General features: G+C 33.3%; 4 protein-coding genes and 2 pseudogenes across 4 annotated transcripts; all 6 read right to left on the minus strand.

The window, feature by feature from the left end:
- Nucleotides 1–1559, minus strand: part of LOC131034150 (chitinase 2-like) — a 6546-nt pseudogene extending 4987 nt beyond the window's left edge.
- A 4586-nt stretch (nt 1560–6145) lies between these two features.
- Nucleotides 6146–12691, minus strand: LOC131034149 (chitinase 2-like; annotated as a pseudogene).
- A 7137-nt stretch (nt 12692–19828) lies between these two features.
- Nucleotides 19829–23822, minus strand: LOC131057738 (chitinase 2-like). Its single transcript, XM_059209412.1, is given in 4 exon segments — nt 19829–19839; nt 21915–21957; nt 22784–23634; nt 23762–23822. Coding segments are annotated over 4 exon segments (966 nt in total).
- A 7138-nt stretch (nt 23823–30960) lies between these two features.
- LOC131057737 (chitinase 2-like) lies at nt 30961–34954 on the minus strand. The gene is given in 4 exon segments (XM_059209415.1): nt 30961–30971; nt 33047–33089; nt 33916–34766; nt 34894–34954. Coding segments are annotated over 4 exon segments (966 nt in total).
- Nucleotides 34955–45029: 10075 nt separating this feature from the next.
- Nucleotides 45030–48992, minus strand: LOC131857199 (chitinase 2-like). Its single transcript, XM_059209416.1, has 3 exons — nt 48989–48992; nt 47634–47696; nt 45030–45874 (listed from the first exon to the last, which is right to left on the minus strand). Exons 1-3 carry the CDS (start codon nt 48990–48992, stop codon nt 45030–45032), a joined length of 912 nt encoding a protein of 303 aa, XP_059065399.1.
- An 18712-nt stretch (nt 48993–67704) lies between these two features.
- LOC131034148 (uncharacterized) lies at nt 67705–69369 on the minus strand. The gene is made up of 2 exons (XM_057965541.2): nt 69172–69369; nt 67705–69093 (listed from the first exon to the last, which is right to left on the minus strand). Exons 1-2 carry the CDS (start codon nt 69367–69369, stop codon nt 67705–67707), a joined length of 1587 nt encoding a protein of 528 aa, XP_057821524.2.
- Nucleotides 69370–72089: the final 2720 nt, after the last annotated feature.

Genomic DNA, 72089 nt, shown 5'->3' on the forward strand with positions numbered 1-72089 from the left:
GTAATTTAATCTTTTCGTGAAATTCCTAAGGGGGATTTATTTGTGCATAATAAATAAATATTTTCGTGAAATTCCTAAGGGAGATTTATTTATGCATAATAAATAGATACTTTCTTCTAAATTAGATATTGGACAGTGATAATGACGATGACCATGATTTCTTAATAGGTAAATGGAATTCTCATTTGAGATTTTTTTGGAAAGAACGTTACTTAGATTATAAAAAAAAAAAAACTCTTGATATAAATTTTTTTGACAGTAACGGTCAATGTCGCAAGAAACTGGGTTGCCGAAGGATTTAAAAAGGAACAAAGAAACAGAGCCAGGCTATAATTTAAGTCATGGTTCTCAAAATCCTACTAGTCTTAAGCTTGAACCGAATCTTTGATGGGACGCCCTTTGAAATCTAGGAAATATATTAAAAGTATGGAAACAAGTACATAAAAAGGAAACAATGTAATTATTATTCACCAGCCACTATCATCAAATCCTATTGTGCGAATCAGGAGCCCAAGATGACAGACTGGGATTGCTTTTCATATTGGAAGTCATTAGACTGCGAGCTGTCTGCACACCACACAAAGATGCCGTGGAGCTTGCCAGAGTCTCTAAGCTTTCTGCACGCGTCAAAGAAGCCATTCGCAGGTGACAAACCTCCACTTCCCTCCGTCATGAAACTAGCCAGCACTTTTCCACCGCTATAGCGAGACTCCTGAGCGTTGAAATAGTTCATGAACTGTGAGACGCTGGTGCTCGAGTCATAGGCATAGAATTGGAAATTCACATAGTCAATTGAATTGCCGTAGTTTTTCCAGAGTGCAGTGTAATGGGATTGTATTGGGCCGTCGTCATAGGGAGCGATGGAGGCGAAGGAGATGACATTGTTCTGCTTTAATTGCGTGATGAGCTGCCCAATGCACTCAGAAAATGTGTTGGGATCGGAATAGTCGAAATGCTCATAATCGATGTCGATGCCGTCAAGATGGTATTGCTGGATTATGTCAGTGAGCGAAGAAACTGCATTGCTCACCCACGACGACACAGACGATGGTCTGAACTGGACGTTGCCACTGCTCACGCTGTCTCCACCTAAGCTGAGAGCAACTTTGACGTTCTTGTGTTGAGCTTTGATGGCTTGCACGGCGCTCGGGCTCAGATTGTCACTATCCCAGAAAATGTTGAACTTTCCATTTGTAGGAGAGCTTCCTGACGGGGTGTAGTCGATAGCGAAGGCCAAAATGAAATGAAATTGCGTGCCGGGATCGATTGGTAAGTCAGAAAATTTGACATTATCGAACTCGGCGCCAATGTATTCCCTAAAAAGTTTCGTGTTCGCACCTGAAATTTAATCCGGTTAATAAAACAATAAGGCTGCTAAATTAATGTGGCAACAATGTGAAAACAATATATAGCGATGGAGAGGACCGAATACAAACGAGAAGAACAATCTCTTATTCCCCTGTACTTCAATAAAAATAGAGTACAGTTAGACACGTACCTATTGTAGTAGGCACGAGCAACGCAAGAACAAGTAGAGAAATCTTGAAGAATTCAGCCATGGCGTTAGGCGAAGAAAGAAAGCGCAGCCTGAGAGGATTGTCGTGAGAAATATGGATGAACGATTAGAGCAAACAGTCCTATATATATACATACATGGAATAACTTTAAATTATGTAGACGGTATTTGTCGCTATCACGTGATGTGGGACACTAAACTACATATTAGGCGAGGTCATGTCACTTACTAATAGAATAAAACCTTGTGTATTTTTAACTATTCTTGTGCTTTCAGAAGGGTTCAAGAGTTTGTTATTTATCAGGCAAGAAACATCACGATGGCTGGCAATTTGGTCGATGCGTTTTCTTAGCCTATTTGTGAAGGTTCCATTGAAATTCTGTTTATGTTACTCTCCTCACTTCGACAGACGGCTACGTGAATACATACTAATGAAGCGTAGTTGTGCAAGTTACATTTTGGCTTTCGTAAGGAACTGAATATTACGTTCATTTTATTCGTCTTTTGTATTCTCATCTTCGGAAGATAATGTCTATGTAGATGCCATTGCAAACAAAAAGCAATACAAAGCAATAATATGGATGAACCAACAAAATACACACCCATATTAAATTGCCGTTCACTGATTAGTTTCAAATTTAAAAACCAAATTATAATTAAAGTCGTGGAATTGAACATTTGTATGAGTATAATAAATTAAATTAAAATCTTTATTGATTTTTAAAAATTAAGAAAATATTGTTTAAAATTTTAAATAATAATTCTTATGTGTGTAAGAAGTTTGCAATACATCTTATTTTATCAATGTATATATGTCATATCGTATTCTTGTCGTGTTTTAGCTTTTATGGTAATCTTCTTATATTTTAGTTTTTATTGTATTTTTCTTATGTTTTAGTTTATTATATTCAAAAATTTAAATAATCATTCTTAAAGTCAAATTAGGTTTGTAAGAAGTTTGTAATACAAGTTATTTTTATCAATGTATAGAGAGAGAGGGGGGAGGGAGAGGGAGAGATATAGTTAGAGGAGGGGGAGAGTGAAAATGGGGGATAGAGGAAGAGAGATAGGTAGAGAGGGAGATATAGTTTAGCATATATTGATGGAGACAGAGATATAGATGGAAAGGGAGATTTAGTAGTGAAAGATGTGAATGGAGAGAGATGAGTGAGTAAGACTGAGGGAAAGAAACAAAGAGACATAAATATGGGGAGATAGAGAGAGAGAATGCGAAATATAGAGGGAGACGAGAGAGAGATAGACATAGATCCAGGGAGCGGTAAGAAGATAGAGAAAGAGGATGGAGAGATAGAGAGTTTCTAAATCTTTTTCAACCTCTAGATAGTTAAGATCGACGTAACAATAAAGTCAAAGTAAATCCAATCTAATTTAATTAATTTTTATTTATAAATTCTTTTGCCAATTATTTGATTTCATTTTCAATTGACCAATCTAAGATCATATTTATTTTGATAAATTATCAAAGTAGACATGAAAGGTAGATTTTATTACCTAATTTAGTAGCCATACGAAATCCTATTTTATTCATGTGTATGATGAAGTTCCATTAGAATAGTAATCATGCAAGATGAGAGATGGAGAATGATTGGAGCATTTTGTATTGTCACATTGGATATTAGATGTCATACTATTTGTTTTAATAGATTTTCACATGGTCCATTATAATTACAATGAGAGGAATATTACACTAATTGAATGAATTAAAGAAGGTATATATAAATAAAAACTCGATGCGATTTGAATTCCAACTCTTCTTTCTATATATAAATAATTTGTGTCATAGTTTGCTTTAAATTATAAATATTTGATCAATATTTTAAAAACTATGTTATTTAAATAGGTATAAAAGGAATATGGATAAATATATATTTATAAAAAATAAACATTTCTTTAAAATATTAAATAGTAAATTGTTGGATTTGCAAGAAAAACAATTTTTTTAAATAAAATTAGATTTACATAAAAAATTTAAAGGTACTTAAAATACCTTCTCAAATTAATTAATTAAAAAAGATATTTGATTAGTGATCAAGATAAGTTTCAAAAAAATTCAATAAAATTATTCTTATTTTTAAATAAAAAATATATTAAATTCAAAACAATATTATTTACTTACGTAATTTCCTACTTCTGCAATTATTATTCTTCCATGCAATCTTAGAGAAGAGATTGGAGAAGAGCATGGAGATTGGATCAGAGTAGAGATGGTTTGAGATTTGTGAGGAGTTCCTAGGGTTCTAGGAAGGATTTCAGTTAGTTAAGATGAGAACATTAGTTCCTTTTTTCTCCAGATTTGAAAAAAGAACTCTAAAGTAGTATGGAAACAATTCCTCGTGGCAGGGAGAAAGAAATGGTAGAAGGAGATCATCTCAAGTATCCTTTCTAGGGAAAAAATCAGCTTCTTTTCCGAACAGTATACCAATCTTTCTTCTCTGTCCTTCTGGGATTCCAATAAATCTTCCTTTACAAAGAAGGCTTGGTTAGCTGATCATTAGGATATCCATAAGAGAAGAAATGAAGCTTTGAGGTCATCATATGGGTGGAAGAAAAATCCCTTTTCAGAGCCATAGTTGAATAACCATTTTCCTCCTGATTCTAGTAGGTTTGGGAATCCTAGAAACATTTCCTTTCGGCCATACTTCCCTAACAACATTCTAATTTCACATAAGTCTCTACGTTTTCATCAATATAGATCTCGGGTTGGGGATAACTCCATTGGTTCAATATTTAGAAAGGTGTTCCCAAACTAAAATCATTTATGGAAACCTTAGAATCGCAACATATAGGATCCCAAATTTTCTAGTTCTTCTATGGATCAAGCAACAGAGAAAGAAGTAGAAAAATAGTCTTTCCCATTGGTAAAAGAAATTATTCAAGAAGGAGAAGTAGAGAACGATCATTTGTACTCTGCAAAAGTTCATATGGATTCAGCTAGCTTTGAATAAGGTAAAGAATTTTAGGTTGGCAATGGGGAAAGGAGTAAATATTCGAGTATTACACTTTCAAAATCTTCCCTCTCTCCTTAGATTCACAAATTTTGCCAACAACCACTAATTTGTACTTTCAAAAACCTTTATTGATATATTTTTTTAATTTCATTGTGTATCAAAGAATTGAAAAGGAGTTTTAGAAGTATTTCTAATATATCAAGGAAATGGCTTTTTTGTGTCACTTTTGGAATCAAAAGAAGAAAGAGACGTTGTTTTTAGATTTTCCTTCTTTGAAAATAAATTCAAAAAATGGTTGCTGGCCCCAAAAGTTGTTTTCTGAAGAACCCTCCCTAGTTTGTAGTATATGCCACTTACCTGATTATATTTCTTCTTCATGCCTGGACATCAATAGTTCTAGCAGTTGAGTTAACTCTAATTCATAGCCAATTATTTTCTCCATCTCCAATCATTTTCAATTCATGGAGGATATATTTGAAGCTTCAGAGGTCTTCCTTGAAATTTCTTCTCCTTGTTCCCCTATAGCAGTTTCTCAAATGATTTTGAGGAACTTTGAGATTCCATAGGATAATTTTTTCTTAAAAGACTTAAGATATTTTTTTTCAATGTTGGTATGAGGAAGTCAAGACAAAATGTTGGAAGAGATAGATAATGAAGTGCTAGGGGAAGATAAAGGGATAAGAGATCAATATCTTCATCTTCAAAAAGTAGAAGTTGCTAACTTAGAAACTGTAAATAAAAATTTACCTATTCTAATTCAATTAGTTGGATGAAATAACAAGATACCACTTTGTACGATCAATAGAAAAGAAGATTGGTTGCCTTCTTATTTCCCAATTCCATCAAAATTATACTAGAGGGAATTAATTTGGCAGAAATTTGGATAGAGGGTTGGAGAGGATTTTTCAGGGAAAGCGGTAAGGTAATCTATCTAAAAATTAAAATTACCTTCTAAACTTGGAAGGACTTAGAAGATAACAAGAGATGATTAAGTATAAAGGAAAGAAACTAATGAATTATGTAAAGAAGGGTTTTGAGATGAAAAAGGAAATTTTTCTTTGGCAAACCAGAGAATTTTTCCTAAAAATTGGTATTTAAGGCCTGGAAATGAATCTCTTTAAGAAATGGAGATTGGCTCAAACTGAGAATGTAGAAAGAAAATTTCCAAGGACAAGCATAAGGTTAATAATTCATTAAAAGATTGAGGAAGGCTCAATAAACCATTTTTTATAATTGACAAAGAAAAACCTTCAATCTGTTAGTGGAATTGTTCCTCGACCTGAAGTAAATGGATTGAGAGAGTTAGGGGATGAGTTCTCCACCTCTCCGAAAGACAAAAGTGGGAGGTGTATGGGCAATTAAAACAACTAGAAAAGGAAGTCATGTGGTGGATAAAATTCAAAAAAATTTATAGCTTGGAGTCTTATTTAAGTCGAAAGAAGGTTCGTGAGATTACAAGGTCAGAAAAATGTGAAAGGTTTTGAACTAGTGTCTGTGAAGAAGTTTGGAATGTTATCCTCTTTAGACTCATTTAGGAGGAATGATTATAGTTTGTCTTCGATTCCAGACTTCAATCAAAAGAACACAATCTCTTTAGAGGATGGTGAAGCTCCACCTGTAACTCAAACCTTCTCCTCTAAGGCTCTAGAGGTAAATAACTCTATCGAGGAGGGCTCTCCAGTCCCTGTCAAGTTAGCAGTTGTTTATTATTTTTTGAGAATTTCTAATAATCAATCTATAGATAATGAAGAATGTTAGATTGAAAAATAAACTCTTATTCAAAAAATTCTAAATCTTGAAGAGCCAGAGGAGGATGACATTAGAATATTAAAAGAGGATATAGATCAATTAGAAGTTATGGAATGCCCTAAATATAGAAGTTCCTTGGTTCTGCAAGAAAATCTATTGATAAAGATAAAACCAGATTGTGGTAAGTCTCCTAGTAGTAGGAGATGATGGAGATCATTGATATAACACAAAAAATTAGATGGTGAAGCCAAAGATGAGAAAAACATTTCAACACTCTGAATCATAAGATTAGGGAAACCCTTCCTCTTGGACCAATGCATATTATTTCATGAAATTTAGGGGACTAAATGCCCCTAACAAACAATGTTCAGTAAAGAACTGTATTAAACTTTCAAAAGTATATACAATTTCTCTAAAAAAGAAGCCAAGCTGAATGGAGAACAAATGACACCATTTAAAAGGAAATTAGGAGTATGGGAAGTTGAATTTCTTGAAGCAGTGTGCTCCTCAGGTGGTCTGGCTCTGTTTTGGAATCTTGGAAGGGTTTCCTTTGTGAAAACAACAAGTAGTATAAATTGGATTAGTGATTCCCTAATATATAACAATGGGGATGTTAACATAATAATTATTAATGTTTATAGGCTAGTATAAAACAATGAGAAGTTAGGAATATTGAGGGGCCTAGAAAAGGTTGTTCATTTGGCCCCTTTGGAAAACATAGTCCTTGGAAGTAACTTCAATGCAATTCTTCACATCTCAAAGAAAATTGGAGGCATTCAAAGAGAATCTCAGTCTCAACCAAAATTCAAGAGTTGGCTAGCTCGAAATACTTAATCAAAATAAAATAAAAGAATGGCTCTTTCACATGGAATAATATCAGGTTAGGATTCAACAATATTGTTGAATTATTGGACACGATCCTCTTTAGAGGAGATCTTTCCACTTTTCTCTTTTTGTTTAAATCATATAATTTACTTTCTTTAGGCTCAAATCATTTCCCTATATAGTTGGATATTTTGGGAGAGTTAAAACCTTTAAACCATCCCTTTAATTTTGAGAAAATATGGACGAAGGATCCAAGATTCTTTGAGATGGTTGAAAGCTGGTGGAAGGAAGTTCAGTGTGAAGGATCTAAATTATATTTCTTTGTAGTCAAACAGAAATCTATCAAGTAGAAGCTCTTAAAATGGAACAGGGAAAATTTTCTAACCATTTTTTTAGTCAAATTAAAATTTGAAGAGGAACTGGATTCTCTGAACAAAGAAGTTATTCTACACGGCATGGATCAAAACAATTTTCTTAAACAGAAGGAGCTTCTTAACTAGTATGAAGAGGCTTTGGCTAAGGAAGAGGTCTTTTGGAGACAAAAGTCTAGAGAAGTTTGTCTTGCAGAGGGAGATGGGAATTCAAAAAAATTTCACAACAATACCAAGAAGAGAAGGACAATTAATTAAAATTTAATGATTAAGGATGAGAAGGATATAATGATAAAGGATCTAGAGGAAATATTAAGAAAAACAGTGTCCTACTTCTATGAAATCTTAAACAATTGGTAAGGTTCAAATCTATCCTCACAAAAAAGCACTTTTGATTAAAATTTCAAGATTGATTTCAGAGTTGCGAAAAAGAATTCTAACTAAAAAATTACCATTTTGGGAAGTGGAAATATCTCTTAATAAACTGCATCCTAATGAATCTCCAAGCCTAGATGGATTTCCTACCAACTTCTTTCAAAAGTGTTGGCATTTCTTAGAGTTGAAATGATAGAAGCATTAGAGGAACTAATGAATTTAGGATGAGTATTCAAGTAAATTAACACTTCTTTTATTGCTTTAGTCCCAAAGAAAGAAAAGGCTTTAAAATTAGATGAATTCAGACCTATTTCCATATGAAATATAATTTATAAGCTGTTGTCCAAAGTTTTAGCTAATAGATTGAATAAAATCCTTCCTCTTTTAATTTTTGAAGGACAAAAATTATTAGTTCTAGGAAGATCAATCATTGACGGAGTAATTGTTGCCCAAGAATCTATCCACTCAATTTAAGTTAACAAGAAACTCAGCATGCTGATCGAACTAGATATTAGGGAGGCATATGATAAAGTGGATTGGTTATTCATATGTAAATAATTAGAAGCTTTTGTTTTTTCAAAAGAAAGGATTAATCTAATCTTTTATTATATTTCTATTCATTTTTTGGTCCTACTTAATTGATCTCCAATAGGATTTTTGAAACCTCTAGAGGTATTCATCAAGGGGATCCTATTTGTCCTTTCATATTTATACTAATGGTAGAAGCATTAGGTAGGTCTCTAATCAAATCTCAACAAGATGTATTTATTAGAAGAATTAAGATTATAAATGAATTTGAAGCTATCACACATCAACAATTTGCGGATGACACAATTCTCTTTGGGCAGGCAGAGAAGAGGGAAGCAATGAAATTTAGAAAAATTCTTTGAATCTACTCCAAAGCTGCAAGTCAACAGGTAAACTAGATCAAGTATGAAGTTTTATTCTTTAATATTAAACCATTTCTTGAGCATGAGATCTTTTCTCTTTTCGGTTTTATGGAAGGAGAACATCCTTGGTCTTATTTAGGTCTAGCTTTACTAAAGGGTTTGAGATCATCCAATGTTTGGGACCCAATAGGAAAAAGAATAGACAAAAGGATGGAATCTTGGAAGACAAAATGATTGTCCTAGGAAGGAAGAGTAACTATGTTAAAATATTTTCTTTATACTCTACCTATCTATCTAATGTCCTACTTATCTCTCTATATTGGAGTAAACAATAAGCTAGTTGAGAAATTTAGAACCTTTCATTAGCAAGGTATGGTTGATAAAAAGAAAATAGCTATGGTCATTTGGGAAAATATTTGTAGGCCCAAAAACTTGGGGGGTGTTAGTTTGAGGAATCATCTTTGACAAAATAAAGCTTTAACATAAAAACTCATTTGGAAACTCTATAACGATTCGAATTTGAAATGGATGAAAATTTTAAAAGAGAAATATTTAGACGATTTGAGTTTAGAGGGGATCTTTATGTCTCAATATCCCCCAAAAGGATCAAGTGTGTAGAATTTTTTATTAAAATAAAGATAATTAATAACAAATTAGATCTCATGAAATATAAGAGATGGTCTCAAGGCTCTTTTTAGGTATAACTCTTTGGTAGGGTTTTCTGGCCTTAGACAAACTAACGAATGTCACAAGTTATTGAAAATAAAAATTTAGATTTTGAAAGTGAAAATGTTGAAAATGTTGAAAATGTTGAAAGTGATAATGAAAATGCTCAATATGTGGAAAATTTGACGTAGGAGGTGAAAATGTGGAAAATTTTGACATTGAAGGTGGAATTGTTCAACCAAGTGAACCATATGTAACACCTAATTACTTTAGAAATGAAGACGCTCTCATGGATGAAAGAAAAATTGCAAATCCAAGACCTTCAAGAACCCCAAAATGGTTATTTGAAATCGATGAGAACATTATTGCAAATCTTGAAGGTAAGAGGTCAATAAGAACCGTTCAGTTGTGGGCTACACAAATTTTTGACCAAAATTTTAGCAATAAGACATTGACCGAGCAATGCCAACTCTTTGTTCAATTGCTTAAGATGATAAAGATGAGACCATTGCTAAACAAATTGAAGATTCGTATGAACAAGAAGATGGAGAGAAATTCTATTATTGGAAAAAATCTATTTGATGCTCTCAATTCTATTGGAAAAAATACCAAAGAAAGAGATAAGAGAGTCGCTCGAAGAGTGATTACAACCTCCTTAGTAAGCCATCAATTAAGGAAGGATCGTCAAATGAGACAAACTTGTATTGATTTTAACATAAACTGTAAAACTTTGGATAGAGCACTTGCACGAAGACAAAGACTTGACGATCCACTTCAACAAGATACATGGGCTTTTGGTGAGAGGGTTCGACGTGTTGATAGAAAGTTGATTGACAATGTGAAGGAGGAGATTAAACAATTTTGGCACTCTAATTCTAGAGTGTCACCCAATGTAAAGGACGTTTTGAAATTAAGAATCGGCAACCGAGACCGCACACCACATCCCAAACATCAAGAGACTTGCAAGATCCATTTTTATGCCCTCGAGATGATGGCTGCTATTTCTATAGAAATGATTGTTTGAATGAGAAGTGCTCGGAATGTGGTGGGTTGTCAAAGTTTGTTTCATGTTTTCATGAGGGCAGCGAACACGAGTTTGGAAAGAATTATGTTGAGAAAAAAAGATATGAGACAGTGAAATATACTTTGAAGAGTGGAGGTGAAGGTTCTAGATGTGAATTAGTCTCAAGAGAAGTGAGTATTGCTGATTTTATTTTGGATTTTAAGGAGGATATTTTCTACAAGTATGCAAGGCACACCCATAGGTCTCAGTGGTTGGATCAATAGGTCAGGATGTGTAAGAACTTGCTTATCTATATTTTTACAAGTTAGGGCGCTCAAGGGACGACACCGGTAGGGTATGACCCCGAGCGTTCGACCGAGTGGGGGTGATAAATAGGAGCATGAATAGGGTAATAATGCCTAACTGGACATGTCGAAGTCGACGGTTCATCGTCGCAACAAGCTTTAATAATAATAAAGATATTTACTGTGTATGCAAGCTGCAATAATAGTAAAGCCTGTGGATATAGCCAAATTGATGAACCGTGTTAAAAACTTATATTTATTTATAATTTCCGAGATCCCAATCTGTCTAATTATTTTAGAGATGCTAGATTGTACAAACTGAAAAGTGTTCCAGAATAAATGATTTCAAAATATTTACTGCAAACTTATAATTATAACAACATATGATACATTAAACTGTAATTGTAAATACAATTTTCAAATTGCTTTTAGAATTAGACTGAATGTTCGCTTATCAGAACTAGTAATTTAATCTTTTCGTGAAATTCCTAAGGGGGATTTATTTGTGCATAATAAATAAATATTTTCGTGAAATTCCTAAGGGAGATTTATTTATGCATAATAAATAGATACTTTCTTCTAAATTAGATATTGGACAGTGATAATGACGATGACCATGATTTCTTAATAGGTAAATGGAATTCTCATTTGAGATTTTTTTGGAAAGAACGTTACTTAGATTATAAAAAAAAAAAAACTCTTGATATAAATTTTTTTGACAGTAACGGTCAATGTCGCAAGAAACTGGGTTGCCGAAGGATTTAAAAAGGAACAAAGAAACAGAGCCAGGCTATAATTTAAGTCATGGTTCTCAAAATCCTACTAGTCTTAAGCTTGAACCGAATCTTTGATGGGACGCCCTTTGAAATCTAGGAAATATATTAAAAGTATGGAAACAAGTACATAAAAAGGAAACAATGTAATTATTATTCACCAGCCACTATCATCAAATCCTATTGTGCGAATCAGGAGCCCAAGATGACAGACTGGGATTGCTTTTCATATTGGAAGTCATTAGACTGCGAGCTGTCTGCACACCACACAAAGATGCCGTGGAGCTTGCCAGAGTCTCTAAGCTTTCTGCACGCGTCAAAGAAGCCATTCGCAGGTGACAAACCTCCACTTCCCTCCGTCATGAAACTAGCCAGCACTTTTCCACCGCTATAGCGAGACTCCTGAGCGTTGAAATAGTTCATGAACTGTGAGACGCTGGTGCTCGAGTCATAGGCATAGAATTGGAAATTCACATAGTCAATTGAATTGCCGTAGTTTTTCCAGAGTGCAGTGTAATGGGATTGTATTGGGCCGTCGTCATAGGGAGCGATGGAGGCGAAGGAGATGACATTGTTCTGCTTTAATTGCGTGATGAGCTGCCCAATGCACTCAGAAAATGTGTTGGGATCGGAATAGTCGAAATGCTCATAATCGATGTCGATGCCGTCAAGATGGTATTGCTGGATTATGTCAGTGAGCGAAGAAACTGCATTGCTCACCCACGACGACACAGACGATGGTCTGAACTGGACGTTGCCACTGCTCACGCTGTCTCCACCTAAGCTGAGAGCAACTTTGACGTTCTTGTGTTGAGCTTTGATGGCTTGCACGGCGCTCGGGCTCAGATTGTCACTATCCCAGAAAATGTTGAACTTTCCATTTGTAGGAGAGCTTCCTGACGGGGTGTAGTCGATAGCGAAGGCCAAAATGAAATGAAATTGCGTGCCGGGATCGATTGGTAAGTCAGAAAATTTGACATTATCGAACTCGGCGCCAATGTATTCCCTAAAAAGTTTCGTGTTCGCACCTGAAATTTAATCCGGTTAATAAAACAATAAGGCTGCTAAATTAATGTGGCAACAATGTGAAAACAATATATAGCGATGGAGAGGACCGAATACAAACGAGAAGAACAATCTCTTATTCCCCTGTACTTCAATAAAAATAGAGTACAGTTAGACACGTACCTATTGTAGTAGGCACGAGCAACGCAAGAACAAGTAGAGAAATCTTGAAGAATTCAGCCATGGCGTTAGGCGAAGAAAGAAAGCGCAGCCTGAGAGGATTGTCGTGAGAAATATGGATGAACGATTAGAGCAAACAGTCCTATATATATACATACATGGAATAACTTTAAATTATGTAGACGGTATTTGTCGCTATCACGTGATGTGGGACACTAAACTACATATTAGGCGAGGTCATGTCACTTACTAATAGAATAAAACCTTGTGTATTTTTAACTATTCTTGTGCTTTCAGAAGGGTTCAAGAGTTTGTTATTTATCAGGCAAGAAACATCACGATGGCTGGCAATTTGGTCGATGCGTTTTCTTAGCCTATTTGTGAAGGTTCCATTGAAATTCTGTTTATGTTACTCTCCTCACTTCGACAGACGGCTACGTGAATACATACTAATGAAGCGTAGTTGTGCAAGTTACATTTTGGCTTTCGTAAGGAACTGAATATTACGTTCATTTTATTCGTCTTTTGTATTCTCATCTTCGGAAGATAATGTCTATGTAGATGCCATTGCAAACAAAAAGCAATACAAAGCAATAATATGGATGAACCAACAAAATACACACCCATATTAAATTGCCGTTCACTGATTAGTTTCAAATTTAAAAACCAAATTATAATTAAAGTCGTGGAATTGAACATTTGTATGAGTATAATAAATTAAATTAAAATCTTTATTGATTTTTAAAAATTAAGAAAATATTGTTTAAAATTTTAAATAATAATTCTTATGTGTGTAAGAAGTTTGCAATACATCTTATTTTATCAATGTATATATGTCATATCGTATTCTTGTCGTGTTTTAGCTTTTATGGTAATCTTCTTATATTTTAGTTTTTATTGTATTTTTCTTATGTTTTAGTTTATTATATTCAAAAATTTAAATAATCATTCTTAAAGTCAAATTAGGTTTGTAAGAAGTTTGTAATACAAGTTATTTTTATCAATGTATAGAGAGAGAGGGGGGAGGGAGAGGGAGAGATATAGTTAGAGGAGGGGGAGAGTGAAAATGGGGGATAGAGGAAGAGAGATAGGTAGAGAGGGAGATATAGTTTAGCATATATTGATGGAGACAGAGATATAGATGGAAAGGGAGATTTAGTAGTGAAAGATGTGAATGGAGAGAGATGAGTGAGTAAGACTGAGGGAAAGAAACAAAGAGACATAAATATGGGGAGATAGAGAGAGAGAATGCGAAATATAGAGGGAGACGAGAGAGAGATAGACATAGATCCAGGGAGCGGTAAGAAGATAGAGAAAGAGGATGGAGAGATAGAGAGTTTCTAAATCTTTTTCAACCTCTAGATAGTTAAGATCGACGTAACAATAAAGTCAAAGTAAATCCAATCTAATTTAATTAATTTTTATTTATAAATTCTTTTGCCAATTATTTGATTTCATTTTCAATTGACCAATCTAAGATCATATTTATTTTGATAAATTATCAAAGTAGACATGAAAGGTAGATTTTATTACCTAATTTAGTAGCCATACGAAATCCTATTTTATTCATGTGTATGATGAAGTTCCATTAGAATAGTAATCATGCAAGATGAGAGATGGAGAATGATTGGAGCATTTTGTATTGTCACATTGGATATTAGATGTCATACTATTTGTTTTAATAGATTTTCACATGGTCCATTATAATTACAATGAGAGGAATATTACACTAATTGAATGAATTAAAGAAGGTATATATAAATAAAAACTCGATGCGATTTGAATTCCAACTCTTCTTTCTATATATAAATAATTTGTGTCATAGTTTGCTTTAAATTATAAATATTTGATCAATATTTTAAAAACTATGTTATTTAAATAGGTATAAAAGGAATATGGATAAATATATATTTATAAAAAATAAACATTTCTTTAAAATATTAAATAGTAAATTGTTGGATTTGCAAGAAAAACAATTTTTTTAAATAAAATTAGATTTACATAAAAAATTTAAAGGTACTTAAAATACCTTCTCAAATTAATTAATTAAAAAAGATATTTGATTAGTGATCAAGATAAGTTTCAAAAAAATTCAATAAAATTATTCTTATTTTTAAATAAAAAATATATTAAATTCAAAACAATATTATTTACTTACGTAATTTCCTACTTCTGCAATTATTATTCTTCCATGCAATCTTAGAGAAGAGATTGGAGAAGAGCATGGAGATTGGATCAGAGTAGAGATGGTTTGAGATTTGTGAGGAGTTCCTAGGGTTCTAGGAAGGATTTCAGTTAGTTAAGATGAGAACATTAGTTCCTTTTTTCTCCAGATTTGAAAAAAGAACTCTAAAGTAGTATGGAAACAATTCCTCGTGGCAGGGAGAAAGAAATGTTAGAAGGAGATCATCTCAAGTATCCTTTCTAGGGAAAAAATCAGCTTCTTTTCCGAACAGTATACCAATCTTTCTTCTCTGTCCTTCTGGGATTCCAATAAATCTTCCTTTACAAAGAAGGCTTGGTTAGCTGATCATTAGGATATCCATAAGAGAAGAAATGAAGCTTTGAGGTCATCATATGGGTGGAAGAAAAATCCCTTTTCAGAGCCATAGTTGAATAACCATTTTCCTCCTGATTCTAGTAGGTTTGGGAATCCTAGAAACATTTCCTTTCGGCCATACTTCCCTAACAACATTCTAATTTCACATAAGTCTCTACGTTTTCATCAATATAGATCTCGGGTTGGGGATAACTCCATTGGTTCAATATTTAGAAAGGTGTTCCCAAACTAAAATCATTTATGGAAACCTTAGAATCGCAACATATAGGATCCCAAATTTTCTAGTTCTTCTATGGATCAAGCAACAGAGAAAGAAGTAGAAAAATAGTCTTTCCCATTGGTAAAAGAAATTATTCAAGAAGGAGAAGTAGAGAACGATCATTTGTACTCTGCAAAAGTTCATATGGATTCAGCTAGCTTTGAATAAGGTAAAGAATTTTAGGTTGGCAATGGGGAAAGGAGTAAATATTCGAGTATTACACTTTCAAAATCTTCCCTCTCTCCTTAGATTCACAAATTTTGCCAACAACCACTAATTTGTACTTTCAAAAACCTTTATTGATATATTTTTTTAATTTCATTGTGTATCAAAGAATTGAAAAGGAGTTTTAGAAGTATTTCTAATATATCAAGGAAATGGCTTTTTTGTGTCACTTTTGGAATCAAAAGAAGAAAGAGACGTTGTTTTTAGATTTTCCTTCTTTGAAAATAAATTCAAAAAATGGTTGCTGGCCCCAAAAGTTGTTTTCTGAAGAACCCTCCCTAGTTTGTAGTATATGCCACTTACCTGATTATATTTCTTCTTCATGCCTGGACATCAATAGTTCTAGCAGTTGAGTTAACTCTAATTCATAGCCAATTATTTTCTCCATCTCCAATCATTTTCAATTCATGGAGGATATATTTGAAGCTTCAGAGGTCTTCCTTGAAATTTCTTCTCCTTGTTCCCCTATAGCAGTTTCTCAAATGATTTTGAGGAACTTTGAGATTCCATAGGATAATTTTTTCTTAAAAGACTTAAGATATTTTTTTCAATGTTGGTATGAGGAAGTCAAGACAAAATGTTGGAAGAGATAGATAATGAAGTGCTAGGGGAAGATAAAGGGATAAGAGATCAATATCTTCATCTTCAAAAAGTAGAAGTTGCTAACTTAGAAACTGTAAATAAAAATTTACCTATTCTAATTCAATTAGTTGGATGAAATAACAAGATACCACTTTGTACGATCAATAGAAAAGAAGATTGGTTGCCTTCTTATTTCCCAATTCCATCAAAATTATACTAGAGGGAATTAATTTGGCAGAAATTTGGATAGAGGGTTGGAGAGGATTTTTCAGGGAAAGCGGTAAGGTAATCTATCTAAAAATTAAAATTACCTTCTAAACTTGGAAGGACTTAGAAGATAACAAGAGATGATTAAGTATAAAGGAAAGAAACTAATGAATTATGTAAAGAAGGGTTTTGAGATGAAAAAGGAAATTTTTCTTTGGCAAACCAGAGAATTTTTCCTAAAAATTGGTATTTAAGGCCTGGAAATGAATCTCTTTAAGAAATGGAGATTGGCTCAAACTGAGAATGTAGAAAGAAAATTTCCAAGGACAAGCATAAGGTTAATAATTCATTAAAAGATTGAGGAAGGCTCAATAAACCATTTTTTATAATTGACAAAGAAAAACCTTCAATCTGTTAGTGGAATTGTTCCTCGACCTGAAGTAAATGGATTGAGAGAGTTAGGGGATGAGTTCTCCACCTCTCCGAAAGACAAAAGTGGGAGGTGTATGGGCAATTAAAACAACTAGAAAAGGAAGTCATGTGGTGGATAAAATTCAAAAAAATTTATAGCTTGGAGTCTTATTTAAGTCGAAAGAAGGTTCGTGAGATTACAAGGTCAGAAAAATGTGAAAGGTTTTGAACTAGTGTCTGTGAAGAAGTTTGGAATGTTATCCTCTTTAGACTCATTTAGGAGGAATGATTATAGTTTGTCTTCGATTCCAGACTTCAATCAAAAGAACACAATCTCTTTAGAGGATGGTGAAGCTCCACCTGTAACTCAAACCTTCTCCTCTAAGGCTCTAGAGGTAAATAACTCTATCGAGGAGGGCTCTCCAGTCCCTGTCAAGTTAGCAGTTGTTTATTATTTTTTGAGAATTTCTAATAATCAATCTATAGATAATGAAGAATGTTAGATTGAAAAATAAACTCTTATTCAAAAAATTCTAAATCTTGAAGAGCCAGAGGAGGATGACATTAGAATATTAAAAGAGGATATAGATCAATTAGAAGTTATGGAATGCCCTAAATATAGAAGTTCCTTGGTTCTGCAAGAAAATCTATTGATAAAGATAAAACCAAATTGTGGTAAGTCTCCTAGTAGTAGGAGATGATGGAGATCATTGATATAACACAAAAAATTAGATGGTGAAGCCAAAGATGAGAAAAACATTTCAACACTCTGAATCATAAGATTAGGGAAACCCTTCCTCTTGGACCAATGCATATTATTTCATGAAATTTAGGGGACTAAATGCCCCTAACAAACAATGTTCAGTAAAGAACTGTATTAAACTTTCAAAAGTATATACAATTTCTCTAAAAAAGAAGCCAAGCTGAATGGAGAACAAATGACACCATTTAAAAGGAAATTAGGAGTATGGGAAGTTGAATTTCTTGAAGCAGTGTGCTCCTCAGGTGGTCTGGCTCTGTTTTGGAATCTTGGAAGGGTTTCCTTTGTGAAAACAACAAGTAGTATAAATTGGATTAGTGATTCCCTAATATATAACAATGGGGATGTTAACATAATAATTATTAATGTTTATAGGCTAGTATAAAACAATGAGAAGTTAGGAATATTGAGGGGCCTAGAAAAGGTTGTTCATTTGGCCCCTTTGGAAAACATAGTCCTTGGAAGTAACTTCAATGCAATTCTTCACATCTCAAAGAAAATTGGAGGCATTCAAAGAGAATCTCAGTCTCAACCAAAATTCAAGAGTTGGCTAGCTCGAAATACTTAATCAAAATAAAATAAAAGAATGGCTCTTTCACATGGAATAATATCAGGTTAGGATTCAACAATATTGTTGAATTATTGGACACGATCCTCTTTAGAGGAGATCTTTCCACTTTTCTCTTTTTGTTTAAATCATATAATTTACTTTCTTTAGGCTCAAATCATTTCCCTATATAGTTGGATATTTTGGGAGAGTTAAAACCTTTAAACCATCCCTTTAATTTTGAGAAAATATGGACGAAGGATCCAAGATTCTTTGAGATGGTTGAAAGCTGGTGGAAGGAAGTTCAGTGTGAAGGATCTAAATTATATTTCTTTGTAGTCAAACAGAAATCTATCAAGTAGAAGGTCTTAAAATGGAACAGGGAAAATTTTCTAACCATTTTTTTAGTCAAATTAAAATTTGAAGAGGAACTGGATTCTCTGAACAAAGAAGTTATTCTACACGGCATGGATCAAAACAATTTTCTTAAACAGAAGGAGCTTCTTAACTAGTATGAAGAGGCTTTGGCTAAGGAAGAGGTCTTTTGGAGACAAAAGTCTAGAGAAGTTTGTCTTGCAGAGGGAGATGGGAATTCAAAAAAATTTCACAACAATACCAAGAAGAGAAGGACAATTAATTAAAATTTAATGATTAAGGATGAGAAGGATATAATGATAAAGGATCTAGAGGAAATATTAAGAAAAACAGTGTCCTACTTCTATGAAATCTTAAACAATTGGTAAGGTTCAAATCTATCCTCACAAAAAAGCACTTTTGATTAAAATTTCAAGATTGATTTCACAGTTGCGAAAAAAAATTCTAACTAAAAAATTACCATTTTGGGAAGTGGAAATATCTCTTAATAAACTGCATCCTAATGAATCTCCAAGCCTAGATGGATTTCCTACCAACTTCTTTCAAAAGTGTTGGCATTTCTTAGAGTTGAAATGATAGAAGCATTAGAGGAACTAATGAATTTAGGATGAGTATTCAAGTAAATTAACACTTCTTTTATTGCTTTAGTCCCAAAGAAAGAAAAGGCTTTAAAATTAGATGAATTCAGACCTATTTCCATATGAAATATAATCTATAAGCTGTTGTCCAAAGTTTTAGCTAATAGATTGAATAAAATCCTTCCTCTTTTAATTTTTGAAGGACAAAAATTATTAGTTCTAGGAAGATCAATCATTGACGGAGTAATTGTTGCCCAAGAATCTATCCACTCAATTTAAGTTAACAAGAAACTCAGCATGCTAATCGAACTAGATATTAGGGAGGCATATGATAAAGTGGATTGGTTATTCATATGTAAATAATTAGAAGCTTTTGTTTTTTCAAAAGAATGGATTAATCTAATCTTTTATTATATTTCTATTCATTTTTTGGTCCTACTTAATTGATCTCCAATAGGATTTTTGAAACCTCTAGAGGTATTCATCAAGGGGATCCTATTTGTCCTTTCATATTTATACTAATGGTAGAAGCATTAGGTAGGTCTCTAATCAAATCTCAACAAGATGTATTTATTAGAAGAATTAAGATTATAAATGAATTTGAAGCTATCACACATCAACAATTTGCGGATGACACAATTCTCTTTGGGCAGGCAGAGAAGAGGGAAGCAATGAAATTTAGAAAAATTCTTTGAATCTACTCCAAAGCTGCAAGTCAACAGGTAAACCAGATCAAGTATGAAGTTTTATTCTTTAATATTAAACCATTTCTTGAGCATGAGATCTTTTCTCTTTTCGGTTTTATGGAAGGAGAACATCCTTGGTCTTATTTAGGTCTAGCTTTACTAAAGGGTTTGAGATCATCCAATGTTTGGGACCCAATAGGAAAAAGAATAGACAAAAGGATGGAATCTTGGAAGACAAAATGATTGTCCTAGGAAGGAAGAGTAACTATGTTAAAATATTTTCTTTATACTCTACCTATCTATCTAATGTCCTACTTATCTCTCTATATTGGAGTAAACAATAAGCTAGTTGAGAAATTTAGAACCTTTCATTAGCAAGGTATGGTTGATAAAAAGAAAATAGCTATGGTCATTTGGGAAAATATTTGTAGGCCCAAAAACTTGGGGGGTGTTAGTTTGAGGAATCATCTTTGACAAAATAAAGCTTTAACATAAAAACTCATTTGGAAACTCTATAACGATTCGAATTTGAAATGGATGAAAATTTTAAAAGAGAAATATTTAGACGATTTGAGTTTAGAGGGGATCTTTATGTCTCAATATCCCCCAAAAGGATCAAGTGTGTAGAATTTTTTATTAAAATAAAGATAATTAATAACAAATTAGATCTCATGAAATATAAGAGATGGTCTCAAGGCTCTTTTTAGGTATAACTCTTTGGTAGGGTTTTCTGGCCTTAGACAAACTAACGAATGTCACAAGTTATTGAAAATAAAAATTTAGATTTTGAAAGTGAAAATGTTGAAAATGTTGAAAATGTTGAAAGTGATAATGAAAATGCTCAATATGTGGAAAATTTGACGTAGGAGGTGAAAATGTGGAAAATTTTGACATTGAAGGTGGAATTGTTCAACCAAGTGAACCATATGTAACACCTAATTACTTTAGAAATGAAGACGCTCTCATGGATGAAAGAAAAATTGCAAATCCAAGACCTTCAAGAACCCCAAAATGGTTATTTGAAATCGATGAGAACATTATTGCAAATCTTGAAGGTAAGAGGTCAATAAGAACCGTTCAGTTGTGGGCTACACAAATTTTTGACCAAAATTTTAGCAATAAGACATTGACCGAGCAATGCCAACTCTTTGTTCAATTGCTTAAGATGATAAAGATGAGACCATTGCTAAACAAATTGAAGATTCGTATGAACAAGAAGATGGAGAGAAATTCTATTATTGGAAAAAATCTATTTGATGCTCTCAATTCTATTGGAAAAAATACCAAAGAAAGAGATAAGAGAGTCGCTCGAAGAGTGATTACAACCTCCTTAGTAAGCCATCAATTAAGGAAGGATCGTCAAATGAGACAAACTTGTATTGATTTTAACATAAACTGTAAAACTTTGGATAGAGCACTTGCACGAAGACAAAGACTTGACGATCCACTTCAACAAGATACATGGGCTTTTGGTGAGAGGGTTCGACGTGTTGATAGAAAGTTGATTGACAATGTGAAGGAGGAGATTAAACAATTTTGGCACTCTAATTCTAGAGTGTCACCCAATGTAAAGGACGTTTTGAAATTAAGAATCGGCAACCGAGACCGCACACCACATCCCAAACATCAAGAGACTTGCAAGATCCATTTTTATGCCCTCGAGATGATGGCTGCTATTTCTATAGAAATGATTGTTTGAATGAGAAGTGCTCGGAATGTGGTGGGTTGTCAAAGTTTGTTTCATGTTTTCATGAGGGCAGCGAACACGAGTTTGGAAAGAATTATGTTGAGAAAAAAAGATATGAGACAGTGAAATATACTTTGAAGAGTGGAGGTGAAGGTTCTAGATGTGAATTAGTCTCAAGAGAAGTGAGTATTGCTGATTTTATTTTGGATTTTAAGGAGGATATTTTCTACAAGTATGCAAGGCACACCCATAGGTCTCAGTGGTTGGATCAATAGGTCAGGATGTGTAAGAACTTGCTTATCTATATTTTTACAAGTTAGGGCGCTCAAGGGACGACACCGGTAGGGTATGACCCCGAGCGTTCGACCGAGTGGGGGTGATAAATAGGAGCATGAATAGGGTAATAATGCCTAACTGGACATGTCGAAGTCGACGGTTCATCGTCGCAACAAGCTTTAATAATAATAAAGATATTTACTGTGTATGCAAGCTGCAATAATAGTAAAGCCTGTGGATATAGCCAAATTGATGAACCGTGTTAAAAACTTATATTTATTTATAATTTCCGAGATCCCAATCTGTCTAATTATTTTAGAGATGCTAGATTGTACAAACTGAAAAGTGTTCCAGAATAAATGATTTCAAAATATTTACTGCAAACTTATAATTATAACAACATATGATACATTAAACTGTAATTGTAAATACAATTTTCAAATTGCTTTTAGAATTAGACTGAATGTTCGCTTATCAGAACTAGTAATTTAATCTTTTCGTGAAATTCCTAAGGGGGATTTATTTGTGCATAATAAATAAATATTTTCGTGAAATTCCTAAGGGAGATTTATTTATGCATAATAAATAGATACTTTCTTCTAAATTAGATATTGGACAGTGATAATGACGATGACCATGATTTCTTAATAGGTAAATGGAATTCTCATTTGAGATTTTTTTGGAAAGAACGTTACTTAGATTATAAAAAAAAAAAAACTCTTGATATAAATTTTTTTGACAGTAACGGTCAATGTCGCAAGAAACTGGGTTGCCGAAGGATTTAAAAAGGAACAAAGAAACAGAGCCAGGCTATAATTTAAGTCATGGTTCTCAAAATCCTACTAGTCTTAAGCTTGAACCGAATCTTTGATGGGACGCCCTTTGAAATCTAGGAAATATATTAAAAGTATGGAAACAAGTACATAAAAAGGAAACAATGTAATTATTATTCACCAGCCACTATCATCAAATCCTATTGTGCGAATCAGGAGCCCAAGATGACAGACTGGGATTGCTTTTCATATTGGAAGTCATTAGACTGCGAGCTGTCTGCACACCACACAAAGATGCCGTGGAGCTTGCCAGAGTCTCTAAGCTTTCTGCACGCGTCAAAGAAGCCATTCGCAGGTGACAAACCTCCACTTCCCTCCGTCATGAAACTAGCCAGCACTTTTCCACCGCTATAGCGAGACTCCTGAGCGTTGAAATAGTTCATGAACTGTGAGACGCTGGTGCTCGAGTCATAGGCATAGAATTGGAAATTCACATAGTCAATTGAATTGCCGTAGTTTTTCCAGAGTGCAGTGTAATGGGATTGTATTGGGCCGTCGTCATAGGGAGCGATGGAGGCGAAGGAGATGACATTGTTCTGCTTTAATTGCGTGATGAGCTGCCCAATGCACTCAGAAAATGTGTTGGGATCGGAATAGTCGAAATGCTCATAATCGATGTCGATGCCGTCAAGATGGTATTGCTGGATTATGTCAGTGAGCGAAGAAACTGCATTGCTCACCCACGACGACACAGACGATGGTCTGAACTGGACGTTGCCACTGCTCACGCTGTCTCCACCTAAGCTGAGAGCAACTTTGACGTTCTTGTGTTGAGCTTTGATGGCTTGCACGGCGCTCGGGCTCAGATTGTCACTATCCCAGAAAATGTTGAACTTTCCATTTGTAGGAGAGCTTCCTGACGGGGTGTAGTCGATAGCGAAGGCCAAAATGAAATGAAATTGCGTGCCGGGATCGATTGGTAAGTCAGAAAATTTGACATTATCGAACTCGGCGCCAATGTATTCCCTAAAAAGTTTCGTGTTCGCACCTGAAATTTAATCCGGTTAATAAAACAATAAGGCTGCTAAATTAATGTGGCAACAATGTGAAAACAATATATAGCGATGGAGAGGACCGAATACAAACGAGAAGAACAATCTCTTATTCCCCTGTACTTCAATAAAAATAGAGTACAGTTAGACACGTACCTATTGTAGTAGGCACGAGCAACGCAAGAACAAGTAGAGAAATCTTGAAGAATTCAGCCATGGCGTTAGGCGAAGAAAGAAAGCGCAGCCTGAGAGGATTGTCGTGAGAAATATGGATGAACGATTAGAGCAAACAGTCCTATATATATACATACATGGAATAACTTTAAATTATGTAGACGGTATTTGTCGCTATCACGTGATGTGGGACACTAAACTACATATTAGGCGAGGTCATGTCACTTACTAATAGAATAAAACCTTGTGTATTTTTAACTATTCTTGTGCTTTCAGAAGGGTTCAAGAGTTTGTTATTTATCAGGCAAGAAACATCACGATGGCTGGCAATTTGGTCGATGCGTTTTCTTAGCCTATTTGTGAAGGTTCCATTGAAATTCTGTTTATGTTACTCTCCTCACTTCGACAGACGGCTACGTGAATACATACTAATGAAGCGTAGTTGTGCAAGTTACATTTTGGCTTTCGTAAGGAACTGAATATTACGTTCATTTTATTCGTCTTTTGTATTCTCATCTTCGGAAGATAATGTCTATGTAGATGCCATTGCAAACAAAAAGCAATACAAAGCAATAATATGGATGAACCAACAAAATACACACCCATATTAAATTGCCGTTCACTGATTAGTTTCAAATTTAAAAACCAAATTATAATTAAAGTCGTGGAATTGAACATTTGTATGAGTATAATAAATTAAATTAAAATCTTTATTGATTTTTAAAAATTAAGAAAATATTGTTTAAAATTTTAAATAATAATTCTTATGTGTGTAAGAAGTTTGCAATACATCTTATTTTATCAATGTATATATGTCATATCGTATTCTTGTCGTGTTTTAGCTTTTATGGTAATCTTCTTATATTTTAGTTTTTATTGTATTTTTCTTATGTTTTAGTTTATTATATTCAAAAATTTAAATAATCATTCTTAAAGTCAAATTAGGTTTGTAAGAAGTTTGTAATACAAGTTATTTTTATCAATGTATAGAGAGAGAGGGGGGAGGGAGAGGGAGAGATATAGTTAGAGGAGGGGGAGAGTGAAAATGGGGGATAGAGGAAGAGAGATAGGTAGAGAGGGAGATATAGTTTAGCATATATTGATGGAGACAGAGATATAGATGGAAAGGGAGATTTAGTAGTGAAAGATGTGAATGGAGAGAGATGAGTGAGTAAGACTGAGGGAAAGAAACAAAGAGACATAAATATGGGGAGATAGAGAGAGAGAATGCGAAATATAGAGGGAGACGAGAGAGAGATAGACATAGATCCAGGGAGCGGTAAGAAGATAGAGAAAGAGGATGGAGAGATAGAGAGTTTCTAAATCTTTTTCAACCTCTAGATAGTTAAGATCGACGTAACAATAAAGTCAAAGTAAATCCAATCTAATTTAATTAATTTTTATTTATAAATTCTTTTGCCAATTATTTGATTTCATTTTCAATTGACCAATCTAAGATCATATTTATTTTGATAAATTATCAAAGTAGACATGAAAGGTAGATTTTATTACCTAATTTAGTAGCCATACGAAATCCTATTTTATTCATGTGTATGATGAAGTTCCATTAGAATAGTAATCATGCAAGATGAGAGATGGAGAATGATTGGAGCATTTTGTATTGTCACATTGGATATTAGATGTCATACTATTTGTTTTAATAGATTTTCACATGGTCCATTATAATTACAATGAGAGGAATATTACACTAATTGAATGAATTAAAGAAGGTATATATAAATAAAAACTCGATGCGATTTGAATTCCAACTCTTCTTTCTATATATAAATAATTTGTGTCATAGTTTGCTTTAAATTATAAATATTTGATCAATATTTTAAAAACTATGTTATTTAAATAGGTATAAAAGGAATATGGATAAATATATATTTATAAAAAATAAACATTTCTTTAAAATATTAAATAGTAAATTGTTGGATTTGCAAGAAAAACAATTTTTTTAAATAAAATTAGATTTACATAAAAAATTTAAAGGTACTTAAAATACCTTCTCAAATTAATTAATTAAAAAAGATATTTGATTAGTGATCAAGATAAGTTTCAAAAAAATTCAATAAAATTATTCTTATTTTTAAATAAAAAATATATTAAATTCAAAACAATATTATTTACTTACGTAATTTCCTACTTCTGCAATTATTATTCTTCCATGCAATCTTAGAGAAGAGATTGGAGAAGAGCATGGAGATTGGATCAGAGTAGAGATGGTTTGAGATTTGTGAGGAGTTCCTAGGGTTCTAGGAAGGATTTCAGTTAGTTAAGATGAGAACATTAGTTCCTTTTTTCTCCAGATTTGAAAAAAGAACTCTAAAGTAGTATGGAAACAATTCCTCGTGGCAGGGAGAAAGAAATGTTAGAAGGAGATCATCTCAAGTATCCTTTCTAGGGAAAAAATCAGCTTCTTTTCCGAACAGTATACCAATCTTTCTTCTCTGTCCTTCTGGGATTCCAATAAATCTTCCTTTACAAAGAAGGCTTGGTTAGCTGATCATTAGGATATCCATAAGAGAAGAAATGAAGCTTTGAGGTCATCATATGGGTGGAAGAAAAATCCCTTTTCAGAGCCATAGTTGAATAACCATTTTCCTCCTGATTCTAGTAGGTTTGGGAATCCTAGAAACATTTCCTTTCGGCCATACTTCCCTAACAACATTCTAATTTCACATAAGTCTCTACGTTTTCATCAATATAGATCTCGGGTTGGGGATAACTCCATTGGTTCAATATTTAGAAAGGTGTTCCCAAACTAAAATCATTTATGGAAACCTTAGAATCGCAACATATAGGATCCCAAATTTTCTAGTTCTTCTATGGATCAAGCAACAGAGAAAGAAGTAGAAAAATAGTCTTTCCCATTGGTAAAAGAAATTATTCAAGAAGGAGAAGTAGAGAACGATCATTTGTACTCTGCAAAAGTTCATATGGATTCAGCTAGCTTTGAATAAGGTAAAGAATTTTAGGTTGGCAATGGGGAAAGGAGTAAATATTCGAGTATTACACTTTCAAAATCTTCCCTCTCTCCTTAGATTCACAAATTTTGCCAACAACCACTAATTTGTACTTTCAAAAACCTTTATTGATATATTTTTTTAATTTCATTGTGTATCAAAGAATTGAAAAGGAGTTTTAGAAGTATTTCTAATATATCAAGGAAATGGCTTTTTTGTGTCACTTTTGGAATCAAAAGAAGAAAGAGACGTTGTTTTTAGATTTTCCTTCTTTGAAAATAAATTCAAAAAATGGTTGCTGGCCCCAAAAGTTGTTTTCTGAAGAACCCTCCCTAGTTTGTAGTATATGCCACTTACCTGATTATATTTCTTCTTCATGCCTGGACATCAATAGTTCTAGCAGTTGAGTTAACTCTAATTCATAGCCAATTATTTTCTCCATCTCCAATCATTTTCAATTCATGGAGGATATATTTGAAGCTTCAGAGGTCTTCCTTGAAATTTCTTCTCCTTGTTCCCCTATAGCAGTTTCTCAAATGATTTTGAGGAACTTTGAGATTCCATAGGATAATTTTTTCTTAAAAGACTTAAGATATTTTTTTTCAATGTTGGTATGAGGAAGTCAAGACAAAATGTTGGAAGAGATAGATAATGAAGTGCTAGGGGAAGATAAAGGGATAAGAGATCAATATCTTCATCTTCAAAAAGTAGAAGTTGCTAACTTAGAAACTGTAAATAAAAATTTACCTATTCTAATTCAATTAGTTGGATGAAATAACAAGATACCACTTTGTACGATCAATAGAAAAGAAGATTGGTTGCCTTCTTATTTCCCAATTCCATCAAAATTATACTAGAGGGAATTAATTTGGCAGAAATTTGGATAGAGGGTTGGAGAGGATTTTTCAGGGAAAGCGGTAAGGTAATCTATCTAAAAATTAAAATTACCTTCTAAACTTGGAAGGACTTAGAAGATAACAAGAGATGATTAAGTATAAAGGAAAGAAACTAATGAATTATGTAAAGAAGGGTTTTGAGATGAAAAAGGAAATTTTTCTTTGGCAAACCAGAGAATTTTTCCTAAAAATTGGTATTTAAGGCCTGGAAATGAATCTCTTTAAGAAATGGAGATTGGCTCAAACTGAGAATGTAGAAAGAAAATTTCCAAGGACAAGCATAAGGTTAATAATTCATTAAAAGATTGAGGAAGGCTCAATAAACCATTTTTTATAATTGACAAAGAAAAACCTTCAATCTGTTAGTGGAATTGTTCCTCGACCTGAAGTAAATGGATTGAGAGAGTTAGGGGATGAGTTCTCCACCTCTCCGAAAGACAAAAGTGGGAGGTGTATGGGCAATTAAAACAACTAGAAAAGGAAGTCATGTGGTGGATAAAATTCAAAAAAATTTATAGCTTGGAGTCTTATTTAAGTCGAAAGAAGGTTCGTGAGATTACAAGGTCAGAAAAATGTGAAAGGTTTTGAACTAGTGTCTGTGAAGAAGTTTGGAATGTTATCCTCTTTAGACTCATTTAGGAGGAATGATTATAGTTTGTCTTCGATTCCAGACTTCAATCAAAAGAACACAATCTCTTTAGAGGATGGTGAAGCTCCACCTGTAACTCAAACCTTCTCCTCTAAGGCTCTAGAGGTAAATAACTCTATCGAGGAGGGCTCTCCAGTCCCTGTCAAGTTAGCAGTTGTTTATTATTTTTTGAGAATTTCTAATAATCAATCTATAGATAATGAAGAATGTTAGATTGAAAAATAAACTCTTATTCAAAAAATTCTAAATCTTGAAGAGCCAGAGGAGGATGACATTAGAATATTAAAAGAGGATATAGATCAATTAGAAGTTATGGAATGCCCTAAATATAGAAGTTCCTTGGTTCTGCAAGAAAATCTATTGATAAAGATAAAACCAGATTGTGGTAAGTCTCCTAGTAGTAGGAGATGATGGAGATCATTGATATAACACAAAAAATTAGATGGTGAAGCCAAAGATGAGAAAAACATTTCAACACTCTGAATCATAAGATTAGGGAAACCCTTCCTCTTGGACCAATGCATATTATTTCATGAAATTTAGGGGACTAAATGCCCCTAACAAACAATGTTCAGTAAAGAACTGTATTAAACTTTCAAAAGTATATACAATTTCTCTAAAAAAGAAGCCAAGCTGAATGGAGAACAAATGACACCATTTAAAAGGAAATTAGGAGTATGGGAAGTTGAATTTCTTGAAGCAGTGTGCTCCTCAGGTGGTCTGGCTCTGTTTTGGAATCTTGGAAGGGTTTCCTTTGTGAAAACAACAAGTAGTATAAATTGGATTAGTGATTCCCTAATATATAACAATGGGGATGTTAACATAATAATTATTAATGTTTATAGGCTAGTATAAAACAATGAGAAGTTAGGAATATTGAGGGGCCTAGAAAAGGTTGTTCATTTGGCCCCTTTGGAAAACATAGTCCTTGGAAGTAACTTCAATGCAATTCTTCACATCTCAAAGAAAATTGGAGGCATTCAAAGAGAATCTCAGTCTCAACCAAAATTCAAGAGTTGGCTAGCTCGAAATACTTAATCAAAATAAAATAAAAGAATGGCTCTTTCACATGGAATAATATCAGGTTAGGATTCAACAATATTGTTGAATTATTGGACATGATCCTCTTTAGAGGAGATCTTTCCACTTTTCTCTTTTTGTTTAAATCATATAATTTACTTTCTTTAGGCTCAAATCATTTCCCTATATAGTTGGATATTTTGGGAGAGTTAAAACCTTTAAACCATCCCTTTAATTTTGAGAAAATATGGACGAAGGATCCAAGATTCTTTGAGATGGTTGAAAGCTGGTGGAAGGAAGTTCAGTGTGAAGGATCTAAATTATATTTCTTTGTAGTCAAACAGAAATCTATCAAGTAGAAGCTCTTAAAATGGAACAGGGAAAATTTTCTAACCATTTTTTTAGTCAAATTAAAATTTGAAGAGGAACTGGATTCTCTGAACAAAGAAGTTATTCTACACGGCATGGATCAAAACAATTTTCTTAAACAGAAGGAGCTTCTTAACTAGTATGAAGAGGCTTTGGCTAAGGAAGAGGTCTTTTGGAGACAAAAGTCTAGAGAAGTTTGTCTTGCAGAGGGAGATGGGAATTCAAAAAAATTTCACAACAATACCAAGAAGAGAAGGACAATTAATTAAAATTTAATGATTAAGGATGAGAAGGATATAATGATAAAGGATCTAGAGGAAATATTAAGAAAAACAGTGTCCTACTTCTATGAAATCTTAAACAATTGGTAAGGTTCAAATCTATCCTCACAAAAAAGCACTTTTGATTAAAATTTCAAGATTGATTTCACAGTTGCGAAAAAAAATTCTAACTAAAAAATTACCATTTTGGGAAGTGGAAATATCTCTTAATAAACTGCATCCTAATGAATCTCCAAGCCTAGATGGATTTCCTACCAACTTCTTTCAAAAGTGTTGGCATTTCTTAGAGTTGAAATGATAGAAGCATTAGAGGAACTAATGAATTTAGGATGAGTATTCAAGTAAATTAACACTTCTTTTATTGCTTTAGTCCCAAAGAAAGAAAAGGCTTTAAAATTAGATGAATTCAGACCTATTTCCATATGAAATATAATCTATAAGCTGTTGTCCAAAGTTTTAGCTAATAGATTGAATAAAATCCTTCCTCTTTTAATTTTTGAAGGACAAAAATTATTAGTTCTAGGAAGATCAATCATTGACGGAGTAATTGTTGCCCAAGAATCTATCCACTCAATTTAAGTTAACAAGAAACTCAGCATGCTAATCGAACTAGATATTAGGGAGGCATATGATAAAGTGGATTGGTTATTCATATGTAAATAATTAGAAGCTTTTGTTTTTTCAAAAGAATGGATTAATCTAATCTTTTATTATATTTCTATTCATTTTTTGGTCCTACTTAATTGATCTCCAATAGGATTTTTGAAACCTCTAGAGGTATTCATCAAGGGGATCCTATTTGTCCTTTCATATTTATACTAATGGTAGAAGCATTAGGTAGGTCTCTAATCAAATCTCAACAAGATGTATTTATTAGAAGAATTAAGATTATAAATGAATTTGAAGCTATCACACATCAACAATTTGCGGATGACACAATTCTCTTTGGGCAGGCAGAGAAGAGGGAAGCAATGAAATTTAGAAAAATTCTTTGAATCTACTCCAAAGCTGCAAGTCAACAGGTAAACCAGATCAAGTATGAAGTTTTATTCTTTAATATTAAACCATTTCTTGAGCATGAGATCTTTTCTCTTTTCGGTTTTATGGAAGGAGAACATCCTTGGTCTTATTTAGGTCTAGCTTTACTAAAGGGTTTGAGATCATCCAATGTTTGGGACCCAATAGGAAAAAGAATAGACAAAAGGATGGAATCTTGGAAGACAAAATGATTGTCCTAGGAAGGAAGAGTAACTATGTTAAAATATTTTCTTTATACTCTACCTATCTATCTAATGTCCTACTTATCTCTCTATATTGGAGTAAACAATAAGCTAGTTGAGAAATTTAGAACCTTTCATTAGCAAGGTATGGTTGATAAAAAGAAAATAGCTATGGTCATTTGGGAAAATATTTGTAGGCCCAAAAACTTGGGGGGTGTTAGTTTGAGGAATCATCTTTGACAAAATAAAGCTTTAACATAAAAACTCATTTGGAAACTCTATAACGATTCGAATTTGAAATGGATGAAAATTTTAAAAGAGAAATATTTAGACGATTTGAGTTTAGAGGGGATCTTTATGTCTCAATATCCCCCAAAAGGATCAAGTGTGTAGAATTTTTTATTAAAATAAAGATAATTAATAACAAATTAGATCTCATGAAATATAAGAGATGGTCTCAAGGCTCTTTTTAGGTATAACTCTTTGGTAGGGTTTTCTGGCCTTAGACAAACTAACGAATGTCACAAGTTATTGAAAATAAAAATTTAGATTTTGAAAGTGAAAATGTTGAAAATGTTGAAAATGTTGAAAGTGATAATGAAAATGCTCAATATGTGGAAAATTTGACGTAGGAGGTGAAAATGTGGAAAATTTTGACATTGAAGGTGGAATTGTTCAACCAAGTGAACCATATGTAACACCTAATTACTTTAGAAATGAAGACGCTCTCATGGATGAAAGAAAAATTGCAAATCCAAGACCTTCAAGAACCCCAAAATGGTTATTTGAAATCGATGAGAACATTATTGCAAATCTTGAAGGTAAGAGGTCAATAAGAACCGTTCAGTTGTGGGCTACACAAATTTTTGACCAAAATTTTAGCAATAAGACATTGACCGAGCAATGCCAACTCTTTGTTCAATTGCTTAAGATGATAAAGATGAGACCATTGCTAAACAAATTGAAGATTCGTATGAACAAGAAGATGGAGAGAAATTCTATTATTGGAAAAAATCTATTTGATGCTCTCAATTCTATTGGAAAAAATACCAAAGAAAGAGATAAGAGAGTCGCTCGAAGAGTGATTACAACCTCCTTAGTAAGCCATCAATTAAGGAAGGATCGTCAAATGAGACAAACTTGTATTGATTTTAACATAAACTGTAAAACTTTGGATAGAGCACTTGCACGAAGACAAAGACTTGACGATCCACTTCAACAAGATACATGGGCTTTTGGTGAGAGGGTTCGACGTGTTGATAGAAAGTTGATTGACAATGTGAAGGAGGAGATTAAACAATTTTGGCACTCTAATTCTAGAGTGTCACCCAATGTAAAGGACGTTTTGAAATTAAGAATCGGCAACCGAGACCGCACACCACATCCCAAACATCAAGAGACTTGCAAGATCCATTTTTATGCCCTCGAGATGATGGCTGCTATTTCTATAGAAATGATTGTTTGAATGAGAAGTGCTCGGAATGTGGTGGGTTGTCAAAGTTTGTTTCATGTTTTCATGAGGGCAGCGAACACGAGTTTGGAAAGAATTATGTTGAGAAAAAAAGATATGAGACAGTGAAATATACTTTGAAGAGTGGAGGTGAAGGTTCTAGATGTGAATTAGTCTCAAGAGAAGTGAGTATTGCTGATTTTATTTTGGATTTTAAGGAGGATATTTTCTACAAGTATGCAAGGCACACCCATAGGTCTCAGTGGTTGGATCAATAGGTCAGGATGTGTAAGAACTTGCTTATCTATATTTTTACAAGTTAGGGCGCTCAAGGGACGACACCGGTAGGGTATGACCCCGAGCGTTCGACCGAGTGGGGGTGATAAATAGGAGCATGAATAGGGTAATAATGCCTAACTGGACATGTCGAAGTCGACGGTTCATCGTCGCAACAAGCTTTAATAATAATAAAGATATTTACTGTGTATGCAAGCTGCAATAATAGTAAAGCCTGTGGATATAGCCAAATTGATGAACCGTGTTAAAAACTTATATTTATTTATAATTTCCGAGATCCCAATCTGTCTAATTATTTTAGAGATGCTAGATTGTACAAACTGAAAAGTGTTCCAGAATAAATGATTTCAAAATATTTACTGCAAACTTATAATTATAACAACATATGATACATTAAACTGTAATTGTAAATACAATTTTCAAATTGCTTTTAGAATTAGACTGAATGTTCGCTTATCAGAACTAGTAATTTAATCTTTTCGTGAAATTCCTAAGGGGGATTTATTTGTGCATAATAAATAAATATTTTCGTGAAATTCCTAAGGGAGATTTATTTATGCATAATAAATAGATACTTTCTTCTAAATTAGATATTGGACAGTGATAATGACGATGACCATGATTTCTTAATAGGTAAATGGAATTCTCATTTGAGATTTTTTTGGAAAGAACGTTACTTAGATTATAAAAAAAAAAAAACTCTTGATATAAATTTTTTTGACAGTAACGGTCAATGTCGCAAGAAACTGGGTTGCCGAAGGATTTAAAAAGGAACAAAGAAACAGAGCCAGGCTATAATTTAAGTCATGGTTCTCAAAATCCTACTAGTCTTAAGCTTGAACCGAATCTTTGATGGGACGCCCTTTGAAATCTAGGAAATATATTAAAAGTATGGAAACAAGTACATAAAAAGGAAACAATGTAATTATTATTCACCAGCCACTATCATCAAATCCTATTGTGCGAATCAGGAGCCCAAGATGACAGACTGGGATTGCTTTTCATATTGGAAGTCATTAGACTGCGAGCTGTCTGCACACCACACAAAGATGCCGTGGAGCTTGCCAGAGTCTCTAAGCTTTCTGCACGCGTCAAAGAAGCCATTCGCAGGTGACAAACCTCCACTTCCCTCCGTCATGAAACTAGCCAGCACTTTTCCACCGCTATAGCGAGACTCCTGAGCGTTGAAATAGTTCATGAACTGTGAGACGCTGGTGCTCGAGTCATAGGCATAGAATTGGAAATTCACATAGTCAATTGAATTGCCGTAGTTTTTCCAGAGTGCAGTGTAATGGGATTGTATTGGGCCGTCGTCATAGGGAGCGATGGAGGCGAAGGAGATGACATTGTTCTGCTTTAATTGCGTGATGAGCTGCCCAATGCACTCAGAAAATGTGTTGGGATCGGAATAGTCGAAATGCTCATAATCGATGTCGATGCCGTCAAGATGGTATTGCTGGATTATGTCAGTGAGCGAAGAAACTGCATTGCTCACCCACGACGACACAGACGATGGTCTGAACTGGACGTTGCCACTGCTCACGCTGTCTCCACCTAAGCTGAGAGCAACTTTGACGTTCTTGTGTTGAGCTTTGATGGCTTGCACGGCGCTCGGGCTCAGATTGTCACTATCCCAGAAAATGTTGAACTTTCCATTTGTAGGAGAGCTTCCTGACGGGGTGTAGTCGATAGCGAAGGCCAAAATGAAATGAAATTGCGTGCCGGGATCGATTGGTAAGTCAGAAAATTTGACATTATCGAACTCGGCGCCAATGTATTCCCTAAAAAGTTTCGTGTTCGCACCTGAAATTTAATCCGGTTAATAAAACAATAAGGCTGCTAAATTAATGTGGCAACAATGTGAAAACAATATATAGCGATGGAGAGGACCGAATACAAACGAGAAGAACAATCTCTTATTCCCCTGTACTTCAATAAAAATAGAGTACAGTTAGACACGTACCTATTGTAGTAGGCACGAGCAACGCAAGAACAAGTAGAGAAATCTTGAAGAATTCAGCCATGGCGTTAGGCGAAGAAAGAAAGCGCAGCCTGAGAGGATTGTCGTGAGAAATATGGATGAACGATTAGAGCAAACAGTCCTATATATATACATACATGGAATAACTTTAAATTATGTAGACGGTATTTGTCGCTATCACGTGATGTGGGACACTAAACTACATATTAGGCGAGGTCATGTCACTTACTAATAGAATAAAACCTTGTGTATTTTTAACTATTCTTGTGCTTTCAGAAGGGTTCAAGAGTTTGTTATTTATCAGGCAAGAAACATCACGATGGCTGGCAATTTGGTCGATGCGTTTTCTTAGCCTATTTGTGAAGGTTCCATTGAAATTCTGTTTATGTTACTCTCCTCACTTCGACAGACGGCTACGTGAATACATACTAATGAAGCGTAGTTGTGCAAGTTACATTTTGGCTTTCGTAAGGAACTGAATATTACGTTCATTTTATTCGTCTTTTGTATTCTCATCTTCGGAAGATAATGTCTATGTAGATGCCATTGCAAACAAAAAGCAATACAAAGCAATAATATGGATGAACCAACAAAATACACACCCATATTAAATTGCCGTTCACTGATTAGTTTCAAATTTAAAAACCAAATTATAATTAAAGTCGTGGAATTGAACATTTGTATGAGTATAATAAATTAAATTAAAATCTTTATTGATTTTTAAAAATTAAGAAAATATTGTTTAAAATTTTAAATAATAATTCTTATGTGTGTAAGAAGTTTGCAATACATCTTATTTTATCAATGTATATATGTCATATCGTATTCTTGTCGTGTTTTAGCTTTTATGGTAATCTTCTTATATTTTAGTTTTTATTGTATTTTTCTTATGTTTTAGTTTATTATATTCAAAAATTTAAATAATCATTCTTAAAGTCAAATTAGGTTTGTAAGAAGTTTGTAATACAAGTTATTTTTATCAATGTATAGAGAGAGAGGGGGGAGGGAGAGGGAGAGATATAGTTAGAGGAGGGGGAGAGTGAAAATGGGGGATAGAGGAAGAGAGATAGGTAGAGAGGGAGATATAGTTTAGCATATATTGATGGAGACAGAGATATAGATGGAAAGGGAGATTTAGTAGTGAAAGATGTGAATGGAGAGAGATGAGTGAGTAAGACTGAGGGAAAGAAACAAAGAGACATAAATATGGGGAGATAGAGAGAGAGAATGCGAAATATAGAGGGAGACGAGAGAGAGATAGACATAGATCCAGGGAGCGGTAAGAAGATAGAGAAAGAGGATGGAGAGATAGAGAGTTTCTAAATCTTTTTCAACCTCTAGATAGTTAAGATCGACGTAACAATAAAGTCAAAGTAAATCCAATCTAATTTAATTAATTTTTATTTATAAATTCTTTTGCCAATTATTTGATTTCATTTTCAATTGACCAATCTAAGATCATATTTATTTTGATAAATTATCAAAGTAGACATGAAAGGTAGATTTTATTACCTAATTTAGTAGCCATACGAAATCCTATTTTATTCATGTGTATGATGAAGTTCCATTAGAATAGTAATCATGCAAGATGAGAGATGGAGAATGATTGGAGCATTTTGTATTGTCACATTGGATATTAGATGTCATACTATTTGTTTTAATAGATTTTCACATGGTCCATTATAATTACAATGAGAGGAATATTACACTAATTGAATGAATTAAAGAAGGTATATATAAATAAAAACTCGATGCGATTTGAATTCCAACTCTTCTTTCTATATATAAATAATTTGTGTCATAGTTTGCTTTAAATTATAAATATTTGATCAATATTTTAAAAACTATGTTATTTAAATAGGTATAAAAGGAATATGGATAAATATATATTTATAAAAAATAAACATTTCTTTAAAATATTAAATAGTAAATTGTTGGATTTGCAAGAAAAACAATTTTTTTAAATAAAATTAGATTTACATAAAAAATTTAAAGGTACTTAAAATACCTTCTCAAATTAATTAATTAAAAAAGATATTTGATTAGTGATCAAGATAAGTTTCAAAAAAATTCAATAAAATTATTCTTATTTTTAAATAAAAAATATATTAAATTCAAAACAATATTATTTACTTACGTAATTTCCTACTTCTGCAATTATTATTCTTCCATGCAATCTTAGAGAAGAGATTGGAGAAGAGCATGGAGATTGGATCAGAGTAGAGATGGTTTGAGATTTGTGAGGAGTTCCTAGGGTTCTAGGAAGGATTTCAGTTAGTTAAGATGAGAACATTAGTTCCTTTTTTCTCCAGATTTGAAAAAAGAACTCTAAAGTAGTATGGAAACAATTCCTCGTGGCAGGGAGAAAGAAATGGTAGAAGGAGATCATCTCAAGTATCCTTTCTAGGGAAAAAATCAGCTTCTTTTCCGAACAGTATACCAATCTTTCTTCTCTGTCCTTCTGGGATTCCAATAAATCTTCCTTTACAAAGAAGGCTTGGTTAGCTGATCATTAGGATATCCATAAGAGAAGAAATGAAGCTTTGAGGTCATCATATGGGTGGAAGAAAAATCCCTTTTCAGAGCCATAGTTGAATAACCATTTTCCTCCTGATTCTAGTAGGTTTGGGAATCCTAGAAACATTTCCTTTCGGCCATACTTCCCTAACAACATTCTAATTTCACATAAGTCTCTACGTTTTCATCAATATAGATCTCGGGTTGGGGATAAATCCATTGGTTCAATATTTAGAAAGGTGTTCCCAAACTAAAATCATTTATGGAAACCTTAGAATCGCAACATATAGGTTCCCAAATTTTCTAGTTCTTCTATGGATCAAGCAACAGAGAAAGAAGTAGAAAAATAGTCTTTCCCATTGGTAAAAGAAATTATTCAAGAAGGAGAAGTAGAGAACGATCATTTGTACTCTGCAAAAGTTCATATGGATTCAGCTAGCTTTGAATAAGGTAAAGAATTTTAGGTTGGCAATGGGGAAAGGAGTAAATATTCGAGTATTACACTTTCAAAATCTTCCCTCTCTCCTTAGATTCACAAATTTTGCCAACAACCACTAATTTGTAATTTCAAAAACCTTTATTGATATATTTTTTTAATTTCATTGTGTATCAAAGAATTGAAAAGGAGTTTTAGAAGTATTTCTAATATATCAAGGAAATGGCTTTTTTGTGTCACTTTTGGAATCAAAAGAAGAAAGAGACGTTGTTTTTAGATTTTCCTTCTTTGAAAATAAATTCAAAAAATGGTTGCTGGCCCCAAAAGTTGTTTTCTGAAGAACCCTCCCTAGTTTGTAGTATATGCCACTTACCTGATTATATTTCTTCTTCATGCCTGGACATCAATAGTTCTAGCAGTTGAGTTAACTCTAATTCATAGCCAATTATTTTCTCCATCTCCAATCATTTTCAATTCATGGAGGATATATTTGAAGCTTCAGAGGTCTTCCTTGAAATTTCTTCTCCTTGTTCCCCTATAGCAGTTTCTCAAATGATTTTGAGGAACTTTGAGATTCCATAGGATAATTTTTTCTTAAAAGACTTAAGATATTTTTTTTCAATGTTGGTATGAGGAAGTCAAGACAAAATGTTGGAAGAGATAGATAATGAAGTGCTAGGGGAAGATAAAGGGATAAGAGATCAATATCTTCATCTTCAAAAAGTAGAAGTTGCTAACTTAGAAACTGTAAATAAAAATTTACCTATTCTAATTCAATTAGTTGGATGAAATAACAAGATACCACTTTGTACGATCAATAGAAAAGAAGATTGGTTGCCTTCTTATTTCCCAATTCCATCAAAATTATACTAGAGGGAATTAATTTGGCAGAAATTTGGATAGAGGGTTGGAGAGGATTTTTCAGGGAAAGCGGTAAGGTAATCTATCTAAAAATTAAAATTACCTTCTAAACTTGGAAGGACTTAGAAGATAACAAGAGATGATTAAGTATAAAGGAAAGAAACTAATGAATTATGTAAAGAAGGGTTTTGAGATGAAAAAGGAAATTTTTCTTTGGCAAACCAGAGAATTTTTCCTAAAAATTGGTATTTAAGGCCTGGAAATGAATCTCTTTAAGAAATGGAGATTGGCTCAAACTGAGAATGTAGAAAGAAAATTTCCAAGGACAAGCATAAGGTTAATAATTCATTAAAAGATTGAGGAAGGCTCAATAAACCATTTTTTATAATTGACAAAGAAAAACCTTCAATCTGTTAGTGGAATTGTTCCTCGACCTGAAGTAAATGGATTGAGAGAGTTAGGGGATGAGTTCTCCACCTCTCCGAAAGACAAAAGTGGGAGGTGTATGGGCAATTAAAACAACTAGAAAAGGAAGTCATGTGGTGGATAAAATTCAAAAAAATTTATAGCTTGGAGTCTTATTTAAGTCGAAAGAAGGTTCGTGAGATTACAAGGTCAGAAAAATGTGAAAGGTTTTGAATTAGTGTCTGTGAAGAAGTTTGGAATGTTATCCTCTTTAGACTCATTTAGGAGGAATGATTATAGTTTGTCTTCGATTCCAGACTTCAATCAAAAGAACACAATCTCTTTAGAGGATGGTGAAGCTCCACCTGTAACTCAAACCTTCTCCTCTAAGGCTCTAGAGGTAAATAACTCTATCGAGGAGGGCTCTCCAGTCCCTGTCAAGTTAGCAGTTGTTTATTATTTTTTGAGAATTTCTAATAATCAATCTATAGATAATGAAGAATGTTAGATTGAAAAATAAACTCTTATTCAAAAAATTCTAAATCTTGAAGAGCCAGAGGAGGATGACATTAGAATATTAAAAGAGGATATAGATCAATTAGAAGTTATGGAATGCCCTAAATATAGAAGTTCCTTGGTTCTGCAAGAAAATCTATTGATAAAGATAAAACCAGATTGTGGTAAGTCTCCTAGTAGTAGGAGATGATGGAGATCATTGATATAACACAAAAAATTAGATGGTGAAGCCAAAGATGAGAAAAACATTTCAACACTCTGAATCATAAGATTAGGGAAACCCTTCCTCTTGGACCAATGCATATTATTTCATGAAATTTAGGGGACTAAATGCCCCTAACAAACAATGTTCAGTAAAGAACTGTATTAAACTTTCAAAAGTATATACAATTTCTCTAAACAAGAAGCCAAGCTGAATGGAGAACAAATGACACCATTTAAAAGGAAATTAGGAGTATGGGAAGTTGAATTTCTTGAAGCAGTGTGCTCCTCAGGTGGTCTGGCTCTGTTTTGGAATCTTGGAAGGGTTTCCTTTGTGAAAACAACAAGTAGTATAAATTGGATTAGTGATTCCCTAATATATAACAATGGGGATGTTAACATAATAATTATTAATGTTTATAGGCTAGTATAAAACAATGAGAAGTTAGGAATATTGAGGGGCCTAGAAAAGGTTCTTCATTTGGCCCCTTTGGAAAACATAGTCCTTGGAAGTAACTTCAATGCAATTCTTCACATCTCAAAGAAAATTGGAGGCATTCAAAGAGAATCTCAGTCTCAACCAAAATTCAAGAGTTGGCTAGCTCGAAATACTTAATCAAAATAAAATAAAAGAATGGCTCTTTCACATGGAATAATATCAGGTTAGGATTCAACAATATTGTTGAATTATTGGACACGATCCTCTTTAGAGGAGATCTTTCCACTTTTCTCTTTTTGTTTAAATCATATAATTTACTTTCTTTAGGCTCAAATCATTTCCCTATATAGTTGGATATTTTGGGAGAGTTAAAACCTTTAAACCATCCCTTTAATTTTGAGAAAATATGGACGAAGGATCCAAGATTCTTTGAGATGGTTGAAAGCTGGTGGAAGGAAGTTCAGTGTGAAGGATCTAAATTATATTTCTTTGTAGTCAAACAGAAATCTATCAAGTAGAAGCTCTTAAAATGGAACAGGGAAAATTTTCTAACCATTTTTTTAGTCAAATTAAAATTTGAAGAGGAACTGGATTCTCTGAACAAAGAAGTTATTCTACACGGCATGGATCAAAACAATTTTCTTAAACAGAAGGAGCTTCTTAACTAGTATGAAGAGGCTTTGGCTAAGGAAGAGGTCTTTTGGAGACAAAAGTCTAGAGAAGTTTGTCTTGCAGAGGGAGATGGGAATTCAAAAAAATTTCACAACAATACCAAGAAGAGAAGGACAATTAATTAAAATTTAATGATTAAGGATGAGAAGGATATAATGATAAAGGATCTAGAGGAAATATTAAGAAAAACAGTGTCCTACTTCTATGAAATCTTAAACAATTGGTAAGGTTCAAATCTATCCTCACAAAAAAGCACTTTTGATTAAAATTTCAAGATTGATTTCACAGTTGCGAAAAAAAATTCTAACTAAAAAATTACCATTTTGGGAAGTGGAAATATCTCTTAATAAACTGCATCCTAATGAATCTCCAAGCCTAGATGGATTTCCTACCAACTTCTTTCAAAAGTGTTGGCATTTCTTAGAGTTGAAATGATAGAAGCATTAGAGGAACTAATGAATTTAGGATGAGTATTCAAGTAAATTAACACTTCTTTTATTGCTTTAGTCCCAAAGAAAGAAAAGGCTTTAAAATTAGATGAATTCAGACCTATTTCCATATGAAATATAATTTATAAGCTGTTGTCCAAAGTTTTAGCTAATAGATTGAATAAAATCCTTCCTCTTTTAATTTTTGAAGGACAAAAATTATTAGTTCTAGGAAGATCAATCATTGACGGAGTAATTGTTGCCCAAGAATCTATCCACTCAATTTAAGTTAACAAGAAACTCAGCATGCTGATCGAACTAGATATTAGGGAGGCATATGATAAAGTGGATTGGTTATTCATATGTAAATAATTAGAAGCTTTTGTTTTTTCAAAAGAATGGATTAATCTAATCTTTTATTATATTTCTATTCATTTTTTGGTCCTACTTAATTGATCTCCAATAGGATTTTTGAAACCTCTAGAGGTATTCATCAAGGGGATCCTATTTGTCCTTTCATATTTATACTAATGGTAGAAGCATTAGGTAGGTCTCTAATCAAATCTCAACAAGATGTATTTATTAGAAGAATTAAGATTATAAATGAATTTGAAGCTATCACACATCAACAATTTGCGGATGACACAATTCTCTTTGGGCAGGCAGAGAAGAGGGAAGCAATGAAATTTAGAAAAATTCTTTGAATCTACTCCAAAGCTGCAAGTCAACAGGTAAACCAGATCAAGTATGAAGTTTTATTCTTTAATATTAAACCATTTCTTGAGCATGAGATCTTTTCTCTTTTCGGTTTTATGGAAGGAGAACATCCTTGGTCTTATTTAGGTCTAGCTTTACTAAAGGGTTTGAGATCATCCAATGTTTGGGACCCAATAGGAAAAAGAATAGACAAAAGGATGGAATCTTGGAAGACAAAATGATTGTCCTAGGAAGGAAGAGTAACTATGTTAAAATATTTTCTTTATACTAAACCTATCTATCTAATGTCCTACTTATCTCTCTATATTGGAGTAAACACTAAGGTAGTTGAGAAATTTAGAACCTTTCATTAGCAAGGTATGGTTGATAAAAAGAAAATAGCTATGGTCATTTGGGAAAATATTTGTAGGCCCAAAAACTTGGGGGGTGTTAGTTTGAGGAATCATCTTTGACAAAATAAAGCTTTAACATAAAAACTCATTTGGAAACTCTATAACGATTCGAATTTGAAATGGATGAAAATTTTAAAAGAGAAATATTTAGACGATTTGAGTTTAGAGGGGATCTTTATGTCTCAATATCCCCCAAAAGGATCAAGTGTGTAGAATTTTTTATTAAAATAAAGATAATTAATAACAAATTAGATCTCATGAAATATAAGAGATGGTCTCAAGGCTCTTTTTAGGTATAACTCTTTGGTAGGGTTTTCTGGCCTTAGACAAACTAACGAATGTCACAAGTTATTGAAAATAAAAATTTAGATTTTGAAAGTGAAAATTTTGAAAATGTTGAAAATGTTGAAAGTGATAATGAAAATGCTCAATATGTGGAAAATTTGACGTAGGAGGTGAAAATGTGGAAAATTTTGACATTGAAGGTGGAATTGTTCAACCAAGTGAACCATATGTAACACCTAATTACTTTAGAAATGAAGACGCTCTCATGGATGAAAGAAAAATTGCAAATCCAAGACCTTCAAGAACCCCAAAATGGTTATTTGAAATCGATGAGAACATTATTGCAAATCTTGAAGGTAAGAGGTCAATAAGAACCGTTCAGTTGTGGGCTACACAAATTTTTGACCAAAATTTTAGCAATAAGACATTGACCGAGCAATGCCAACTCTTTGTTCAATTGCTTAAGATGATAAAGATGAGACCATTGCTAAACAAATTGAAGATTCGTATGAACAAGAAGATGGAGAGAAATTCTATTATTGGAAAAAATCTATTTGATGCTCTCAATTCTATTGGAAAAAATACCAAAGAAAGAGATAAGAGAGTCGCTCGAAGAGTGATTACAACCTCCTTAGTAAGCCATCAATTAAGGAAGGATCGTCAAATGAGACAAACTTGTATTGATTTTAACATAAACTGTAAAACTTTGGATAGAGCACTTGCACGAAGACAAAGACTTGACGATCCACTTCAACAAGATACATGGGCTTTTGGTGAGAGGGTTCGACGTGTTGATAGAAAGTTGATTGACAATGTGAAGGAGGAGATTAAACAATTTTGGCACTCTAATTCTAGAGTGTCACCCAATGTAAAGGACGTTTTGAAATTAAGAATCGGCAACCGAGACCGCACACCACATCCCAAACATCAAGAGACTTGCAAGATCCATTTTTATGCCCTCGAGATGATGGCTGCTATTTCTATAGAAATGATTGTTTGAATGAGAAGTGCTCGGAATGTGGTGGGTTGTCAAAGTTTGTTTCATGTTTTCATGAGGGCAGCGAACACGAGTTTGGAAAGAATTATGTTGAGAAAAAAAGATATGAGACAGTGAAATATACTTTGAAGAGTGGAGGTGAAGGTTCTAGATGTGAATTAGTCTCAAGAGAAGTGAGTATTGCTGATTTTATTTTGGATTTTAAGGAGGATATTTTCTACAAGTATGCAAGGCACACCCATAGGTCTCAGTGGTTGGATCAATAGGTCAGGATGTGTAAGAACTTGCTTATCTATATTTTTACAAGTTAGGGCGCTCAAGGGACGACACCGGTAGGGTATGACCCCGAGCGTTCGACCGAGTGGGGGTGATAAATAGGAGCATGAATAGGGTAATAATGCCTAACTGGACATGTCGAAGTCGACGGTTCATCGTCGCAACAAGCTTTAATAATAATAAAGATATTTACTGTGTATGCAAGCTGCAATAATAGTAAAGCCTGTGGATATAGCCAAATTGATGAACCATGTTAAAAACTTATATTTATTTATAATTTCCGAGATCCCAATCTGTCTAATTATTTTAGAGATGCTAGATTGTACAAACTGAAAAGTGTTCCAGAATAAATGATTTCAAAATATTTACTGCAAACTTATAATTATAACAACATATGATACATTAAACTGTAATTGTAAATACAATTTTCAAATTGCTTTTAGAATTAGACTGAATGTTCGCTTATCAGAACTAGTAATTTAATCTTTTCGTGAAATTCCTAAGGGGGATTTATTTGTGCATAATAAATAAATATTTTCGTGAAATTCCTAAGGGAGATTTATTTATGCATAATAAATAGATACTTTCTTCTAAATTAGATATTGGACAGTGATAATGACGATGACCATGATTTCTTAATAGGTAAATGGAATTCTCATTTGAGATTTTTTTGGAAAGAACGTTACTTAGATTATAAAAAAAAAAAAACTCTTGATATAAATTTTTTTGACAGTAACGGTCAATGTCGCAAGAAACTGGGTTGCCGAAGGATTTAAAAAGGAACAAAGAAACAGAGCCAGGCTATAATTTAAGTCATGGTTCTCAAAATCCTACTAGTCTTAAGCTTGAACCGAATCTTTGATGGGACGTCCTTTGAAATCTAGGAAATATATTAAAAGTATGGAAACAAGTACATAAAAAGGAAACAATGTAATTATTATTCACCAGCCACTATCATCAAATCCTATTGTGCGAATCAGGAGCCCAAGATGACAGACTGGGATTGCTTTTCATATTGGAAGTCATTAGACTGCGAGCTGTCTGCACACCACACAAAGATGCCGTGGAGCTTGCCAGAGTCTCTAAGCTTTCTGCACGCGTCAAAGAAGCCATTCGCAGGTGACAAACCTCCACTTCCCTCCGTCATGAAACTAGCCAGCACTTTTCCACCGCTATAGCGAGACTCCTGAGCGTTGAAATAGTTCATGAACTGTGAGACGCTGGTGCTCGAGTCATAGGCATAGAATTGGAAATTCACATAGTCAATTGAATTGCCGTAGTTTTTCCAGAGTGCAGTGTAATGGGATTGTATTGGGCCGTCGTCATAGGGAGCGATGGAGGCGAAGGAGATGACATTGTTCTGCTTTAATTGCGTGATGAGCTGCCCAATGCACTCAGAAAATGTGTTGGGATCGGAATAGTCGAAATGCTCATAATCGATGTCGATGCCGTCAAGATGGTATTGCTGGATTATGTCAGTGAGCGAAGAAACTGCATTGCTCACCCACGACGACACAGACGATGGTCTGAACTGGACGTTGCCACTGCTCACGCTGTCTCCACCTAAGCTGAGAGCAACTTTGACGTTCTTGTGTTGAGCTTTGATGGCTTGCACGGCGCTCGGGCTCAGATTGTCACTATCCCAGAAAATGTTGAACTTTCCATTTGTAGGAGAGCTTCCTGACGGGGTGTAGTCGATAGCGAAGGCCAAAATGAAATGAAATTGCGTGCCGGGATCGATTGGTAAGTCAGAAAATTTGACATTATCGAACTCGGCGCCAATGTATTCCCTAAAAAGTTTCGTGTTCGCACCTGAAATTTAATCCGGTTAATAAAACAATAAGGCTGCTAAATTAATGTGGCAACAATGTGAAAACAATATATAGCGATGGAGAGGACCGAATACAAACGAGAAGAACAATCTCTTATTCCCCTGTACTTCAATAAAAATAGAGTACAGTTAGACACGTACCTATTGTAGTAGGCACGAGCAACGCAAGAACAAGTAGAGAAATCTTGAAGAATTCAGCCATGGCGTTAGGCGAAGAAAGAAAGCGCAGCCTGAGAGGATTGTCGTGAGAAATATGGATGAACGATTAGAGCAAACAGTCCTATATATATACATACATGGAATAACTTTAAATTATGTAGACGGTATTTGTCGCTATCACGTGATGTGGGACACTAAACTACATATTAGGCGAGGTCATGTCACTTACTAATAGAATAAAACCTTGTGTATTTTTAACTATTCTTGTGCTTTCAGAAGGGTTCAAGAGTTTGTTATTTATCAGGCAAGAAACATCACGATGGCTGGCAATTTGGTCGATGCGTTTTCTCAGCCTAATGCACCAATAAAACATGTTAGTTACATTTTCGCTTTCGTAAGCGATTGAATATTACGTTCACTTTATTCCTCTTTTGTATTCTCATCTTTGGAAGATAATGTCTATGTAGATGCCATTGCAAACAACAAACAAAAAGCAATAATATGGATCAACTAACAAATACACACCCATATTAAGTTGTCGTTCACTGAATTATAATTAAAGTTGTGGAATTGAACATTTGTATTAGTTTAATAAATTAAATTAATATGTTTATTGATTTTTAAAAATTAAGAAAATATTGTTAAAATTTTTAAATAATAATTCTTAAAGTCAAATTATGCGTGTAAGAAGTTTGTAATACATCTTATTTTATCAATGTATATATGTCATATCGTATTCTTGTCGTGTTTTAGTTTTTATGATATTCTTCTTATATTTTAGTTTATATGACATTTTTCTTATGTTTTAGTTTTTTATCTTCAAAAATTTAAATAATCATTCTTAAAGTCAAATTAGGTTTGTAAGAAGTTTGTAATACAAGTTATTTTTATCAATGTATAGAGAGAGAGGGGGGAGGGGGGGAGGGGGGGAGAGGGGGGGAGAGAGAGAGAGATAGTTAGAGGAGGGGGAGAGTGAAGATGGGGGTTAGAGGAAGAGGTCAATAGAGTGCCTAATAATAATAGCATCCTTATTTTATTTCATTTGTAAGATTTTAGTCTAGTAGTAAGTGCACCTAATTATTTATCCTATTATCTTCCCTAAATAGTGATAGGGATGTTCGGAACGCCCCTTCTTACTTATTCATTCCAAAACAACTGCCAGCCCAGGAAAATATCTTATTGAGGAGATCATATATTAGTGCCCCCTCTTCGGTCAAGGACCCCACGATCATGGAGATTCTCAGGGGAGGGGGGGGGGGAGAGAGAGAGAGAGAGATATAGTTAGAGGAGGGGGAGAGTGAAGATGGGGGATAGAGGAAGAGGTCAATAGAGTGATATAGCTAGAAGGATATAGATGGATAGGGAGATTAAGTAGTGAGAGATGTGGATGGAGAGAGATGAGTGAGTAAGACTAAGGGAAAGGAACAAAGACACATAAATATGGGGAGATCAAGAGAGATAATGAGAAATATAGAGGGGGAAGAGAGAGAGAGAGAGAGAGAGAGAGAGAGAGAGAGAGAGAGAGAGAGAGAGAGAGAGAGAGAGAGAGAGAGAGAGAGAGAGAGAGAGAGAGAGAGAGAGAGAGAGAGAGAGAGAGAGAGAGAGTGGTAAGAAGATAGAGAATGAGGATAGAGAGATAGAGAGTTTCTAAATCTTGTCAACATCTAAATAGTCAAGATTGACATAACAATAAAGTCAAAGGAAATCCAATCTAATTTAGTCAATTTTAATTTATAAATACTTTTGTCAATTATTTGATTTCATTTTCAATTGACCAATCTAAGTTCATATTTATTTTAAGAAATTATCAAACTAGACATGAAAGGTATGTTTTATTATCTACTTTATTAGCCATACAAAATCCTATTTTATTCATGTGTATGATGAAGTTCCATTAGAATAGTAATCATGCAAGATGAGAGAAGTACAAAGATTGGTCATTTTGTATTGTCACATTGGATATCAGATGTCATACTAATTGTTTTAATAGATTTTCACATGGTCCATTATAATTACAATAAGAGGCATATTACACTAATAGAATGAATTAAAGAAGGTCTATATAAATAAAAACTTGATGCGATTTGAATTCCAACTCTTCTTTCTATATATAAATAATTTTTGACATAATTTGCTTTAAATTAAATTTTTTATTTTTAAATTATAAAAATTTGATGAATATTTTAAAAACTATGTTATTTAAATAAGCATAACAACAATATGGATAAAGATATATTTATAAAAAATGGACCTTTCTTTAAAATATTAAATAGTAAATTATTGGATTTGTAAGAAAAACAAATTTTTTAAAATAGAAAATAAATAAATTTAGATTTACATAAAAAATTTAAAGGTAGTAAAAATACCTTCTCAAATTAATTAATAAAAAAATATATTTAATTAATTATCAAGATAAGTTTTAAAAAAATTCAATAAAATTATTCTTATTTTTAATTAAAAAATATATAAAACTCAAAACAATATTATTTAATTATGTAATTTCCTACTTATTTAATTATTATTCTTCCATGGCAGCTCAGAGAAGAGCATGGAGACTAGATCAGAGAAGAGATGGTTTGAGATTTGTGAGTTGTTCCTAGGGTTCTAGGAATGATTTCAGTCAGTTAGGATGAGAACATTAGTTCCTTTTTTGTCCAGATTTGAAAAAAGAACTCTAAAGCAATATGTAAACAATTCCTCATGGTAGGGAGAAAGAAATGGTAGAAGGAGATCATATCAACTATCCTTCTAAGGGGAAAACTTAGCTTCTTTTCCAAACAATATACCAATCTTTCCTCTCTATCCTTCTGGGATTCTAGTAAATCCTCCTTTACAAAGAAAGATCGGTTAGCTAATCATTGGGATATCCATAAGAGAAGAAATGAAGCTTTGAGGTCATCAAAAGGGTGGGAGAAAAAGCCCTTTCCAGAGCCATAGCTGAATACCCATTTTCCTCATGATTCTATTAGGTTTGGGAGTCCTAGAAACATTTCCTTTCATCCATACTTCCCTAACAACACTCTAATTTCGCATAAGTCTCTATATTTTCATCAATATAGATCTGGGGTTGGGGATAGCTCCATCGGTTCAATATTTGGAAAGGTGTTCCCAAAATAAAATCATTTATGGAAACCTTAGAATCACAACATATAGGCTCCCAAGTTTTCTAGTTCTTCTAGGGCTCAAGTAGCAGAGAAAGAAGTAGAAAAATAGTCTTTCCCATTGGTAAAAGAAATCACTCAAGAAGGAGGAGTAGAGAAGGATCATAGCTCCTATGCAAAAGTTCAGATGGATTCAACTGGCTTTGAAAAAGGTAAAGAATTTGAGGTTGGGAATGGGGAAAAGAGTAAATATTTTAGTATTACACTTTCAAAATATTTCTTCTCTCCTTAGATTCAATAATTTTGCCAACAAGCACTAATTTGTATGTTTGAAAAACCTTTATTGGTTAATTGTTTTTATTTCATTAGGTATCCTAGAATTGGAAAGGAGTTTTAGAAGTATTTGTAATAGATCAAGGGAATGCATTTTTTGTGTCACTTTTGGAATCAAAAGAACAAATAGATTTTGTTTTTAGATTTCCATTCTTTACAAAAAACTTCAAAAAATGGTGGCTTGTCCCGAAATTGTTTTTTGAAGAACCTTCCCTAGTTTGTAGTATATGCCACTTACCTGATCATCTTTATTCTTCATCCCTTGACATCAATAGTTCTAGAAGTTTAGTTCACTCTAATTTAGACTCAATTATTTTCTCCATCTCCAATCCTTGTCAATTCATGGAGGATATGTTTGAAGCTTCAAAGGTCTTCCCTTAAATTTCTTCTCCTTGTTCCCCTATAGCAGTTTATCAAATGATTTTGAGGAATTTTGAGATTCGATAGGAGAATGTTTCCTTAGCAGACTTAAGAATTTTTTGTTCAATATTGTTATGAGGAAGTCCAAACAAAAGCTTGGAAGAGATAGGAAATCAAGTGCTAGGAGAAGATAAAGGGATAAAAGATCAATATCTTCATCTTCAGATAGAAAAAGTTACTAACTTAGAAAGTGTAAATGAAAATTTACCTATTCTAATTCAATTGTTTGGATGAAATTTAACAAGATACCAATTTGCAAGATCAATAGAAAATAAGCTTTCTTGCATTCTTATTTCCCAATTCCATCAAAATTATACTAGAGGGAATTAATTTGGCAAGAATTTGGATACAAGGTTGGAGAGGATTTTCAGGGAAAGCGGTAAGGAAATCTATCTAAAAATTAAAATTACCTTCTAAAATTGGGAGGAGTCAGCAAATAACAAGAGATGATTGAGTATAAAGGAAAGAAAGTAATGACTTATGTAAAGAAGGGTTTTGAGATGAAAATGGAATTTTTTCTTAAAAATTGGTATTCAAGGCCTGGAAATGAATCTCTTTAAGAAATGGAGATCAATTGCCTCAAACTGAGGATGTAGAAATAAAAATTCCAAGGACAAGCATAAGGTTAATAATTCATAAAAAGGTTGAGGAAGGCTCAATAAACCCTTTTTTATACTTGACAAAGAAAAACCTTCAATCTGTTAGTGGAATTGTCCCTCAGCCTGAATTAAATGGATTGAGAAAGTTAGGGGAAGAGTTTTTCACCTCTTAGAAATACAAAAGAGGGAGGTGTATGGGAAATTCAAACAAGTAGAAAAAGAAGCCATGTGGTGGATCAAATTCAAAAACTTCTATAGCCTAGAGTCTTATTAAGTCAAAAGAAGGTCCCTGAGATTACAAGGTTAGAAAAATGTGAAAAGTTATGAATCAGTGTCAGTGAAGAAGTTTGGAATGTTATATTCTCTAGAATCATTGAGGAGGATTGATTATAGTCCCTCTTCTACTCCAGACTTCAAACAAAAGAACAAAAACTCTTTAGAGGATGGTGAATCTCATCCTATAACTCAAACCTTATCCTTTGAGGCTCTAGAGTTGACTAACTCTATCGAAGAGGACTCTTCGGTCTCTGTCAAGTTAGCAGTTGTTTATGATTTTTTGGGAATTTCTAATAATCCATCTATAGACAATTAAGAATATCAGATTGAAAAATAAACTCTTATTCACAAAATTCTAAACCTTGAGGAGCTAGAGGAGGATGACATTAGAATATTAAAATAGGATATAGATAAATTATAAGATATTGAATGCCCTAAAGATAAAAGTTCCTTGGGTCTACAAGAAAATATATTGATAAAGATAAAACCAGATTGTGGTAACTCTCCTAGTAGTAGGAGAGGAAGGAGATTAAATGCCCCAAACACACAATGTTCAGTAAAGCATTGTATTAAATTTTCAAAAGTATATATAATTTTGCTAAGAAAGAAGTGAAGTTGAATGGAGATCAAATGACACCATTTAAAAGGAAATTAGGACTATGGTAAGTTGAATTTCTTAAAGTAGTTGGCTCCTCAAGTGGCTTGGCTCTCTTTTGGAATCTTGGAAGAGTTTCCTTTGTGAAAACAATAAATACTAGAAATTGAATTAGTGATTCCCTAAGAAATAACAATGGGGATGTTAACATAATAATTATTAATATCTACAAGCTAGTATACAAAAATGAGATGTTAGAAATACTGAGGGGCCAGGACAAGGTTCTTTATTTAGCCCCTTTGGAGAATATAGTCCTTGGAGGTAACTTCAATGCAATTATTCACCTCTCAAAGAAAAGTGGGGGCATTCAAAGAGAATCTTAGTCTCAACCAAACTTCAAGAGTTGGGTAGCTAGAAATAACTTAATCAAAATAAAATCAAACAATTGCTCTTTCACATGGAAGAATATAAGGCTAGGATTCAATAGTATTGCTGAAATATTGGATAGGTTCTTCTTTAGAGGAGATCTTTCCACTTTTCTCTTTTTGTTTAATTCACAAATTTTACTTTCTTTAGGCTCAAATCATTTCCCTATATAGTTGGATATTTTGGGAGAGTTAAAACCTTTAAACTATCCCTTTAATTTTAAGAAAATGTGGATGGAGGATCCAAGATTCTCTGAGATGGTTGAAAGCTAGTGGAAGGAAGTTTAGTATGAAGGATATAAATTATATTGCTTTGTATTAAAACTAAAATCTATCAAGTAGAAGCTCTTAAAATGGAAGAGGGAAAATTTTCTTACCATCTTTTCACTCAAATTAAAATTTGAAGAGGAATTGGATTCTCTAAACAAAGAAGTTATTTTGCAAGGCATGGATCAAAACAAATTTCTTAAAGAGAAGGATCTTTTTAACTAGTATGAAGAGGCCTTGGCTAATGAAGAGATTTTTTGGAGACAAATGTCTAGAGAGGTTTGGCTTGCAGAAGGAGATATGAATTCAAAAAAATTCCATAACAGTACCAAGCAGAGAAGGACAATTAATAAAATTTTAATGATAAAGGATGAGAAGGGTATAATGATAAAGGATCTAGAGGAAATATTAAGCAAAATGATTTCCTACTTTTATGAAATCTTAAACATTTGGTAAGGTTCAGATCTATCCTCACAAAAAGCACTTTTGATTAACAGTTCAAGATTGATTTCAGCGGAGCAAAACAAAATGCTTACTAGAAACTTATCTTTTTGGGAAGTGGAAATATCTCTTAATAAACTATATCCTAATAAATCTCCAAGCCTAGATGGATTTCTTGCTAGCTTCTTTCAAAATTTTTGCTATTTTCTTAGAGTTGAAATGATAGAGGCATTAGAGGAAATAAGGAATTCAGGATGATAGTTAAAGTAAATTAATAATTCTTTATTTCTCTAGTCCCAAAGAAAGAAAAGGTTTTAAAATTGGATGAATTCAGACCTATTTCCCTATTAAATATAATCTATAAGCTATTGTCCAAAGTTTTAGCTAATATATTTAATAAAATCCTTCCCCTTTTAATTTCTAAAGAACAAAAAAGAATTCTAGGAAGATTAATCCTTGATGGAGTAATTGTTGCCCAAGAATATATCCACTCAATTTAAGTTAACAAGAAACTAAGAATGTTGATCAAACTAGATATTAGGAAGGCATACGATAAAGTGGATTGGTGGTTCATATGTAAATGATTAGAAGCTTTTGGGTTTTCAAAAGAATGGATTAATGTAATCTTCTATTGTATTTTTACTCAAATTTTTTGTCCTACTCAATGGATCTCCAATAGGTTTTGTGAAACCTCTAGAGGTCTTATTCAAGGGGATCTTATTTCTCCTTTCATATTTATACTAATGGTAGAAGCATTAGGTAGGTCTCTCAAAAAAGCTCAACAAGATGGAGTTATTAGAAGAATTAAGATGAATTTGAAGCTATCGCACATCAACAATTTATAGATGATACAATGCTCTTTGGGCAGGCAGACAAGAGGGAAGCAATGAAATTTAGAAAAATTCTTAGAATCTACTCCAAAGCTTCAATTCAACAGGTAAAGGATCTCAATTATGACATTTTTTTCTTTAATATTAAACCATTTCTTGAGCATGAGATCTTGGCTCTTTTCTGTTTTATGGGAGGAAATCATCCTTGCTCTTATGTAGGTCTAGCTTTACTAAAGGGTTTGAGATCATCCAATGTTTGGTACCCAATAGAAAAAAGAATAGACAAAAGGATGGAGTCTTGGAAGACAAAATGATTGTCCTAGGCACGAAGAGTAACTATGTTAAAAGAAGTTCTTTATACTCTGCCTATCTATCTAATGTCCTACTTATCTCTCTCTATAGGAGTAAACACTAATCTAGTTGAGAAAATGAGAATATTTTATTGGCAAGGTATGGTTGATAAAAAGAAAATAGCTTTGGTCACTTGGGAAAATATTTGTAGGCCCAAAAACTTGGGGGTGTTAGTTTGAGGAATACTCTTTGGCAAAATAAAGCTTTAACTGAAAAACTCATTTCGAAACTCTATAAGGACTCAAATTTGAAATGGATGAGTATTCTAAAAGAGAAATATTTAGATGATTTGAGTTCAGAAGGGATCTTTAGGTCTCAATATCCCCAAAAAGGATCAAGGGTGTAGAAATTTTTATTAAAATGCAGAGAAATAATAACAAATTAGATCTCATGAAATATAAGAGATGGTCTCAAGGATCTTTTTCGGCCTGATTCTTGGGGGGGGTTATCTGGACTTAGACAAACTAACGAATGCCACTAATATTATATTGAATTTTTAGGAGAAGACACTTTTCTAGGTTGTAGAGGTAAAATTTTTGAGGTCCTCCTCGTTGATAGAGAAGAACTTAATAAATAAATGGAGATCCTACAAAAGAAATCAATTTCATTAAGTGTTGGATCAAACTCGGTGATTTGGACATGGAAAAATTCAAGAAACTATAATTATAAAGATGGTTGTAGAGAAATAATAGAGAATCATAACACTTAGAAAACAAAGATTCCAATTAAATTTTGTTGGGACAAAATGTGTCTTCCCAAGCCAAGTTTTTCATTTGGACAACCCTACAGGGAAAAATTATAACAACATAATGGTTTATAAAGTTAGCTTTTGCAGGACCCTCTATATATGTCTTATGTGAGCATAATGAAGAATCTATAGATCATATTTTATTGGCCTACCCCTTTGCTAATAGATGTTGGTAATGGTTATGTTCCATACTAGGGTAGTTTTTTGCACTCCCAAATGATGTAGTTAGTATGTAACTTACAAGTTGCCCTACTCTTTATTCTTCAAATTTATTTGGCTCTATGTAGATTTCTTCCCCCTCAATTCTTATATGGGAACTATGGAAGGAAAGAAAGACAAAAAAAATTCAAAGGGGGGAAATGTCTTGGGAGACCCTAAAGATGCAATAAAGGAAGTAGTAAAAAATAGAATTACCATATTTGGGTCTAATATATCCCAATTCTCTAGTTGGGATAATAAAATGAAGGATAATTGGTTTGGGTTAGAGACTCATTCATTTGTTGGGCAAATGTAGAATCTTCTAAAAATGCTAGAAACCAAAGTTCTTGGATTCCTCTAGAATTTGGATGGTACAAAAATTAATTTTGATGGGGCCTCTCGTGGAAATCTTGGTATCTTAGGGTAAAGTTGTATCATTCATTATTGGGAGAGTGGTAGTAGCTAAGAAATCCAAATGCTAATAATTAGATACAAATAACATAGCAGAAATTAAAGCATAAATTTAAGGGTTGGTTATTTGCAGAGAATTAGGTTTAAGAAAGGTGGAAATTGAAGGTGACTCAATAGTTATCATTAATGCTCTCAAAATGGGGGTCACTCCAAATTAGAGGTGAAGTTATTTTTTAGGTAGAGCTTTGGAATTAAAGTGTTTTGAAGCATTTACAATAAATAATATTTATAGAGAAGTAAATTGTTTAGCTGATGAATGGAAACTATGGGGTAGATGGAATCAATAAAATACTTATAAATGAGGTGAGAATCATTTAAACACTTAGCCACTTTAAGAAGTTGGGAATTGAAGGTTGTATTATAAGATCTTTTCTTTGTTCAAAATTTGAAATTTGTTGTTATTAGATTAAAAAATTCAACCTATGAAGGATAAAAATAAAAGGAGAGGGGAGTAGTATTCCATACTCTTCTCCTTGATAGGATGGAATTGAGAAAAATCCACATTGTTTTGTTGTAGAAAATTCAAATCCTTGCTGCCAAAGTGCTTCAACATCATAACTAAAGTATGGCAGATCATTAGCATGCATACGATTAACATTTTGTGCAATATAAACAAACAAGAAGAAATTCAAACCCTGTTTAAACATTTTTAAGGTGGGATTTTGGAGAAGATTATATCAAGAAAGAAATGATAACATATATGAGAAAGGCCAATTCTAATTTAATGCAGTAAAGTTGATTGGTAAAGTGTGGAGAGTAGGGTGATGGACATCATTCCTTTCAGATAAGAATTTTGAATTGTTTTCTTTGTATCCCTCTCCTAAAAATGGTGACGGATATGCGAAGGTCTAATCTCATTAAATGTTGTAAATTTGGTTGGTGAGTATTGAGAGCGAGATGAAGGACATCCTTATTTTCAATCATGATTTATTTATTACAATCCTTAGGCAAATAATCACTTAAGATTTAATACATGTAGAAAGTCAGAGCATTAACTGTTTTTGGTAGATTAGAGATGGTTCTTGTATCAAAGCATTTTTGTTGGGTTGAAGCCTTCTCAACTTTGGATCTGGTCTAAAAGAGTGGTTGTATTTTTTTTTCCTTTTGCCTATCTAGTTTTAGTGGATGAGAGTTTTTTGGAACCATGAGTTCAAACTTTAGTTAGGTTGGTAGTTTTTGTAGAGCTCTGGTGGAATTAATAGCATGTTATTGGTGGTACAAATAAAAGATGGGATTTAGATGGATGTGGCTTCCTTCATAGGCTAATTTCATTATCCTTTCTCCTCATTTATTTAACCATAGCTTTCTAGAAGTGTTAAAGTTGGTTGTAGATTGCCTACATTGGGCCCTTATTGAGTAGAAGGTGTGATGGAGTCCCCTATCAATCTAGTTGCCTCTAAACGGTAAATGGATTTTTTATGAGAAATGAAGGAAGGCACCTGCAGGAAGTGTTGAATGTGGATTATTCGATGATTATTAGTGTAGTATAAAGGATTCTAGGTTAGAAATTATTGAGGTCTGATTATAAATATAGAGTTAACATGAATATCCTAGTGGTCTTTGTAGCAACACTCCTTCACATAGGTCTCTCCATGTAAAATACAGAGGCCCTCTGTAAAAAATTCTTCAAGGAAAGCTTGTTGGGGGACCTAAGTAGGGTAATGTGAAATATTGATGAAAATTTGACAATTCCTTTGGCAATGGACTACATGGTAATGATTAAGAATGGGAAAATACCTCCTCATTTCCCCATTCCCTACATTGAGGATCAGAAGACATTATGGGCGAGAAAATTTGAGATAAAGGAAAAAGAAAAATTTTTGTAGTATCTTTTCTTGATGAAGGAGCATCACCCGTTGATGAGAAATCTTGCATCAACCAAAAATATTTGTTTTCTATTTTGTTCCTATTTAGTTATGTGTTGTAGCTTCTATGGCTCTTTTAGCATTCTTCGGTAGTTGTTCATTTTTCGTTGCAAATCAAATTTTTGGCTTCTAGACTTGTTCTTGTTCCTTGTTCTATATTTTTAGTTTATTTGGACCCTTCTTCAGCAAGTTATTGCTTTTGGGTTGTCTATTTCTTGGTTCTGAGAGTAGTTTAAGCTTATCATCTAGTTGGAGATTTCTTCTCTTGCGAAGCATTTTCCTGACTTGTGGATCTAATAGGAACCACCCATGATTTTCCCAAGCCCTTGGTCGACCTTCCTTGGTGGTCTGCACTTCATTCTTGTCCTTGGCAGAGGATATCTTTACACTTTGGGTCTGACCCATTTTACATGTTTCATTTTCTTGTCTTAGAGAATGTAGTCTTTTGTGGCTGACCTAGATGTGTTCTGGGTGATGTATATATTGTTGTATTTGATTATTTAGAGAATAGTGAAAAGATATGATGATACCAATTCTTGATTTGTAATTAGAACAGCTTTGGAAAGTCTAGATGGATTGTAATCTAGAATCTACTTTGTAAAAGTAGGCCTATAAGCTTGTGTGTTTTCCCACATGTTTTCAGTTAATTTATGATGAATCCATGATGTTGCGGATGTCTGATATAGCATTTTCACTATTTTGTGTTGGTTCTTCCATCATGTTACTCTTGCTACATGATCTGAATTGTTCTCCTTAAGGACCCTCTAGACCATGGGTGGATCATTTCTATTTTTCTAAGATTGATGATTGAGGATGGATTAACAATTACCTAGAAGTTGATGGTGTCCCTCTAACTGTCTTTGAAGAAAAAATAAACTCTTGGGTGGCCGAGCTTGAAGAGATTGTGGAAGATTCATGTCTTGAGCCTTTTGAAGTTTCTATCTACTTCTCTCATGCTCCTCTAGTCTGCTACATAAAAAGTGTTCATGCCAAATTTGCAGCTTTTCTCCTTCGATACAAGTAATGTTGTCTCCTTCTTCTTGTTCAGGTTGTGGGTATTCAGATCCTGCTATTCTTCTTATGCTCCATAATCCAAATCTCTCAAATTCTAGTTTATCTTCTCTAGCATTTTTGGATGGCGATTAGGTCTTTCAAGGTTGTTGGAAAAACTTGATAATGTCTTTCTTAGACTGCTTGTTTGAGTTTTGTTTTCCTCTACCATGGATTGGCATTTGATTGTGTTGCCTGACCTGGTTGGATCTCTAGTTTTAGTTTGTAAATTCTAAACATTTTTTAATATTTTGTAAAGAATATCTTTTAAATATTAATATAAAATTGCATCGTTTATGGCCCTTTACAAACCCCCCGAAAAATAATTATTCTTCCAATTATTTAGATTTCTTGTAAGTGTACTTCCCTATGAAGTTTTATAAGTGTTATGGTTGGAAATATCAATTTATTCATATCACTTTATAAATTTGTCATTAAGAATAAATATTTTTTTAAAAATTAAGTACTTTTAAGTATGATTCTATTTCTCTATGGGATTAAGTATTATTCAATTTCAAATTATTATTCAAATCACCACAATATTTTTAAATCTTATAATTAACACTAAAATTATAATAAATTATAATTTTTAAAATTAATGAAATATTTTTTATCTAATACAAATAATTTTTTTTTAAATCACTTCTAACAAGAAAATCAACTTAAATTTTTTTTTTTTTAATGTATATAATTATAAAAAAAAATTCTATTTTATCAAATGAATATGTTTTGAAACATAAAACAACAAAATATTAAAATTTAATTGATATCTATAAAACAAAAATCACTTCATAAAATAAAGATATTTTTTTAATAATTAGATAAATAAATTTCATTTAAAGTTGATTTTTTTGATAAAAGTGATTTATTTATATTTACTTCATGATTTTTGTTTTCCTTTCCTTTGTACTTTGTTTATCACTATTTCAAAATAAAAAAATGTGTTCTCATTTCTTTACATACATGATATCATAAAACACAATATATATTTCAATCTAAAAATAAGAGATAAATATTAGTATTAAAAATGAATTTAGTTACTAAGTATGAAAAATTATGTATAAATTTGTGATTTATATCTTTTTCCTCCTTCCAAAGTCAAGACTGATTGTTTTGTTGTGGTAGAAGATTTGTTTCTATATGTAGTTCTTTGCATAGAAATTACTTGTCCTTGCAAGATTGTATTGTCTACCTCTAATTCCATTTCATAATATCCATCTTGTCTTACATCTAATACCACAAAAAATTCGATATGTAATTTGAAATGTCAAATATATTGATTACAACTTTTAGATCTTTACACTAATATATACCTGATTGCTTAAAAGAAATATTAATTCATTGTCGTTAAAGAAAACTGTAAAAAGAAGAAAAAAAGAAACTAGCCATTACATGTCATAACCTAGAAAGCTTATACAAATATTATTTATAGATTAAGGTAGGTAGAAGATTATACATGGATACATATATACATACATATGTTTATATATACATATGCATATACATATATACTTATACAAAGACATATGCATATACATATACATATATACATATACATATACATATACATATATATACATATACACATACATATACATATGCACATACATATACATATACATATACATATACATATACATATACATACACAAATAGACACTAGAGTTAACTTTTATCAAGCTCACAAGCAATATCCAAGTTACAAAATATGTTGAAAGGAACATTAGCAATATGATTTAGTACGACATTACTTGTCATATCTCATTCTAGCTATAAATAGAAAGTAAATAATAAGTCACTTAATCTATAAAGTTTCATATTGCTATATTAACTTTGTTAGAGGCTTAATTGATATTTTACACTCTTAGGTATTTAAGAAATTATAGTTAAATTTTTCCTCAAATAGTCACTATAAATAAATATAAGCAAAATATAAAAAAGGGCATTGTGCCAAGGTTCTATAATATTCTTACAAGATAATCCAATTTTATTGACATAATTCAAAAGCTATCAATTTCTATTACATCTTAATCCATCTATAACAATAATTATAATCAATTTTTGGTTAGATAATTTTTCTTCTATATAAATAATATTTATTACATTTAAAACATATGTTTGATTTGAATAGAACAGGAACAAGAATATTCCAAAAGACTACATCCTATATTTCCAAATATTAGATTTACATTCAATCATACTTATAAATTACTAATTTTTCTTTCAAAGAAATACATTAAAAATTTATCGAACCTAATGCATTTGGTGAGAAAACTTGAAATATAGAAACAACAAGGTTAAATTGATGTCAATCGATCCGTGCTACCTATAGCATCCATATCTGCACAAATAATCGTAATACACTTAGATGATTATTATGCATGCAATATTATTATGATTGATGATGTTAAGCATGCAAGCTATGATAGCGATTTGTGTCTTGATTGTTTATTATGAATGGCAATGTCTAAAGGCTATTGAAATTTAACATGTAGCTTCAGAGAAACCCTAGCGTGGGTACCATGCATGCTGCACAACATAGTATGAGATTTATGAAAAAGGAAAGCCACTAGAAAATTTTATTTGATGCATAAAAAAGTGCAAATTTTCCAAGTCAATTTTCATGCAAAAGAAAAGAACTCTTGTTAAGCTGATTCTAGGGCCGATACACTCTATGAACAGACTACCAAATGATAATGCATACCTCTGAAGTAGTAATGATTAATATAGTGTAAGGATTATTTAATTGAACCAGATTTAAGATTTAGAACCACAGAACGATAGGTGCATGGTTGGTAGTAAGCCTCAAATCATCGGTATCTTTGTTAGCGTTTTGACTTTAAGCCTCCTCGACTCCCCTAATTATCTCTCCTTTGGTCTTATTTTATTGTTATGCACTTTCATATGCTATTTGACGTTTTCTCATTGTTCATTTTTGGTGAATTTTTAACATTTCTTTGTAGATCTGTAAGTTTCCTTGTCTGGGAAAAATGGAAGCCTTTTGTCTGTTTGAAAATTTTCCATTATTGAGCTTTTAAAGGGTTTTCTACTTTTTTTAATAGAAATTCTTTCCATTAATTGTTTTGAACTTATCTTCTTATCCTTATTAGTAGTTCCTGTCCTGCATGGAATTATTGGCGAGGCTTTGCATTAAATAGTGATTAATCATATGTTTGGGTGGCCAATAGCGTGCCTTTGTTTGTGCTATGTCAAGAGTGTGTTAGGTTTAATTCCCAATTTGACAGAAATATGTGATCGAGTTTTAACACTCCTCTGCAGCGTGGGAGCATTGGCAGGTTGTAGATGGCCGACGAGGAGACAACACAGAGGCCAATGCAAGAGAACACTCAAATACAAAGGAGATGACAAAAAAAAGATCTCGGTTAGTGTCTGGTGCAAACAGTTGACATTTAGGCTTGAGGCCATGTGACGTGTTGATGCAGAAATGTAGCTTTGGCGGGTTTAATCATGAGGAATAGAGTCTGTACATAGACAGCCGCTAGAGTTTTTTTTTTTGGTATGCAGGGCAACGGACACGTCGTTGCACAGGTTGGAGAATAAAGAGAAATACTATTAATAAATGCATGAAGAAATTATTTTAGCATTCACCTGATCTGGAGCATGACTTTGCCTTTTTACCATCATGGATTCTGCAGCACAATCTGCTCTGTTCTGGTATTTACTTAAACCTATTGAGCAAAATGTGTGTGGATTTTTTTTATCCTACATACAGGCATCGATTTCTCTGTTGTATATATATATATTTTAAAAGGGTTGTCGTTGGTGTCGATGTTCAAGGTTTTAAGTTCTTAACCATATTTATGATACCTACTGTATATATTGGCATTTTGTGCACGTGTGGTGTGAGTTTGTTGGGCAAAGTGTGCATTCCGGTTTGTTTTTTTCAATCAATCTACTAGTTTGTTTTTAAAACCCTTTTCTCGAACTAGGGTAAAATCTTTGCCTCTAATTTTAGGAGAGTCTGACCCGACCGTTAGCTTGCTCATCTTAAGGCCCTGCAGACTGATCTCCATTACATCGTCTATCTGAATTCTATCAAATAACCTTCTTTTTGTTCATTTGTTCCTCTGTCATGTCTGCATTTCATTTCTGCTCTGGGAACCATCATCATCATCATCATTGTCTTTTGTTGCTCTAGGGGATGAAGCCAATTATCGTTGTGTTGCACTGGAACCAGTATTATATATCATGGCATAGTAATAGATGCACGCTAATTCACCCAGTTGTGCTCTGATCGTTTGCCCATACCGGCCCGCTGACATAGGATACTAATTTTTTAGCTCAGTAGCATGATCGAGCAAAAACCTATCCTTAAAGTTTTCTCAAAACACAGTGCAGACTCATCTGTGGGACAACAATTCATAATCTCAAATTCTTCTATGTCTTCTTTGAGCAACTCTACAATTTTATCCCTATAATTCCTCACACTAAGGGAGATAACTCTTCGAATTTCATAATCTCAAATTCACCGCAAATTGTCTGTTCATTTGGCTCAATAAAGTGCAAAATCTATTGGCACATAAGGTTTAAAAATATCATTTGTGGTTGAGAGTTGAGACTAAAGACAACATTCAATTAGTACATGCCGAAAAATGTTTGAATCACAAGAAATTGGTGGTGAGATTAGAACAAAGAAAGTTCTTACTGTTGGAAGTAACGAGTACTCTGAGAGGGGGAGGGGGTGAATCAGAGTACGCTAAATCTTTAAATTCAAAAGAACAATACTAAGATGGCCACAAAAAACTGAAAACTAAGAGTCCATTTGAAAAGCTTGCATCAACATGTGACTGTGAAAAGAACTTAAGAGAAAATGAAATAAGTGTATCAGAGAACTAAACATAACTGAGAAACCAACACAATGACACAGTTTTTGTGCTAAGTGAAAACCCTCGAAATCCAACTAGATTTCATCATAGGGAAAAAACACTCCAATCCTTTTATTAATCTTAACCACCAAACAATACATCCAATTTAGCAGCCCTGCTGCAAGGAGCTTCAACCCCTATCCTTTTCAATAGTTTCTGAGTGGATTCATGATGACATATTTTCAAACTGTTCTGCAACTGTTGTATCATGAACCTTTATTACAAAATAAAAATATGATATCCAGTAAGTCCGCCAACAACAGAGATCTCAAAATAAATAATACAACTTTTCTTTTCTTTCCACCAAAGAACACCCTTTGGCTTCTCCTACATTTACATATATATATCCCTATCTTTTGAAAGTGACACATACATGTAAATGTACCCGAAGCATTAACTGAACCAGACAGTTAACCACTGCCCAAAAAAAAACTGATTTTGATTTAATTTATCAGACCACAACCCATGTAGGGTTTAATTTAAAAATCAACTTCTCAATAAATCTTATCCAAAAAGAACCCTTTCATAAGATGCAATTGCTTGATATGTACCCCCAATAGCACCAAAAAAAACCTTGTTTAAAAACTGGAGGGTGAATAATAAGATCTTCTAAAGTAACCCTCGTATAGGGTAACCAACTGAAACAGTCTTTAAAACTGCTTTGATAAATCTCTAAAAAATTTCCGAAACATCCTGTAAAAACACTTGATATAATCATAGTAACAAACCCATAAAGGGTTAACAAGAATCTGCAACATGATTTCAATAACTACCTTTGAAACTGTAACAAACCCTTAACCTTTTGTCAAATTGTTTAAACCAAAAAAAACAGTTACTATGCTTTTACAATGCCGGAAGATGAGGGAAGGACAAATAGTTATCTGCAACTAAACCATTAAAAAAAACTTGCCTCATATTTCCTTTCGACACTCATCATTTCTCCTCAAAATAAATTTACTGTGCATACCTGTAATTAAAGTGGACGATAATATTACCAGCAGTGAGCATGAGTAGAGATCTAACCGAAACAGTATGTATTGTTGACAAGAAGCCCATCAATGTCCAGAGCAACGACAGGAGCAAGAAATAGAAGAAACCCATAATCATCAACGCATTCTCCCAGTTCCAAATCACCGAGCAAGTTCAGCTGAGAGTGGTAAAAAAACACGGGCTTCAACAAAATAAACTGGTGCTTTCTTTGAAGTCCAAAATATCCCAAAACATAATAGATTTCTTTTTGACATCCGGAATGAACTCATAATGCCAGCCACGTGAGTAAACTGACTCAAGTCAAACTCAACCATAACAATACATACGTGAGTTAAAAGTATGTAGTGATTAACATGACGTGGCAAATAAAACCCACATACTACCACCAAAGATGCCTTGTCATCAAGGACAAATAGAAAAGTCAACAAACTCCCCCTTTGTCCTTGATGGCAAAAACATAGCCACCATTGAACAGAGGGATAGAAGTATATCAACCATATCGTGTAATCCAGACTTGGGAATCAAATACTCATCAAATTATTAAGTGAACCAGAAGCACTTCTGACATGCTGAAGCAGTTTAACGTACAAGTGCAAACTATATTGCCGAAAGAACTAAAAATCAAACTGATAACCAAAATATCATTGTCAAGAATCAGAATCAGAGAACCAAGATGTAACCAATCTCATTGTAACTGTGTAAATTTGAAACAGATCAGCATGAAAAGCATTACTGAACCAAAACACCTGTGTATAATATCTGAAACAATGGAAATAAGCAATAGAACCATCATGAACCAAAGCACAATAGTTACTAAACCAAAACATTCTCCCCCTTTTTGTCAGCAAGGACAAAGAGGGCCTGGGTGGGAGCATGGTGAGAAGCTCCCCCATACTGAAGAAATCAGGTTGAAATAAAGGATTGAGAGTAAACTCCCAATCGATCATGCAACCGCATGAATGTATCCTTTGGTAAAGCTTTGGTAAAAATGTCTGCAACTTGTGCCTGGGAGGACACATGAACAAGAATGATTTCATTTACAGTCACTTGATCACGTAAAAATTGTAATTTAAGTGCAACATGTTTGGTACGGGAATGCATCACAGGATTTTTTGAAATTTGAATAGCACTGGTATTGTCACAGAATATAGTCATAGGTTTTGATATCACAACACCCAGATCTGCCAACTGATAAGACATCCAAAGCATTTGAGTACAGCAAGTTGTGGCAGCAATATACTCAAATTTAGCTGTGGACAAAGTGACACAGTCTTGCTTCTTGCTGTGCCAAGAAACCAGCCGGTCACCAAGGAAAAAAGCTGCACCACTAGTACTACGTTGATCATCAACACAGCCTCCCCAGTCAGCATCAGTATACCCTATCAATGTAAAATCACCATGTTTTGGATACCATAAACCAAAATCCAGAGTACCTTGGATGTATTTAAAAATTCTTGTTACGACATTTAAATGAGATTGTCTAGGGGCAAACTGATAGCGTGAGACCAAACAAACTGCTTGCATTAAGTCAGGTCTAGAAGCAGTTAGATAGAGCAAGCTTCCTACCATAGACCGATATTTACTTTGATCAACAAGTAGAGAATCATCAACCTTAACCAACTTACACCCAGTTTCCATAGGTGTACCAACATGAGTACACTGGTCCATCTGAAACCTTTTTAACATCTCTTTTGCATATTTAGTTTGTGAAATAAAAAGTCCATGTTCTAGTTGTGATACTTGGATACCCAAGAAAAAAGATAAAGGTCCCAGCATTGACATTTCAAATTCAGATTCCATAATAGTTGAAAAACTCTGTGAAAATTCATCATTTGTAGATCCAAATATGATATCATCTACGTAGATTTCAGTAGCTAGAAGATCATTGCTAACAACTTTAGTATATAATGTACTGTCAACATTGCCTTTAGTAAAACCTTTAGAAATCAAATGTGAATCAAGTCTTGAATACCAAGCATGTGGTGCTTGTTTCAGGCCATAAAGTGCTTTCTTTAATCTGTAAACATGATCTGTATAATTAGAAGATTCAAAACCTTCTGGTTGCTCCATATAAACCTCTTCTTCTAGATATCCATTCAGAAATGCGGTTTTAACATCCATTTGGTACACTATAAATTCCTTAAATGAGGCATACGAAAGAAACATTCTAATGGATTCTAAACGAGCTACAGGAGCAAACATTTCCCCAAAATCTATCCCTTCTTGTTGAGCATACCCTTTGCACACAAATCTAGCTTTGTTTCTAATAACTTTTCCTGATTCATCTAACTTATTCTTGAAAATCCATTTTCCTCCAATTACATTTTTGTCATCTGGACGAGGAACAAGTTCCCATGTTTTATTTTTCTCAATTTGATTAATTTCATCTTTCATTGCATTTAACCAGGATTGATCATTTAAGGCTTCAGAAACATTTTGTGGTTCAAAATCTGTTAAAAGACAAAAGTGCTCAGCCATCTGAGCTTGTTCTATTTGTTTTGCCTTTCTACGAGTTATCATACCAACATCTTTATCACCAATCACAAGTGTTTCAGGATGTCGTTTAGCAATTATCTTGGAAGGTGTTTTCTGAGGTATATCTTCCTTAAAGTTAGGAACTTCCTCTTGTTTACTTGAGCTAGTTTCATCTACTTTGGTAATGACTGGTTCCTTTGATGTTGAGGCATTGCCAATTTCTAAACTAGATTCCTCATCAACATCTTGAATCTGATTTTTCATCACATTCCGATTTTCATTGAAAACTACATTAACAGATTCAACAATTTTATTCAAGCGTTTATTAAAACACTTGTATGCTTTGCTGTTTGAAGAATAACCTAAGAAAATTCCTTCATCAGATTTAGCATGAAAGCTATCAAGATTTTCAAAATCATTCTTGATAAAATACTGACAACCAAAGATTCTAAAATGCTTGACAGATGCTGTTTTTCCATACCAAAGTTCATAAGGAGTGCAAGTTGTTCTTATTCTGATTTGTACTCTGTTTAAAATATATACAGTTGTATGAACAACTTCTTTCCAATATTTATCAGACAGATTAGATTCAATAAGCATAGTTCTTGCCATTTCTTTTACAGTTCTGTTTTTTCTTTCAACTACCCCATTTTGTTGGGGAGTCCGAGCAGCAGAGTACTGTCTTTTAATCCCATGATTTTCACAATACTCAACAAAATCTTGAGAAGTGAACTCACCTCCCTTATCTGATCTTAGGCATTTTAGTTTCAAATCAGACTCTTTTTCAACCATTTTTCTAAATATTTTAAACCTATCAAAAGCCTCTGACTTATGCTTGAGAAAGGTTACCCATACCATTTTGGTGTAGTCATCTACGAACAACATAAAATATTTTTCACCATTCAGTGACTGTGTTTTCGTAGGACCACACAAATCTGTGTGAACTAATTCTAGTGGCCTTGAGGATAGAAACTCCTTAGATTTGAAAGATGACTTAGTTTGTTTGCCTTTTACACATTCACTGCAAACAGAGTTTGTAGGTCTACTGATCAGAGGTAGACCTCGAACATTTTCATTTTTGCTGATTCTGACCATATTATCGAAATTAACATGACTAAATCTCCTATGCCATAACCAATTTTCATCTATATAACTCATAAGACACATGCCTGCACTTTGTTCTTGATATTTGGAGTCTGACAAATGATACAAATTACCATGTGTTCTGAAACCATTTGCAATTATTTTCCCTGACTTTTCTTTAATCACACATCCATAAGAATTAAACACAACTTGACGTCCACTATCACAAATCTGACTAATGCTTAGCAAGTTATACTTTAATCCTTCAACATAATAGACATCATTATAGGAGTGTCTTTGTTTATCATGACTGTTCCCATTCCAGTAATGTATAGACCTGTATTATCACCAAATTTAACAAAACCTCCTGGATGATTTTCTAAGGCTGAAAACTTGTTTTTATCTCCTGTCATATGATGAGAACATCCGCTGTCCAAAACCCAAATAGAAGAATTGGTAGATATTAGAGCTGTTTGAACAAGCATAGATTGTTCAAGTTTTGGTCTCCACATTTTTGCAGGTTTTTGTAACTTTTTATAGTACTTAGAAGTGTGACCATATTGATAACATGTAAAACATCTTATGTCTCTGACAAAACCAAAAGACTGTTTATGACCAAAAATAGGAACTCTAGCAAATCTGCAAGTATTTACTTTATGCCCAAACAGATTACAAAAACGACAATAGCCATGGAAAAATTTGTTATTCGAAAACTGATTTCTGTTTGCTATTACAAAATTCTGATGTGAAGTTTCTCCTTTTTCAGTAGAATGTTTTTGTTTTTCAAGAGTGTATACTTGTTTTTGTAGAGTACTAATTTCTTGTTCTTTTCTTTCAATAAGACTTCTCTGAGTTTCAATAACCTTGTTTGCATTTACTATATCAAGTTGTAAGATCTGATTGGAATCTTCATAAGAAATTACAAGTTTCTTAAATCTTTTTACTTCTTGAAGAGCACAAAGAAGTTCTTCTTCGAGATTTACATCTTCTATTTCAACTTCAGAATCTGATTCAGATTTTACTGCAACTGGTTTTTCAAATTCAACTTTGGTCATGAATAGTGTTTCACAACCACCAACATTTGACTCATCAGATTCGTCTTCAGTCTCTTCTTTTGACGCAAGACTCTTCTTTTTAAAATTGTTCAACCTTTTATTAGGATTCCAAGGTTTTTTAAACGATTTTTCAGATTTATCTTCATCTTTACTTAGATCTAAATACGGACATTTTGCTGCAAAGTGACCGGTTTTACCACAGCCAAAACATTTAAACTTTCCTTGAAACTTCTTCCTAAGTTTCCTAACTAGTAAAGTTTCAAAAACATCAGATAATTCAGACTCACTCTCTTCCTGTTTCTCAATTTTAAAAGCTGTTTCCTTAGAGGTAGAAGGGGTATTACCAATTCTCATTTCATAAGCAGTAAGAGTACTTTGAAGCTGATGCACAGTCATTTTAGAGAAATTTTTCTTCTCTTCAAGAGCAGATATTTTAGTTTCAAATTTTGGTAATAATGTTCTAATTACTTTTGCAACCACATCATGTTCATCAATTTCTTCACCAAGACCCTTTTGGGCATTTACAACTTCATCAATACAAAGAAAATAACTTGCCACTGTCTCATCATTATTCATTTTCAAATCATCAAACTGAGTTTTTAACGTAATCAATTTTGATTCTTTAACCTTTTCATTACCTTGATAAATGGATTCAAGATTTGTCCATACCTCATTGGCTGATTTGAAGTACATTACTTTAACAAATACTTCTTTTGATAACCCACAAAGAATTGCAAAGCGAGCTCTCTTATCCAGTTCATATTTTGTCCTTTCATTTGCATCCGTAGGTACAATAGATGGTACATCATACTTGTTAGATACAACTTCCCACATTCTGACATCCAGAGAATGAATAAATGCTTCCATTCTAACTTGCCAAAAAATGTAATCTGTGCCATCAAATAAAGGAGCTCTAGTGAGCGAGGCACCTTCGACTTGTGACATGACAACTTCCAAAATAACCAGGATCAATCCTATGACAAACCTATGAGGACACTACGCTCTGATACCAATTGTTGGAAGTAACGAGTACTCTGAGAGGGGGAGGGGGTGAATCAGAGTACACTAAATCTTTAAATTCAAAAGAACAATACTAAGATGGCCACAAAAAACTGAAAACTAAGAGTCCATTTGAAAAGCTTGCATCAACATGTGACTGTGAAAAGAACTTAAGAGAAAATGAAATAAGTGTATCAGAGAACTAAACATAACTGAGAAACCAACACAATGACACAGTTTTTGTGCTGAGTGAAAACCCTCGAAATCCAACTAGATTTCATCATAGGGAAAAAACACTCCAATCCTTTTATTAATCTTAACCACCAACCAATACATCCAATTTAGCAGCCCTGCTGCAAGGAGCTTCAACCCCTATCCTTTTCAATAGTTTCTGAGTGGATTCATGATGACATATTTTCAATCTGTTCTGCAACTGTTGTATCATGAACCTTTATTACAAAACAAAAATATGATATCCAGTAAGTCCGCCAACAACAGAGATCTCAAAATAAATAATACAACTTTTCTTTTCTTTCCACCAAAGAACACCCTTTGGCTTCTCCTACATTTACATATATATATCCCTGTCTTTTGAAAGTGACACATACATGTAAATGTACCCGAAGCATTAACTGAACCAGACAGTTAACCACTGCCCAAAAAAAAACTGATTTTGATTTAATTTATCAGACCACAACCCATGTAGGGTTTAATTTAAAAATCAACTTCTCAATAAATCTTATCCAAAAAGAACCCTTTCATAAGATGCAATTGCTTGATATGTACCCCCAATAGCACCAAAAAAAACCTTGTTTAAAAACTGGAGGGTGAATAATAAGATCTTCTAAAGTAACCCTCGTATAGGGTAACCAACTGAAACAGTCTTTAAAACTGCTTTGATAAATCTCTAAAAAATTTCCGAAACATCCTGTAAAAACACTTGATATAATCATAGTAACAAACCCATAAAGGGTTAACAAGAATCTGCAACATGATTTCAATAACTACCTTTGAAACTGTAACAAACCGTTAACCTTTTGTCAAATTGTTTAAACCAAAAAAAATAGTTACTATGCTTTTACAATGCCGGAAGATGAGGGAAGGACAAATAGTTATCTGCAACTAAACCATTAAAAAAAAGTTGCCTCATATTTCCTTTCGACACTCATCATTTCTCCTCAAAATAAATTTACTGTGCATACCTATAATTAAAGTGGACGATAAGATTACCAGCAGTGAGCATGAGTAGAGATCTAACCGAAACAGTATGTATTGTTGACAAGAAGCCCATCAATGTCCAGAGCAACGACGGGAGCAAGAAATAGAAGAAACCCATAATCATCAACGCATTCTCCCAGTTCCAAATCACCGAGCAAGTTCAGCTGAGAGTGGTAAAACAACACGGGCTTCAACAAAATAAACTGGTGCTTTCTTTGAAGTCCAAAATATCCCAAAACATAATAGATTTCTTTTTGACATCCGGAATGAACTCATAATGCCAGCCACGTGAGTAAACTGACTCAAGTCAAACTCAACCATAACAATACATACGTGAGTTAAAAGTATGTAGTGATTAACATGACATGGCAAATAAAACCCACATACTACCACCGAAGATGCCTTGTCATCAAGGACAAATAGAAAAGTCAACACTCACTACAATGAATAATGGTATGCCTAAATGAAAATCATTTAACTATCCGAACATGACAATTGAGGACTAAAGGAATTCAACACAAAACACAATGCATTATCAAAATTAAACTTCAGTTTTTCTTCTTGGAGTTTACGATGACAGGGCCATTAATCCAGAGCATTTTCCCTAGCTTTATATTTGTTATACCTTAGCTTAATTAGAATCAAATGCCTATTAATTGCTATTCCTGTCTCTTCATTTGGCATGGTGATTTCATGATTCTCATCAAATAATGATAGTTGACGTTCATTTCAAATGTCTTTTGATAATTGTTCAATGTTAAGTTAAGTTTTGTATTCTTAAACTTTACTCCTTTATGGGTCATTGATATTGAATTTACAGAATCTGTAAGTTCTGTGTGTGGATGGCAGGTGTTTGGCGCTCTTTAGGTTTTGTGTATATAGAAACCAAATAACTAGGAACCGAAGAGGTGAAAGTTATTTCTGAAATCATAGTGGTTGCTACTACCGAAAATTTAAGCTACAATCATGACATAATGTGAGGCAATAAAATAATTGTTCTCTAACCTTCCTTGATATTCATCGATTATGCTCATTGCAAATGGTCACACATCATGTGTCTTTAAAGATACTGAGACTCGTCAATGTCTCAAAAATCTAAAGGGCAAATTCATCTTGCCATTGACAATGTGTCAACAAGCCAAACAATGGGTCGACATTCAAGTTGTTATTACAGAAAAATCTCAGGTAGATTAATTGTGTGGTTGGCAATGCAGAACCTGTTTCACCACAGAAGATGTGAAATGTAAGCTTCAGGTCAATTTTCTTTCAACCAGAGTTTCTATTAGCAAGATTTCTTCTCTCTCCCCACCTGGTGCACTAGACACACTCTTTAACTGTTGAAATTGGCATTTTTCCAAACACCGATTTAA

The sequence above is a fragment of the Cryptomeria japonica genome, chromosome 1, assembly GCF_030272615.1.
Source record: "Cryptomeria japonica chromosome 1, Sugi_1.0, whole genome shotgun sequence".
NCBI lineage: Eukaryota > Viridiplantae > Streptophyta > Pinopsida > Cupressales > Cupressaceae > Cryptomeria > Cryptomeria japonica.

Bases quoted from the DNA above. Each gene is read 5' to 3' on its own strand.
- LOC131857199 (XM_059209416.1), bottom strand. The intron at 45,875-47,633 runs TCTCTCTCTCTC...ATTAACCGGATT, and splicing joins TACCACTCTCTCTCTCTCTC to AAATTTCAGGTGCGAACACG.
- LOC131034148 (XM_057965541.2), bottom strand. From the start codon at position 69,369: ATGGAAGCATTTATTCATTCTCTGGATGTCAGAATGTGGGAAGTTGTA. The intron at 69,094-69,171 runs GTATGGACAAAT...TTAAAAACTCAG, and splicing joins ACTTCAAATCAGCCAATGAG to TTTGATGATTTGAAAATGAA.